Source organism: Muscardinus avellanarius, assembly GCF_963383645.1.
Source record: "Muscardinus avellanarius genome assembly, chromosome: 9".
Taxonomy (NCBI): Eukaryota; Metazoa; Chordata; class Mammalia; order Rodentia; family Gliridae; genus Muscardinus; species Muscardinus avellanarius.
The window spans coordinates 34,628,643-34,691,056 of record NC_137795.1 but is presented as its reverse complement, the minus strand read 5'-3'; the positions used below and the strand labels follow the sequence as shown (position 1 = coordinate 34,691,056).

The 62,414-nt window shown below is 37.9% G+C and overlaps 1 protein-coding gene across 1 annotated transcript; it reads left to right on the top strand.

Moving 5' to 3' along the window:
* Window positions 1-6,444: 6,444 nt before the first annotated feature.
* BZW2 (basic leucine zipper and W2 domains 2) lies at window positions 6,445-58,299 on the top strand (the record flags this gene model as incomplete). Its single annotated transcript, XM_080701049.1, has 11 exons — window positions 6,445-6,502; window positions 16,242-16,418; window positions 20,869-20,972; window positions 24,815-24,880; window positions 29,245-29,380; window positions 33,937-34,046; window positions 39,716-39,886; window positions 42,321-42,467; window positions 44,822-44,960; window positions 56,805-56,927; window positions 58,271-58,299. 11 exons carry the CDS (start codon window positions 6,445-6,447, stop codon window positions 58,297-58,299), a joined length of 1,260 nt encoding a protein of 419 aa, XP_080557175.1.
* Between the last annotated feature and the right edge of the window lie 4,115 nt (window positions 58,300-62,414).

Genomic DNA, 62,414 nt, shown 5'->3' with positions numbered 1-62,414 from the left:
GGATTTTCAACTCCTAGGATTAGGGACTATCTTCGGTTTTACCTACATCTCTTCCCTCTCTAGTGTAGGGTCTTTCAACCTTAGCACTATTGAAACTTTGGGCCATATGATGCTTGGTTGTGCTTCCTGTGCATTGTGGTCTGTAGGATGTTTGGTAGCATCCCTGCCAGATGCCGGTAGCACCCATCACCCTCCTCACATAGTGACAATCAAAAATAATTTTCTGTGTGTGAAACCATTTTTTTTGTACAATGCCTTACATGTATAGGCATCCCCAAATCCTTAATACATTAATAAATGTACTTAGACCACAGCCGGACATTTTCTCATTATTTTTCATAATTCACAATTTCAGATATCATAGGTATGCTACTGGTATCACAATTACAATAATTTGCAGACAGAGGTTCGTGTGATATAACCTAGAGCAGAATTTTTAGGGTATTTTGCTGTTGCAATACTCTGGAACATTATATTGAAGGATAGGTTGTTTAAAAGCCAAAGTATGGCTGGGTGTGGTGGTGCGTGCTTGTAATCCCAGCACTGGGGAGGCTGAGACAGCCTCAGCTACTTAGTGAGGCCTTTTGCAACTCAGTGAGACCCTGTTTCAAAATAAAGAATAAAAAATAGGGCTCAGAGTGCAGCTCAGAGGTAGAATGCCCCTGGGTTCTATTCCTAGTACCCCCCCCAAATAAATAAATAAATAAATAATAAGTAAACAAATAAATAAATACACACTGGAGTATGCTATGGTGTGTGTGTGTGTGTGTGTGTGTGTGTGTGTGTGTGTGTGTGTGTTGATGTCTTTCCTAGCATTGAGACAAAAAATGACATCAGCAAGATGAGAATACCTGGATAGTTGAATGAGTACGAGCAGTTTAATGCACATGCCCTAGAGGGCTGCTTTGTTACATGAAGTAGAGAATGTGCATTGATTGATAGGATGGAAGTATATTAGGAAGCTTGAAAATAGCTTCAATTAAGATAAAATAAGTGATATTATATAAAGAGGTTTTACATGGACACTTAACATGTAATTTTTAGAAATTTTATATTTTTATTTAAAAGGAAATAAAAATCAGCATTTGGAACTTAATTATACTACTAAATTTAATATAGAAAACAAAGGAGAAATGTATAAATGCAGATTTATCATGGCGACTTTATATTCCGAGAGAGATTTGGCTTAACATATTTAACGCTTTTTCACAATCCTACTGCCGTGAGCTTGGATAATTCTTTTCTTTAAGATAGTTAGTAGACATTCCATCATTAATATTCTCCCCTGAAAAATATATTTATAAGTAAATTTTTTAGAAAAAATATTGTTCTACCTCCAAGCTATATCCACAGTACTATTTTATTTTTTGTGGAATTAGGGATTGAACCCTGGGCATTCTTTTTTTTTTTTCTTGGTACTGGGGATGGAACTCAGGGGCCTTCTACCTCTGGGCTACACTCCCAGAACTATTTTATATTTTTTATTTGGAAACAGGGTCTCTCAAGCCTGCTGAGGCTGGCTTCAAACCTGCGGGATCCTCCCATCTCAGCCTCCCAAGCGCTGGGATTACAAGCATGCGCCACCACGAACCCAGGGGCATTCTACACCCAAGCTATAGCTCCCCACCTCCTAGCCCCGTTTTTTGTTCTTCTTTTGAACAGGGCTTCACTAAGTTGTGGAGGGCCTCACTAAGTACCTGAGGCTGGCTGCAAACCTGTGAACCTCCTGTCTGAACCTCCCAAGTACCTGGATTATAAGTGTGTGCTACCACACCCAGCTTCATTGTTGCAATTCTGTTGGGTATTGCTCCAAAATAGGGGTTCACAAGCTGACTTCAGTGCTCAGTCTGGCCTACTGCCTGTTCCATTAATAAAGTTTTATTGTAATACAGCCATGGGTTCATTTGCGTATTGTCTATGGCTGTTTTCAAACTATAACAGCAGGATCAAGTAGTTGTTTAAATAGCTTAATACTATACAGAGTATATATAGTATGGCATGTCATATAATGCAGTTAATTGTAGTTCAAAGATGAGCTAAATCAGAACAGAATTTTGAGTAAACACCAAATTTTGGATTACTAGGTAAGAACAGTCATTCTTTTATAGAAATAACTGAAAAATTAAATTATCTCCAAAATGGAGACAGTTATGAAAACAAGAACATGAGCTGGGTGTGGTGTTACATACTTGTAATCCAGGTACTTGGAGGACTCAGACAGGAGGATCACAGGTTTGCAACCAGCCTCAGGTACTTAGTGAGGCTCTCCACAACTTAGTGAAACCCTACTCAAAAGAAAGAGCAAAAAATAGGGCTGGAGTGTAGCTTGGAAGTAGAATGCCCCCCTGGGTTCTATCCCCAGTACCACCACAAAAAAAAAAAAAAAAAAAAAAAAAAAAAATCAGGCAGGCAGGGCCAAAGAGCCAACATCTAAGATGTCCATGCACTTAAGGTGGGCTGGACAACAAGTATTTAATTAATAATTAGTCTCCAAATTGTTGTTTGGTTGAATCATTTAAATATTGTTTACCATCATCTTTCATCATAGGAGTAGTCTCTTAGATGACATGTGAAATCTTAAACTCATTTTGTTTATCATTTTGCATATAAGTTTTAATGCCTTTTTTTTTTTTTTTTTTTTTTTGTTGTTGTTGTACTGGGTGTGGAATCCAGAGGCTTTCTACCTCCGGTCTATACTCCCCGACCTTTTTTATATTTTATTTGGAAACAGGGTCTCACTAAGTTGCTGAGAGCCTCACTAAGTAGCTGAGGCTGGCTTCGAACATGTGTGATTCTCCTGTCACAGCCTCCCAAGCTCAAGGATTACAAGTGTGCGCCACCACGCCCAGCTTTTAATGACATTTTAAACCACAGAGCTGTTCTAATTTGGTGGGACAGAGGATTATGTTGTCTCTGCGTTTGGCTTATAGGTTTTTCTGTTTGTCTAATGGGAGCCAAATTATATACGTTGTGCCCCCAGATAAATTTATCATTGAGGATTCTGCTAAACTCTGATTATTTATTTATTTATTTATTTATTTATTTAGTGGTACTGGGGTTCCTGGAAGCCCTTCTACCTTCGTGATACACTCCCAGACCCATTTTATTTTTGGAAACAGGGTCTCTTAAGCCAGCGCGGCCGGCTTCGAACCTGCGCGATCCTCCTGTCTCTGCCTTCCAAGCGCGGGGATTACTAGCGTGCGCCACCACGCCCGGCGTTAAACTCTGATTTTTTTAAACTTACATATTTTAGTTAGTTGATTTCAAATGATAATTTGTTGTAATAAATGTAAGCTTTGGGCACTGACCTACAGAATTGTCGTCTTTACTCTTCCTTTCTAGGCTTAAACTAGCACCATTTCTTTTATTCAAAATGCCCTGGTTCCTCTTGGGCCAGGGTTTCTGTGAGAGCTCAGTGAGGACCTTATAAAGACTGAGCCTCACTGGAGCAGATTATAGTGTAGCAGCGAGAGCTAAATTTAGAGGAAAGCCCTGTCTCTGCTCCAAATAGTAACAGCTCAACTACAGATAGTCTTGGTGAAGAGCATATCGTCATTTCGTCTTTTACTACGTGAGTGAGTTTTTTAGGGTTTTTTTGTTCCTTTGTTTTAAGTTTTGACAGTGTTTATGTCAAAATCCTTGCTTATATGTATTTATGCTTACATGTTCTTATGTTATTTTCCACATAAAATATATTAGAGTATGGAAAATAAGTCCCTATACCTGGGCTATAATGAAAAACTTTTGTTTAGAACTCAAGTAGATATAGAAGCTGTTTTTAAAATAGTTATGCCAGTTGTGGTATACACTTGTAATCCAGTAGTTGGGAGGCTGAGACAGAATGATGGGAGGTTTGTGGCCAGCCTCAGCTACTTAGTGATACCCTCTGCAACTTAGACCCTGTTTCAAAATAAAGAATAAAAAAAAGCTTGAGAAAGAACTCCACTTTAATTATTACAAAATTAAAAAATATTCAGCAGAGAGAAACTTCGTTCATGTTCACATGCTGAAAACATTTCAGACTATTGAGGGTCTAATTTTTGTTTTCAAGTAAGACCCAAAATCTCAGCAGTTGGTTTTTTTTTTTTTTTTTTTTTTTACTAAAACAAGTATATATTTTGAATAATATTTGTTGCATTTGGAGTGTGGAGATATGAGGGAAATATATACAATGTCATCAATTTTGCACCAATTAAATGTTTGCTTTGCACAGTGACTCTGGTTTTAAAAAAAAAAACAACAGGGAACTTTCTGAATGAGTTTTGCAGTAAATATAAATAATGCATTAGAAACTCTTTTTCCGACATCCATAAAATGAAATGGGATATTATCAATTAAGCTGGTAGCATCTATAACTATTTCAGTATGTAGCTGTTGCCCCATGAATAAGCAACCACTATCTACCTCTGTTCTGGTCTGTACTTCTGTTCTTTTAACTGTTGCTTTGTGTCCTGATCGGATTTTATCTCTTCTACTAGGTTCCTTGAGGGTGTGGATTTGAGCTTAGTCACCTCTGACTCTCAGAGCCTGATATATTAAGTTCACTTTATAGAAGTAATAAGAATTTCTGTAAAATGGCAAAATAAGTTACTTTTGGGGTTTATAGCTGTATTTGGAATTAGTTTTACTTTTAAATAATGATTGTTTTGATGTTTTCAATGATAAAGAGATTCCTGTTTCGTTTTGTTGGTTGGTAGTGTGAGTGGGGGGGTAGGGTTCAAGCATATCAGGCAAGTGCTCTACCACTGAATTATGTCTCCGGCTCTTGGAATAGATTTGTTTCATAAATTGACTAAAAATTTTTCCATGTTCTTAAGTAGTTTTTTTAAACTTTAAGAAATAATATTAAAAATGCACTTGAATACTGCAAATTTTCTTGATTGATGGTATAATTGGAGAAATCCAGATATCTTTAATTCATAATTTTTAAAGATGAAAAATTATATGCCGATCATGGAGGCTCATGCTTGTAATCCAAGTAGTTTGGGAGCTGAGACAGTAAATTGCAGGTTGACAGCCAGCCTCAGCTACTTAGTGAGGCCCTCTACAACTTAGTGAGACCCTATTTCAAAATAAAGAATAAATAAAGGACTCTAGGTGTAGCTTGGAGGTAGAATGCTCCTGGGTCCCATCCCCAATGCCTCAAAGAAAAAAGGAAAGAAAAATTATATAAAAGTAAGTTCTTTTAATTAAGACATAATTTACTTTAATAGTGCATATTATTTTAATTTTTTGGCTTTCAAAGATAAGCAATCTAGATATGTTTTGAATTCATAATATTTTTTTCTAGAACTAAGGATCAAACCCAAGGGCATTCTACCTCTGAGCTATACCCACAGCCCTATTTTTTTCTTTATTTTGAAACAGGGTCTCACTAAGTTGTGAAGGCCCTCACAAATTGCTGAGGCTGGCTGCATCCTATCTCAGCCTCCCACATGCTGGGATTACAAGCATGTGCCACCTTGCCTGGCTAGTTCATACTGTTTATACCAGCAAGTATTCTCAATTAAGTCTTATGGAGCAATTTTAACATATTTTTTTATCTTTCTCAAAATTTCCTCACATAAAAAAGCACAGATTATACTTACCCCCTCTTTAACCAACTAAAGTTATATTTTACTTTCTTTTATACTAGCTGCTTGCTTTCCCCACTAGCAGTGTGTCTTGACCATCCTTTCATATCAGCATAGCTGCTTACTTGACAAGTATTTACTAAGTGCTTACACTTTGCTCGGGTTTTAGGTGTTAAAGACACACTATTGAGTAAAACCTCTAAGGTTCTTACTGTCCTCTAGATTATACTCTCATGGGGGAAATTGACAACAGACAAATAAGTGGTAGATGATGCTAGGGGCTATAGAGAATAAAGCAAGGGAAGGAAGGAAGGACAGGACAGACAGGAAGTGACAAGCAGCCACTTTGTCAGGATAGTCAGGGAGGCCAATGAATGAATGAATGAATGAATGCAGGAAATAAGCCACATGGACAGCTGGGGAAGATCCTTCCTGAAACGGGGACAGGTACAGAGCCACAGAAAGTAGACCTGGTCAACTATTAAGCATAGAGGGCAGTGTGGCTAGAGTTAGTGAGGGCCGTGAAGACATGGGTTTTATATACATATACAGAGATGTGGCCAGGGCCAGAAATGGAGTGCAATTAAGCTAATTTATTTTTTATTTTTATTTTTTTGGTTGTTTTGTTTTATGTAGTGGCTAAATTGTAACTCATCTAATTAGACTCCTATCCTAGGCATTTAACATTCCATATTTTTTATCCTTCGTTAGTGCTTGGTATTGGTGAACTTTAAAATTGCTGCTAGTCCAGTAGTTAAAAGTATGTATTTATAAATGGTTGAAGATGAACCTATATATACTTTTTAGCCATGTTTTTATATGAACTGCTCCCTTAAAATATGTGATCTTTATTGTCTTTTTCAGAAATTTTATGAATAAGCATCAGAAGCCAGTGCTAACAGGCCAGCGGTTCAAAACTCGGAAAAGGGGTAGGTTTTGTGTGTGTGTGTGTGTGTGTGTGTGTGTGTGTGTGTGTGTGTGTGTGTGCATTTAAATTTAATAATAAAAATGTCAGATTGGAGACAAAGAATCTCAGTGATCTCTACTTCCACTTAACCTCATTAATTTCACCTGTTTGAGCCCTGAAGCTAGAATCTGAAGTTTTGCATTCAAGCCATAGAGCGGCCAGTTGCATAGATTATTTTATTTAAAAACAGGGTCTCAGCCGGGCATGGTGGTGCATGTTTGTAATCCCAGCATTCGGGAGGCTGAAACCAGAGGATTGCAGTTCACGGACAGCCTCAGCTACCCTATTTCAAAATAAAAAATAAAAATAGGGCAGGGGTGTAGGTCGGAGATCAAATGCCCATGGGTTCCATCCCCAGACCCGCAAAACAAAAAACAAACAAACAAACAACAACAACAACAACAAAAACAGGGTCTTACTAAGTTGCTGAGGGCCTCAAATTGCTACGGCTGAGGTTTGAACCTGCCATCCTCCTTTCTCGGCCTCCCAAGCACTGGAATTACAAGCATATACCACCATGCCTAGTAGTTACCTAGGTTTTTGATGGACAAGCCATTTCGTTTGAGGACAGTTGATAAACTTTACTGTTTTGACATCAGCATTTGTATTTGGGTTTTTTTTCCTTTGTTGTTTTGAGAAAGTGTTGATGGCAAAAGTGGTAATACTAAGAAAATAGGTCAGGGAACAAGATTTTGAAGAGACTTATTCTTTTTCAGAATTTAGGAACTCTATTACCCTAAATACTCTTAAGATTTGTAGTATTTACAATTGTTTTTTATTGTGAGTAGAATAGAACTAGACTCAGTTTTATAATGACTGGCAAATTTTCTATTTGTGTGTATGACTTCTCCTTTTTAGATAATGTTCATCTTACTATCTTACTTTCCTTCCTGTATAAAGAATACTTTATGATTTTAAATTTAGTAAGTTTTATACAATTACATGAGATGTCAGTGTTACAGTTACATTTTACACAAATCTATAGTTTTACACAATTATATACTATATATCTTACAAAAATATTATGCATGTTGTATTTAGTCAGTTGTGTACACTCGTGTCCTCATGGATATAAAAAATAGCTGAACTGAAACTCAGTTGTGAAATGCTTTCAAACAGAAAATATGAGATAAGCTAACTTATATCGAGGGGAATAACAGAAAGCATTCCATATAAAGATAAACAACCTTGAAGCATCATCGCATCACTGGATGCTGAATTGTCTCATTGATAGCCCACTTGGCATGGCCCTGGCGTTGCTAGTGCTAAGGCAGTACCTGCAGCATGTTCTCTGTGCAGTGCTGTGTCCTTATATAGCCAGTCTATGTATGTGTGTATATATATATATATATAATATATATATACATACACACAAAAGGAAGTCCTGATATAATCAGTTGGATAAGAGGAGTTTGCAGTAATTCCTAGGTAGCAAAAGGACTGAATTTAACTGAACTCTCCCTTTTGGGAACTTGCATGTTCATAGTAGTGAAGAAATTTAAAGGTGGCCAAATAGTTACTCTGTATAGTATTTCTGTTTGAAGCTCTACTTTGTCTATACTTTTTTTTTTTTAATCTCGACTCTTACACTGAATGAGCATAAGGATAGTCCAAGTCATCCTAGGTTATTTGCAAATCCTCGTTCGTGGCTAACAAATTGTGTCCTCACTACTTCTCCCCATTGGAATCTGGAAGCCGATATCAACTCTTAGGCACTAACTAGCCCGTATTTATTGGTTCATTGTTGAAAGCAGTCTTTAAAGAGAAATGACGTAGATGACTTCCAAAGCAGTTATCGGTCAAGAACAATAAAGTCCCAAAACCTTTTTTAGTTTTGGTGAGGGTGCTGTGGGTCCCAGAAATGTGACACTGGTTAATCTATGTCTAGCTGTGAGGCACACAAAGGTCTGCCCCTGCCTGCCTGCCTGCCTGCCTGCCTGCCTGCCTAGGGACCTGTTAATCTCAGCCTGGATCTCCAGCTGAGGTTGCAGGTTGAGCCGGACGCTGATTCACTGTAACTGAACCTTCCGAGCCAGGAGCCGTGCATTGCACAACAGCGGCGTGATTAGCAGCACTCTGGCCCTTGCGGGCAGCCTTTAGTGTGCAACCAGAGCGGTTTTCTCTGGCTTAAAACAGATTTGCCCGTGATTCACTGAGTAGTCAAGATTGTGCAACAAGAGCACTGAAGCTACTGAAAAATATATGTTATTTGTCCGTTGACGTGGACTTATATGACTCAGGTCTGTTGGGGATTTGAGCAACACTTGAGCCATTTTGTGCAAACGGCTGACTGGGGAAAGAAGAAATGTGCCAGCCTCGTTTTCTGTTCTTTATACCATGGTACTGCCTCCTAACGAGGTATCCTGCCTTGGCTTTTCTTTGTCATCACCATGGGCCGACTTCAAATAAATGGTTGGTAGTTTCCCAGAAGTGGAAGTGGAGAACTGCTGAGGTGAACTCAAGGTCATTTGACAGGCTGTCTTCTTGAGATCTGTCTTCACTTTGAAACTTTGCCTAGCAGAGACAATGTCCTTACCTGCCAAGTTACTGAAAAATAAAATTGTATGTCTTGTTGCTTATCATCAAAATCTAAATATTGCTCTCGGAGACATCGAGTAGATACTTATCAAATGTTCTATAAAGTTACGTGTTCTAGTGTGACTTGGGAACCAGAAAGGATGAGCATGTCTCCCCTCAGCCACAGCTGTGCTTTGCTAAATGAAATGTTTAATAACTGAATTGGCCTCACTGTACTTTGTTTATAGGAAAATTGGATAAAATAAGTGGAGAAAAGTGAAAACTTGCAGGCATCTGAAGGGACGGTGTCCTCAGATTTTATTCCCTCAGACTTCATCTGTGTGCTGTTGGGTTTAAATCACTAATAGATTTATAGGACTAGGGTAGGCACAGTGGTAGAGCAGTTGTCTAGAATGTGAAAGGCCGTTGGTGTGAGCTCCAGCACCACCAAAAACATGTTATACAATAAGTGTATTAATAACTAATTAAGCTGGGCGTGGTGGTGCACACTTGTAATCCCTGCGCTTGGGAGCCTGAGACAGGAGGATTGCACAGGTTCGAAACCAGCCTCAGCTACTTAGTGAGACCCTGTTTCAAAATAATATATAAAAAAAGGTCTGGGAGTATAGCCCGGAGGTAGAAAGCCTCTGGGTTCCACCACCAGTACCACCCCCCAAAAAAATAAATAAATAAATAAAAAATAAACAAACCCGTAAATCTTGGAATATATATATATATGTAAATACTGTGTATTTAGAAAATGCATGACATTTCCCATTCATTTACTATATCTCAATGACCTTTAGGAAGAGATATAGGTTGTAGTATCACTTCGCTAAAAGTTGGGGCAAATGCTTTATCAGCCAGTTACTGTATGACTCTTATAGTAAGCAATGCAGTTAGATAACCAACAGGCATGTTTGAGTATCAGGAATAGGTCTGTTTCTGTTTGTTTATGTCAGTCAGAGGGCCATTATGACTAACTCTTCAGGGTCCCGTTTATGATGTATCCACATGGTATAAATTTGAGACCCTATTTCTGTACACATCTGACGTAAAGAGGAGCTTGAACTGCCAAATGGAAACTGAAAGTGGATGTCATTGGCGTGTTTTTGTTAGGATTTTGTTAATGTGTCTGCTAGACTGTCATCAAATGAAATACAAACTACAGTTTATACCATTGTTTTATTCAAAGGACTCTTGGAATAAAATATCTTATTTTCCCTAACTTCCATTTTTGTTGTGGCCATTTTCTTGTCTAGGACTTTTTGTTCCTCTTGATGGAGACTATCTTAGCATTTGGTTTTCTCAGCCTACAAAAGAATAATTAGTCCTATCATGCCACCCTAACTTTTTAAGATTTCCAACCTGTAGGTGATCATTTTGACATATTACTTCTCACTGTTGAACTATTCTTGGACATGATAGGCTAGCTTTCTTTTTTTGTTTTTCTGTTTTTGTTTTTGTGGTACTAGGGGTGGAGTTCAAAGGCTTTTCTACCTCTGGGATATACTCCCAGACCTATTTTATACTTTATTTGGAAACAGGGTCTCACTAAGTTGCTGAGAGCCTCAGTAAGTAGCTGAGGCTGGCTTCAAACTGTGCGACCCTCCTGTCTCAGCCTCCCAAGCACTGGATTACAAGCTTGTGCCACCATGCTCAGCTAGGCTAAGCTTTCTTTTATTTTTCTTCCTTGGCAATTCTTTGGAAAATCATAGTGAGAGGTTGAAGGTCTCTTATTTGTCAGTTGATTGATTGATTGATTGATTTTGGGCACTGGGATTGAACCCAGGGACTTCTTTCTATCTCCAAACTACAGCACCAGCCCTTTTTAATTTTAAAATAGGGTTTGCTGAGTTACTGTGCACCGGCCTTGAACCTATGATCCTCTTTATTAAACCTCCCATGTACTGGGATTATAGGCACATGTGACACTGTACCTGGTGAATGAGGATAAGGGCTTTTTTTTTTACAAACACAAGCTTTTAAATTGTCTCTTAAATCCAAAGCAGTCTTCAGCATGGGTTCCCAGCATAGCCTTAGTTTGTCCTTATATTTACCAACTTATACCACCCATGTCTCAGTTTGTCATTTTCAAATCATCAAGATCTGATCTGTCACTGATGCCAACTTCTAAGTGTGGTATAGTGTCATTATGAGGACGGCCTGGGCTGATTTCAGGAGCTGATCACAATACTCAATAAACAGCCTGTGTGTTGTTTGTCTGCTTGTTTGTTTGTTTGTTTTGTGGGTCTGGGGATGGAACCCAGGGGCATTCTACCTCCAAGCTACATCCCCAGCCCTATTTTTTATTATTTTGAAACAAGGTCTCACTGAGTTGCAAAGGGCCTCACTAAGTAGTAGCTGATGCTGTCCTCGAACCGCAATCCTCCCATCTCAGCCTCCCAAATGCTGGGATTACAAGTGTGCGCTCACCACCACCAGCTCAGCCTGTATCTTTTAACCTCTGTGTTCTACTAAAAGGAAAAGAAAATATTTTTCTCCTAGGAGGAAGAAAACTGACCCTTTGGTTGCTTCTTGAGTAAGAGGTGACATTTTCTTTGCTTGTCAGTGGATTCCTCTTGCATAGAGACACCATAATTCTCTCCTTCAGCTCTGATAATATATTCCGCCAGAGTTCTTATCTATTTGCCCCTCCCCCTTTACACAACAAGACCCTGATTATATTTTTTTCTGCCATAAACATTTGCATGTTCTTGGCTGCATAATGCTTGCCTACGGCCTCAAAGGGACTCTTTATCTCTTGTTGATGACAAATGTTGCCCCAGCTAATTTATGTTTGTCTTTACGGTATCTCACGCCCTGTGACTCCGGCTGGTACTGGGAATGCTATTCTTCTTCTCTGGTTCTGATGCTGATAGACAACTACAAGTAGTCAGTCTGTACAAACCAGACAGTTGGGTTTTAAATATAGCTTTAATTTTAATCAAATTATGCAAGCACATAGTCTAAATAGTCAAATAGTTCCACATGACATGTTATGGTAATGGTGGGTCTGCTTCACCCCAGAGGAACTCTTTCAACGCTTCAAACTGCAGCTTTGGATACTTTATATTCATGCAACCAAATAGCATTCTCCGTGGCTACTTCTTGATTTTTCTGCAAGAGGTATTATATATAGATCCCACCATAGAAATTGAAGTTCCACTCTCTTTCACTATCTGCATAGAGCAACACACCCTCCAGTCTTTCTGTTATATAATTTCGGCTCAACCAATGTTTAGGATTTATACAGTTATGATTTTATACATGCTATTCTTAGCTGTACTGATATTTGATTGCTATTCCCTTTTTTATCATTGTTTTGTTTTCTCTGGATTAAATAAATTTATTGAAATAAATTTGCTTTTTCTTCACTTAGTTTTTAATGCTTTAAAACTAAGCCAGGTGTGGTGGCCCGTGCTTTAATCCCCGCACTTGGGAGGCGGAGACAGGAGGATCACACAGGTTCGAAACCAGCTGCGCTGGCTTAAGAGACCCTGTTTCCAAATAAAAAGTATAAAATAGGTCTGGGAGTGTAGCCCGGAGGTAGAAGGGCTTCCAGGAACCCCAGTACCACCAATAAATAAATAAATAAATAAATAAATAAATAAATAAATAAAACAAAAAAGTAGCTGACCTTCAACTGGGGGTATAGCTCCATGCTGGAGCCCTTGCCTAGCATGTGGAAGCCCGTGGCTTCCATCCCAAGCACTGAAAAACAGGAAACAAAAATGAGTCAACCTTAGCCATCCTTTTTGTTGTATAAACCTCTTAATGCAGAACATTTTAGGAATTTTAGGAATGATTGCATATTGAAGGAATTCATATGTTATTATCACATCCTATTATGTTGGAGAATTCTCTCCAGGTCAGGTTACTGTTTCAACCAGCTGTAGAGCTGTCAGTTTACATGTTTGAAACATCTTGTCACCACTATTCACAATGCCGTTTGCCTCAGGTTTTTCCTCTTTTTCTCCCCCTAAGGTGTCATGACTTATTCCTTAGTTATTCTCTTTGTGAGGCTTTCAATGTTTTAATATATGTTCACTTTGCTATTACCTTTGACTAATTAATGGTTTGGCTAAACAGTAGTATTCTAAGTAAGAAATTTTTTTCCTTCAGAATTTTGAGGAAATTTCTTCCAGTTTTATGGATTGTTGAGGAACTCATTTCATTTTGTTTCTTTTTTTAAAATTTTCTTTTCTTGTGACACTGGGGGTTGAACCCAAGGGCATTCTACCTCTGAGCTACGACCCCCAGTCCTACTTTATTTTATTTTTTTGAAACAGGGTCTCACTCCTGAGAGTCTCCCTATATTGCTGAGGCTGTCCTGGAACCTGTAATCCTCCTTTCTCAGCCTCCCAAGTACCAGGATTACAGGCATGCATCACCACACCCAGCTCATTCTAGTTCTGGATGCTGTGTATGTGACTTGGTTTTTGTTTTGGGTGCCCTGGGAATATGATTGTTGCTTGTTCCTGCTATCCCAAAGTTTCTTCATAATGATTATACCTGGTGTGGATCTACTTTTTATCATTGTGCTAAAGATCAAAAAGCCTTTTATCTAAAGACATTTCAGTTCTGTGATACTTTCTTGAAATTTTTAAGTAATTTTTTAAAATTTTTTTTATTTTTTAATTGTTTTCACCGTGCTTATTATGTGGATATTTGACTGTCCTGGCCTTTTTTTTATGTTTTTGTTTCTGTATCCTAGGTCTTTTACCTTTTTTTCTAATTTCTAATAGGTATTCTCAACCCTCTTTGTTTTAATCCTTCCGTTGAGTTCTCCAATTTTCTACAATATTTTCATTGCCAAGAACTCGCTTTTACTCATGATTTGTTTTTTTTTTTTTGTTTGTTTGTTTCTTTGTTTGTTTTGTTTTTGTGGTACTGGGGTTCCTGGAAGCCCTTCTACCTCCGGGCTACACTTCCAGACCTATTTTATATATTTTTTATTTGGAAACAGGGTCTCTTAAGCCAGGGCGGCTGGCTTTGAACCTGCGCAATCCTGTCTCCGCCTCCCAGGAGCGGGAATTACAAGCATGTGCCACCACGCCCAGCTCTCATGAAAATTTTTTTAAAGAATATTACTTCTTCCCATATTATTCTCCTCCCTCCTTTAGTCTTTTTTCTGCCTCCAAATCCACCTTCCTCTCGAAGCATCCCTGGTGTCTATCTAGACCAAACCTTCTGACAAGCCACAGGAGTTCTTTGCTCCCACCTGTCCAGTTCACTGTGCAGTCAGTTATGCCTCTAATGTGTGTCTTTGTGTTTGTCCTATATTTGTCCTACCAATGTTTTCTGAGGACAGAAGAATATACATTAAACCAGGTGTGGTGGCATGTGCTGTGATCCCAGTATTTGGGAGAATGAGATAGGAGGATTGCATTTCAAAGCCAGCCTTAGCAACTTAGTGAGACCCTGTTTCAAAATAAAATAATGAAAAAGGCTTTGTGGATGTAGCTCAGAGGTAGACTATCCTCGTGTTCAGTACCCAGTACCCCCCAAAAGAGTCATAGGTTGTATGTTTTCTCTCACATGTGGAAGCTAGAGAGATGTAGGAAACAAAAGGGACCTCAAATAAATGAAGAGGAGAGAGACCTATAAAATAGTGAGAGGGAACTAGAGGAGACAAGGAGGGAGGGAAAAGAAGAGGCTTGATGCTGGGTGTGGTGATCCCAGCGCTTGGGTGGTGGAGACAGGAGGATCGCACAGGTTCGAAGCCGCGTGCACTGGCTTCAGAGGCCCTGTTTCCAAATTTTAAAAAGTATAAAAATAGGTCTGGGAGTATAGCCCTGAGGTAGAAGGGTTTCCAGGAACCCCAGTACCACCAAACAAAAAAGAAGGGGGAGGAGGAGGAGGAGGAGGAGGAGGAGGAGGAGGAGGAAACAGTTCATATATGAAGTCATCACTACCAGTCTCACTAACATGTACAAGGCGGGAATGGGGAAATCCAGAGGGTGTCACACCAAGTGCTGTGGTAACATATGCTTGTATTATTTTTTATTTTTTACTATGATGTATAATTACAATGCACCAGTAAGTGGTATATAATATCTATATTCTCTTAAACACTGTGAGGCCCCATGAAATAATGAAAACTTTTTTATTACGATGCTGAGGATATTATTTACCTATCTTCCATGTTCTTTCAGGAGTTTACAATGAGGTTTTACAAAATCTATAGAGTGTATAATATTACAGTAAATTGACTATAACAGATATAAAAATCCATCTGTCTATTCTTTTATTTTTTGCAGTACTAGGGATGGAACCCAGGAGCATTCTACCTCCAAGCTGTACCCCCAGCCCTATTTTTTATTTTTTATTTGAAACAGGGTCTCACTGAGTTGTGAAGGGCCTCACTAAGTAGCTGGGGCTGTCCACAAACTGCAATCCACCTGTCTCTGCCTCCGAAGTGCTGAGATTACAAGCATGTGCCACTACCCCCTGCTTATGTGTCTACTCTGAAGCCAGGTATTAAAAAGATTTGCAAGAATGTAAAACAATCTTTCTTCTTACTAATGTTTTCATTTAATAAACATTCTAAAGTGTTCTGTTTTAATTTCTAATAAGATAAATATTCATAAATAGATATAACCTCCATGAACCAAAAAGTTCTTTGGAATCCTCAGTACTGTTTAAGAGTGTCAAGAGGTCAGAAAACCAAAAAGTATAGAACATCTGTGCTGAGGCTATAAGTACATATATGTAGTTGATAACTTAGAATGATTTATCTTATAAAAATATATCTTTTTGTTTCCCTATCCGTCTGGTTTTATTTATATTTATCTTATATTCTTTGGTGATTCTCCGGATCTATTTCTTTCATCTTTGATGAAACAGTAATTTAGTTTTAATTGCATACTGTTTTTCTCTGATGGTTCAAGTTAGTAGATTACATTGGTGTAGCCTATAGATCACATAAATGGACAATGATTTCTTTCATTGTACATAAGAGAGTTAAAATGTTTTTTGGACCTTTTGACTAGAAACACTTTGTTTGAATATTTAAACAAGGGCTTTCAGAACATGAAAATCTGACAGAAAATTTTAACTTTTTCTTCAATTTCTAAAGAATCACACTATCAACTAGACAGTGAACAAAGAGAATGGTCAACCTTTTGGGAAAAATATGATGTATATATATTAAAATCATTTTGTGAACTTTTAATTTTTAGATGAAAAAGAGAAATTCGAACCCACTGTCTTCAGGGATACACTTGTCCAGGGACTTAATGAAGCTGGTGATGACCTTGAAGCTGTAGCCAAATTTCTGGACTCTACAGGCTCAAGACTAGATTATCGCCGCTATGCAGACACACTCTTTGATATCCTGGTGGCTGGCAGTATGCTTGGTAAGTGCACCTTCTCATATATATCTTATGGATCAGAGGCATCAAGGAAAACATTAAAGAGCACTATTAAAGTGTACCAAACAGCTGTCCAAATTTTTTAAGTATCATAAATACCCTTTTTTTGTTCTCATGGTAATTCTTAGATCTTAATAGTTATGATTAGTTTGTATGGTAGTCAGAAATCACTAGAAGCTATGTCAGTTTTTCCCAGCCTCTGATATTTAGTTGTTTAGGGGCCAGTGCAAATATGTATGGCAGTGATTTGCTACAGTGACTTGGGGTGGGGCAGGTGCTGCCTATCTGCTGTGCAAAGGGCACTTAACACAATGAAAGGGAAGCACCCTGCCCCCAGTGCCTTGGGAGCCTCTCATTGAGAGACAGAGCTGTAGTCCCCTTACTGTGACTTTGAGACATGTGTGTCCTTTCTGCCATGCTGAGCAAGAGTCTCTTCTGAGCTCTTATTTTATGCTGTCTGTCTTGGTACATCGTCTCACTTACTGGTTTTCAGGACATACTAAATTAACTTTATTGTCCTTACTATTTATATAGATCACTTATTATCACTTTAGATAATATTTGTAGTCCAAGTATTACAGCTATATATAAGCTAAGCATGGTGGTATATGTACACCTGTAATCCCTGTACTTGGGAGCTGAAGACAAGAAGATTGCAGGTTGAAGGACAGCCTCAGCAGTTTGGCAGGACCCTTAGCAACTTAACGTGACTCTGTTTAAATTTTAAAAAATAAGCCAGGCACTGTGGTGCTTACTTGTAATCCCAGTATGTGGGAGGATGAGACAGTAGGATCACAGGTTCGAGGCCAGCCTCAGCAACTTAGTGAGACACTATTTTAAAATGAAAGAATAGAATATAGCTCAGAGTTGGAATGCCCCTCAGTTTTGTCCCCAGTACCACAAAAATTAATTAACTAATTAATTTAGTTAAAAATACAGAGGACTAGGAGTTTAACACAGAAGTAGAATGACCCTGGGTTTATCTCTAGTGCCACAAAAAAAATTATCTACTTTTTTATGTGTATATAATATATATATATGTATGTTGTGTACATATAAATATGTATATATGAATGATATATCTATATCTTTTTTCTTTTTGAAATTTCAATACCCAGAAATAGCCGTGGTTAACGTTTGGTTCATTCCCTTCTAGAAATCTCTTCACCTAATAAGACTTTTGAAAGTGGAGTGATATTACAAATATGAGACTATACATGCTAATTTGTATTTCCTCAGCAATACATTATTGCCTTTCACTGCTTATGAGTGTTACATTGGGTGATTTTAAAAAGAATTAAGGTCAAAGTGATGTTAGAGAATATTTGTTTCTAGTTTTTACCATTATAAACAATATCAGTGTCTGTTTACGTGTATATTTATGCTGTTATCTGATCATATCTTTGTGTACTTAGCATGGAGCTAATGGATTAAAGGGTAGAGATATTTATACCTATTTGTATCCAGCTGAGAGAGAAAACTAGCCATCAAAGGGAATGCTGTAGTTGCCATTTTGCCAAAAGGTATGAGATACACGTATACCTTTAGCAAGAGTAGACAATGTTATCGGTGTTTTTAGATCTTTGTCATTAGGTAAGTGGCAAATATTTCTAAACTTGAAATTAATAATGAAATTGGGGGTTTTCTAATGTAATTATTGGCTTTTCATTTTTTATTAATTAAATTTTTTTGCAACACACTGCTAACCATGTACAAGAATAGTCTTTAGCCAGTACTTACTGAAGTGGCATTCAACCATGCTAGTTAATCTTGTGGATTCTGTGGTTGTTTCTGTTTTCATGGCTTGCTTGTTATCAAAATATTATTAGTCAAAGTATAAAAGTTGTCTATACTGTTTTCAGTTCAGAGTGATCTCCAGGCAGCACCACCGACCTTCTGCCATTCTTGAACTATTTGATTTGTTTTCTTTGCTTACTTGAGACCACTTATACCCGTTCCTACCTCTTTGGATACCACTTCTTATGTGATCCCTGCTGTCAGTCATTACCCCATACACAGTCAATGCCCAGCCTTGTGTTAAACTGTCTGTACACTTTGCATGGATTATCTCAAGGCTTTACTGACTGTGATCCGCAGAATAATATCCACAGTTCAGATTTCATTCCTTCACGCTATGTCCATATATCCAGAAAGGGAATAGGGCATCATGTTTGGTACCAAGTACTTGGCTAATGCTATACAAACCCAGGTATCTTCTAACTTCCAACTTATTATATAATTAATGAAGCCAACCAGGTGCATTCTTTTAATATAAACACTTGTATTAGTTATTATATATAAAGGAATTTTTTTCATACCCACAAAAATTTTACCTTCTCCTGTTATTTAATCAGCAGTCACATTAGTCTTTCAGTTTTACCCCTGGCATAATAACTACAAGATATATTTTACTTTGCTTTTCAATTTCTACCTTGAGAAAAATAGCAGGTCTACTGAAGACTTCAAAACTGGCAATTAACATTTTGTTCCAATATCAGGGAAGAAAATTCAAAATGTGAATTTGCAGCAACATTATTAATGTGTAAAATTGTTTTGTTGTGTACAATAGTGAAAATTTTAAAATTTACCATTTAGAGGAAAATGCTACAGTTTTAAAATCAGCTTATTCAGTTATGTAATTTTTATCAGAGAGGAATAATTGGCCCAGAATTTTTAGAAAATTATCATCTTAATAAAATATTGTTCCAGGTGGTTGTATCCATTAAAAAGGGCTAATTAAATCCCATGCATAGATTAATTGATTGAAAATGGATTCCTGAAGGAGCCAGCTTCTCTAAAATTAATTTACTTAACAAAACTCCTAGAGTATGAAATCCATTAATGAGGCAATAAGCTAAGAAAAGTATCGCTCAGTTGAATTTTATTTATTTACTTACTCACTTACTTACTTACTGGTACTGCAGATTGAACCTGGGGCACTCTATCTCTTTGTTACACCCCAGCCCTCTTTATTTTTATTTTGAAACAGGGTCTCATTAAGTTGCTGAGAATCCCACTAAATAACTGAGGCTGCCCTCAAACTGCAATCCTCCTATATTAGCCTCCCAAGTACTAGGATTACAGGCGTGCACCACCATACCTAGCTTCAGTTGAATTTCATTTGCCTATGTCAGCTAACAAAGGTGGCTGTGTGTGGCCCTTTTGCTCCTAAGATCTGAAATTGCGAGTTAAATCAAGGTAGTTACTCACTAAAGTACACAAATAAAAGGGGTGGCTGCTGAGTAGATAAAATTTATGTCTTTTAAGCCTTAATCATTACTGTATCCTTGGAGCCTACTACAGAAGCTGGTATATATCCTACAAACACTTATTAAGTGTAGGAAAGGTATTGCTCAGCTTGTCCTGTTTAGGCCTTTTACCCTAAATGCAATGAAGCAGAATCAGAAAGCAGGAGTACCTACTGTTTTGATCCACCTTCTAATCAAGCCATGCTTGCATGGCCAACATTGCAGCTTACAGGGAGCCCTTGAATATGGAAAGTTGAATGGCAGAGAAGAGGCATTCTTCTGTTCTAGTCCATTCAGCCTGTGTGGAAAAAAGATAAAACAGAATAAAATGCTCTCCTAGCCAGTGTAGCTCCTGGGTGACCAAATACAATGGCAGGTACACCTATTCTGCCATACATGCTGACTGGGCCAAGGGAGGGAACAATTGTAAGACCTAGCCAAGTGGAAGCCAGAAAGGTCTGTTAAGAGTCAGGTCTGTTGTCGTTGGGTAAACTAGAGTCTAACAAAATATTGTTAAGTCTGAAAATACATCCAGTTCAATTATGGGATACATGCGGTATTGCACTGAAAATAAGGAATTAAATTCAGTGGCTGAAGGTTATTCTTTAGCTTTTATGGTTAAAGATAAACTTTGGAAAGAACTATATATATATATATATATATATATATATATATATATATATGTGTGTGTGTGTGTGTGTGTGTGTGTGTGTGTGTGTATGTATATATGTATGTTTATTTTATTTGTCTATTTTGGGTACCGGGGGTTGAGCCCCAAAACATTCCATCTCCAAGGTATGCCTCCACCCCAATTTCATTTCTTATGTGGAAACAGAGTCTCACTAGTTTGCTAAGAGCCTTGCTAAGTTTCCAAGGCTGGCCTTGAAGCTGCAATCCTCCTGTCTCAGCCTTCCAAGTACTGGACTTACAAGCTCTAGTGAAGGAGGTAGAACAGTGTTATATTCTACAGTCAGCATATGAAACAGAACGACCCATTTGTATTATATTTCAAATAAATATATAGCAGCGCGTAGGTATTCACATACACACTGATCTGTGAAGTTTTCCATGAGTCATAGTTTACACTGTCTGACACTGTTCCCCTTGGTGTGCTGGAGTTGACAAGTTCTGCCCATCCTCTTTTCATTTCAGTCTTATCCTGATTAGAATTACTTTTCTATTTTCAGCCCCAGGAGGAACACGCATAGATGATGGTGACAAGACCAAGATGACCAACCACTGTGTGTTTTCAGCAAATGAAGATCAAGAAACCATCCGAAACTATGCTCAGGTAGAGCCTGGCAGTGAGGGGCTGACGCTCTGTGAGAAGGGGAGTGTAGGACAGTCCTGGGCAAAGCAGAACTTCTCAGCCAGCTTTTCAGATAGGGACTTTAGATAACTCTACACACATGAAAAGATACTCAGTTGCGTTCATAATAACACTAGGTGCATTAAAACAACAGCACAGTGCCAACTTTTTCAACTTCTCACCTATAAAGGATGTGGGATACCAGGTGTCCACAGAACTGGTGGAGGGAAAGTGAGTTGGTCTGTCTTGAGGGAAAGTAATTTCGCATTATCTTTCGAAATTACAGCTGTACATTCCCTCTGACCCAGCAGTTTCACATCTGTCTTCTGTCTTGTAGCTGTGCTTGCACGTAAATGAAATGGTAGAGTGCAGAACATCATAGTTCTGCTTATAATAATACCAAAAATGGAAGCAATCTAAACAAACAGGAGGGGTTGATTAAATCAAGTTTGGTAGCACATTAATAGATTACCATGTAGCTGTTAAAAGTAAGAGTAAGAAGATATTTATAATGCATAAAACCTAGAAAAGATTAATTTCTTGGTTAAATAAAGTACTGCAAGTAAAAAATGATAAGCAACCTATTAGGAAAATAAATGTACAAGCATTTTGAAAGAGAGGAAACACAAATTCCCCTAAAATACATGAAAGCATGTTCAAACTCATAGAGAAGTTTTAGTTAAAATCATGCAATATTTTGTATGCATTCACTTTGTAAAAATTAAGAAATAGCTGGATGTAGTGGCACATGTCTATAATATCAGTACTTGAGAGGCTGAGACAGGATGATCACAGGTGTGAAGCCAGACTCAGCAGCATGATGAGGCCCTCAGCAACCTAGTGAGACTTTGTTTTTAAATAAAAAATAAAAGAGGGCTAGAGGCGTAGCATCATACACACACACACACACACACACACACACACACACAAACACACACAAAAGAGAGGTAATTAGTCCTAATAAAGGTCAGAAAGTGGTAGGACTGTGAAGTGGAAGACTTATTAGACATAACCTTAGAAAGCTGCACAAATATGTATTAGTGCTAGCTAGCTTAGGACTGGCATGTTCCTATGCTGACTCTATTGCTGATTCAGTTGTTGATCCCAGCCAAACTACTAAGGCAAGCCCCAAACTATTGAGCAAGTCTTGTTTTATACATTTTGTTATAGGAGATGATAAAGACCACGGGAACTAACTATGGCTAAGTGACCAAACTTCAGATGCTAGAATATATGTTTTTAACTTTAGTTATTAAAATGCGTAAGGCATGCTAAGCCAAGTGACTTAGGATACGTGCCCATTAGCAATATAAACTTTAAAAACTTATTTTTAATCACAGGCTATTTTATATTTTTTCTATTTTATTTGGAAACAGGGTCTCACTAAGTTGCTGAGAGCCTCACTAAGTAGCTGAGGCTGGCTTCGAACCTGCGTGATCCTCCTGTCTCAGCCTCCCAAGTGCGGGAATTACAAGCATGCGCCACCACGCCTGGCTTATCACAGGCTATTTTAATAGAGATATATCTTTCCCTTTTTATGTTAAAGTAATGTATTGCAATATAAACAAAGGAAATATTGTTTTAGTGGAACAAAAGATTGAACAGATACGGTTGAATGGGCCAGACAACTCTGACCTGTTCTCTAAAAACCCTTGCTTCTACTGTGCATTCAGTGGCTCGAAATCCTCTGCAAAGTGTATACTCGGCTACTCACAATTAAAATCTGGGTGTTTTATTTTTTCTTTTATGATACTAAGATTTTAACCCAAGGGCATTCTCTCTAAGATACACCCCAGACTTTTTTGTTCTTTATTTTGAAACAGGGCCCCAGTAAATTACTGCATACTGATCTAAACCTGCAATACTCCCGTTTCATCCTCTTAAGTACTAGGGTTACAGGTGTGTACCATAGTGACCAGATATAAGCTGGTTCTTGCAAACATCCTACTCACCTAAATAAGGACAGTTAACACAGGATCACATTGTTTAAGTTTATATTTCTGTTCTGTCACTTTTCCAACTGTACCAAGAACTTGGTAGCAGTTTCCAACTATGTCAAGTAAAGATAATGCCTCTAACATTCTTTGTAAATTTTTTTGGTGTCAAATTACTGAATATACAAGGTGTATTATTCACTATTTGGATTCCAATAAAAAAGATAAGGCCTGGAAAAACAACCATTTTCATAAACACAAGATAATGAGTCAGATGGTTTTCTTTTACAAATGATTTTATTTTTCATGTGGAATATGAATATTTGAAGAAATACCCTCTTATATGTTATCTAGTTTTTTAGTTATTGCATATTTATAGATTTTTCAGAACTGGTCATTGGGAGCTCAGGCAAAGAAAAAGTAAACAGAAAGGAATATTTAAGCAGACATTAATCTTAACAGCTCTTAGCTCATTGGAAAATGCTCTAGTATGATGACTTTTGCTTATTTGTGTAGATATTTACCTGTGAAGATTTACATTATCATTCTTGGATAAAGATAATTATTTTTTCTATTGAAAATCATGTTAAGAAATACATGAGGACAGCTGGGCATCTTGTAATACCAGCACTTGGAAGGCTGAGACAGGAAGATCGCGGGTTTGTGGACAGCCTCGGCTACTTAGTGAGGCCCTCCACAACTTAGTGAGACCCAGTTTCAAAATAAAGAATAAAAATAGGGCTGTGGTGTAGCTCATAGGTAGAATACCCCTGGGTACAATCCTCAGTACCACAAAAAAAAAGAAAGAAAGGGAGGGAGGGAGGGAGGGAGGGAGAGAGGGAGAGAGGGAGGGAGGAAAAGAAGAAATATATGAGGACTATTATAAGTTGGAAATTAAATTTATAGGATTTCATTTCCTTTTTTCACTGTGTATCAATTCCCTGCCTAGGCCACTGATCTTTCTCTCTAAAGGACTAATATTTTTTTCTTTTGTATTTCATCTTAATTATATTTGGAAATAGCCCAAAAGTTGTAAGTAAGAGTATAGCATATGGCCAGACATGGTGGTGTGCAACTGTAATCCCAGAACTTGGGAGGCTGAGACAGAAGTATTACAGGTTTGATGTCAGCCTCATCAATTTAGTGAGGCTCTCAGTAACTTAGTGAGGCCCTATTTCCATATAGAACATAAAGTAGAGCATAGCTCAGAAGTAGAAGGCCCCTGGGTTCAATCCCCAGCACCTCAAAACAAAACAGAAAGAAGAACCAAAAAGTATATCATGTGATATAAGAGAAAAGAACAAGATTTCACAATACAGCACCACAGTTATTAAAAGTAAAAAATATTTATAAGATCCCTGTTTAAATAAAAACCTTTTTTCACTAACAAAACAGTCTAGAATCTGACTGACGCAGTGATACACCCTGCTTCAGAGTTCCAACTGTATTGTGGGGACTAGTAATCCTTTATTGACAGTAAATTAAAAAGCCTTTTGCTCATCTGTCCACCCAGAATGTAATCTGCCTGATGTCATTACCTAAAGATTATATTTTTAACCCCCTTCATTTCAACTCTCTTCAGTCTCAAAGAGTACAAATCCTGTTTGATTTTCATCAACATTATTTAGGGTTTCTCCACTGTTCTATTCATGAATGAATTTATTTTACTCTATATGTGTATTTTGATCTTATTTTCCCCCTTAGGTCACAGTAACTTATTGCAATGCTTATCTCTCATACCGTAATATGAGCATGTTTAATTGTATTTGTATTATTGTAGATCTGTAGGGTAGTTATGGTGACTTTCTGTACTTCTATGGTTCTTTAGTTTGAAATATTATGTATTAAATATTATTTGTATAACACTTAGCAATTCTGTTTTATGTTTAGGTCTTCAATAAACTCATCAGGAGATATAAGTATTTGGAAAAGGCATTTGAAGATGAAATGAAAAAGGTAAAAATTCAAATATAGTGCCTACCTGTTTAAAGTGATGAGAGGCAAACAAAACATTTACGCACTCAGTGATCATCCAGAATAACTATGGGTAGCGAGTCTTTGGGTGTTGTTGTTGTTGTTGTTGTTGTTGTTGTTGTTGTTGTTGTTATTGTTGTGGTTTGGTTTGGTTTGGTTTGGTATGGTTTGGTTTGGTGGAACTGGGGATAGTGAACCTTGGCACATTCTATTTCCAAGCTACACCCCAGCCCAATTTTTTAATTTTTATTTTTTTAAAACAAGACTCACTAAGTTGCAGAAGGCCTCACTAGGTAGCTGAGACTGGCTGCGAACCTGCAATCCTCCTGTCTCAGCCTCCCAAGTACTAGGATTACAAGAGTGCGCCACCACACCCAGTTTATAATGAGTCTATTTAATAAATGATTGTTGAATAAATGATTTAGTGTAACTGATTACTATCTAAAGAAAGAATTGTGTGATTACCCCAGACTTTTTTCATTAATATTTAATGTAAGTCAATGTACTTTGTCAATAGGAATAGTTTTATAGATTATGATCTCTAAAATCACAGAGCTTCCAGATATGTTAAAAAAAAATAGTCATGTATATCCTGTAATGATGGAGATCTCAGAATATGAGAAATATGTCATTAGGTGATTTCATTGTACAAACATAGAATAAACTTGCACAAACCAAGATGGTATAGCTGGCAACACACTTCGGCAATGTCATAATCTTATGACACCACTGCTATATATATATATGTGTGTGTTCCATTATTGAACAAAATGTTCTTATGAGACACATGACTTTTTATAAAAGTAAGAATCGAAATAAGGTGATTTAATTAGTTAATACCTGTGTAAGATAGCACAACAACTATCATTCAATAAAAATCTTTAGTTTTTGAAGATGTAATGCAGCAAAGGGGATTGAAAACACATCTTTGTTGATAGCTATAAACTCAGTGTATTTTCTCATCAGTAAAATAGTTGCAGTTCAAGTATTACAGCTTTCCTATCTTATGGGAATTAAATAACATAAGATGATTAACATAGTAATTGTCCTCTAGTAAGCAGCTAAATTGCTAAATCAGCAGTAGCACCTTTCTAAAGAAGTTGATGTTTTCACTAACTGCAACATATCTTCTCTTTTGATTCCTTTATATTTTGTGTAGAGTTCAATTTATTAACTTGTTCCAACTTTGTTGCTTTCTCATTGTTTCCAATTTTATATAATTTGCTTAAACAAGAAGTAACCACAAAAAGTTACCGTATCATCTACTTTGCTATCTACTAGCCCCTGTTCAAAGTTGTTCCTTATGAAATAATGAAGAGCATTTTGATAATAAAACCCACAATCCAATTATTTCATTTATAAGCATTCTTCAGCTTAGATATATAAAAATCTGTGTACAAATAGTTTCAGCACATCATTGAGGTATAACCTAAATATTCATTGGCAGGAGACTGACTATAGCCTGTCCATACACTAAAGTACTACGCAGTCTTTTAAAGAATAAGGCATTCAGAGGGAAACACACAAGTGGTGTGTGTGTGTGTATGATTGTATCACTTTGAATTTTACTATGATGTATAATTATAATGGACCAATAAAAGTATCTTTTAAAAACGAGTCATAGCTTTATGAATTGATAAGGGAAATGTCCAGGAGAGATTAAGTGAGAAAGCAAGGTGCAGATCAACCATTTAGTAGCAGTTTGACCTTACCCAATTCTGTTCCACATTTTTCTTTTCTTTACTTGGAGGTCAGTGCTATTTGTATTACTCCTTTTTCTGTCGTCAATAACACGGTGCCAAAGCGTGAGTGAATTATAAGGAAAGGTTTGTTTAGGCTGTGATTCCAGAGGTTCATGTTCATTGGGCTCCAGATTCATCTGATAATGATTTTGCTGGCAGAGGCAAGGGGTGGTACAGGGCATTACATAACACAAAGGGGAGTATGGGTACGTGTATGTGTACTTTCTGGTCTTTGTCTTCTAATAAAGCCACCAAAATTCAATCTCGGGCTTTACCCTAATGACCCTGTCTAATCATCTCCAAAGGTCCCACCTCTAAACAACGTAGTTACATTCAGTTGCCATCCTCTGTACCTTAAAATGGGAATTAAATTTCCATGTGTGAATCCTTAGGGGACATCAAACTCTGTCCCATTCTTACACTGTAATAGGTATTGATACATGCATAGTGAGCAGAAATATAACTGATCCACTCAACAAGTTCTCACTATCGTCCACATCTCACATTGTAAAAACACTATGTATATATGCAAGTAATTATGAAAGGGAGATACAGAGAAGTGCCCTGAGATGTCTGGAAGGACCCACAGCAGACTGTCAACAAGAAGCCACTGTTCACATCTTAACACTGTTGTGCATTTGCGCTTGCTCAACAACCATATATTAATTTTTTTTGCACTATGAAAATATTTTACATAGGAAAGAAATTGCCTGGTACATTACTGGGTACTCAAATAGCAAGTGCTTTATTAAATAAGGGAGTCAAAATATAAAAATAAAATAAAATACTGAATAAATCAAAATTAAATATTAAGTATGAGTGCATTAATGTGCTTAGAGAAGTAGGATTGAAATTTTACTTTGGAAGCTATTTTTCACTATTCACTTTCATTGTTACTCATCTTTTGTAATGAGAGAAAAGGCCAGGTTGATAAAAATTTATGTTTTCCTTAGTTCTTCTACTCTCCTACATTTCTGAAACTCCTTGGATCTTTACTCTTTGGTACCCTCACTCCTTGGGCACTTAGATGGTGACTTCTTTTTAATTTGTTGAGAACTTAATAGGTATAAACTGAAAATCAAACAGACTGGTTTGCTTCTATTTCTGCTACTTACTCATCATGTAAATATTCAGAGTCACATTACCTCTGTAACATAAGTAATAAACCTTCAGCTGTTGAGGTTAATAAATTATTGTTCTCTCTGCCTTACAGAGTTAAGGGAAAAGTCATGTCACTAACGTGCATGCAGTTAAATATATTTTGATGCCAGTGGCATTTCACTAGTGCAAAGTGATAAATCCTCAAGGCCCCAGTAGTGATAACCACTAGAGAATCTCAGTCCTGCAGCTGGACGTAGTGGCACATACTTGTAATCCCAGTACTTGGGAGGCTGAGACAGTGATATCACAAGTTCAAAGCCAGCCTTGACAGTTTAGCAAGGCCCTTTGAAATTTAGTGAGACTCCATTTCCAATAAGAAATAAAGTCAGGCTGGGGGTATAATTTGGGGATAAAATGCCTCTGGGTTCAATCCTTAGTATCAAAAAAAAATTTTTTTTAAAGAAAAAAAGGAAAAAGAATCTCAATGTCGTGCTTAAGAAGTGATGCGTGGAAGGAATACTGGAATAGAATCCAAGCACAAAGTACATGAGCATTAGGAGGAAGGAGGGCATCCCTCAAGACTGACTATGAAAATTTAAAATGGGCAGTAGAGTCTAATCCCTTCGCTTTTGGCTTCCATCCAGACCATCTAGAGTCACCCTATTTTTTTTTTCCCCATTCCTTTATTGTTAGGGCAAGAAAATTGGAGCTCTGGTACCTAGAAGGACCCATGCAACAATATCTTTGCTCCCTCAAATTGCCTTTTTCAGCCACATATGGAAAAAGTAATTTGAGGGGGTGAAGGTGTTGCTTGGGTTCTGCTTACACTTCCTGTACCTCACATTTTTACTCACTAGGCTGGTGATAAAACTATGTGGCCTAAGAAATACCATGTTTGGATCTGAATATTTTTGAAAGAGCATCAAGAACTTAGAAAGTTCTTTCCTCCCTCAACAATCTTGCTTTGAAGACCATTCATTGTATGCTGTGAGCTTAGAAAAGTATATATTGTATGTCAAGAGCTTAATGTGATCTCATTTCTGGTATTGTTTTTCCCCACAAAAATTCTATTCTTCCCACCAAAAAGCAGGTAATATGTAGTGGAGACAGGGAGGCAAACAGTCACCCAAAGAAGTACAAAAAATGTGAAAGTCAATATATTTTAGAAATATTTCAGGAAATATTATGTGCATGGTGTATACTTACCATTTTTCAAGCCAAATATGAATTATTTATCAGTACACAGTGTTGTCAAAATCTCTACTTTTTCTTCCCATGAATATTTATAGCTGTGTGCTTAGTGGAAAGGAACTATGTCTGATAACACCACTCTTCCTACCATCCGTTGTGTTGTAATTGAACATGTGTGTTTCCAGTGCATAATAATGGCCCGACAATGGGACTATTCTTTGTACCACCCAGGCACTGGTGTGCATTCTGATTGTTATTTTCCTACTTTGGTCCTTTGCTTTATAGACATGATTTCTTTTGTTTGACCCACAGCTTCTCCTCTTCCTTAAAGCCTTTTCTGAAACAGAGCAGACCAAGTTGGCAATGCTGTCTGGGATCCTGCTGGGCAACGGCACCCTTCCTGCCACCATCCTCACCAGTCTCTTCACTGACAGCCTCGTCAAGGAAGGTAACTATGCTCGGCTTTGCCTTCCTGTCTTAGATAGAAAAATACCAGTAGCTCTTCTTAGTGGTCTCTGTTGGAGCCATCTATAAGAGAGATAGCGAGTTCAAATAACAAAAAGGTTATATACGTTCATTGTAGAAAATTAGAAGAAAAAAAATACAATTGTATAAAGACATGTAAAAATTAATAGAAAACCAAGATCTTAGGCATAAGGCTCAACACTCTAAAATTGATCAGGTCCAAATCATTTCTACTAAGTTGTGTTATTAAATAATGTTTTATTTTTGCAACTATGTTTTGTGCTTTATCTGGCATTTAATCTTTTTGCCCTTTAAAACATAATGCCAAGCCTATAGCATCTAAATCCCATTTATGTGAGCCAGGCATAGTAGCGCATGCTTGTAATCCCAGCGCTTGGGAGGCTGAGGTAGGAGGTTTGCACAGGTTCAACGCCAGCCTCAGCTACTTAGTGAGCCTCGCAGCAACTTTGTGAGACCCCAAAGGTAGAAAAGACCCTGAGTTCCACCCCCAGTACCATAAGTAAATAAATAAATAAATAAGTCCCGTGTGTGTGTGTGTGTGTGTGTGTGTGTGTGTGTGTGTGTTTGTGTGTTACTGGAAATTGAGCCCAAAGGCATTCTAACTCCAGTTTTGTTGTTGTTGTTGTTGCTGTTGTTTGTTTTTTGTCTTCTTGAAAGAGGTTCCTACTAGGCTGTTGGTCTTGAACCTGAGATCTTCCTGTCTCAGCTTCCTAAGTATTAGGATTCCTGGCCTGTGCCATCACTCCTGGCCCTAAGTCCCGTTTATTCTAACAACTCAAACTATGTCATCCAAGACCACAATGCTTTCTTTTAAGATATGAGTAAACATTTTCAGATGTTCATTTTGATCATACTTTTTAAGATGGTCATTGTCTTACAGAAAATGAGTAGCATTAGACAGACATCAAGATTATTGCAGCAGAAAGAAGCTTGCCTTAATTTTAAGCATTCAAAGTTTGGTAGACATGCATACAATGATTTGTTTATAGAATAAAACAGAAGTGGGCTGTTTCTTGTAGGGAGATAATGGTATTCAAATTATAATGCAACACAAAACAGTTATTTTTTCTTAAAAAACTTAAAAGAGCTTTTGTGAAAACATCTGTTTCTTTCAAGAACTTTAAAGGTTTTTCTTGAACAGAGATAAAATCCCAGTTCCATTTATGCCTGTAATGAAAGGAATTATATTTTTCTTGTATTTAAGGGGGGAAAAAAAGTAAATCAAGAGTAAAATTAAAAGATTCTTTATAGTGTTTGGCTTAGAGTAGATTAGAATTATGATAAGCCAGACTCTATAATTGTTAGTATCTGTGGCTTCCCTTAAAATGTATCCAAAAATTAAAATGGATAGATGAGTAGAAAAATGATAAATAAATATAGCAATATGTTAACAGATATAGGCCGTGGATGGTGGATATGTGAGTGTTTACTGTTCAATTTTTCTGCCTCTGAAATTTTGTAAACTAGAATATTGAAGGGAGAGGATCCCTATGCATAGAAATAACACAGGACCTGCGCCGCGTGCTTCTCCCTTATATTCTGCCATCTTCAGGAGCTATAGGTTAACTCTTACTTCCTAATTAGAAGAGGAATAAGAATTTATACTCTCCCTCACACTCCTATCCAGCAAATAGCCCAAGGGAGTAGAATCATTCCATTCAGCAGGATAGTGACTAAGAAGAAATTTTTTATAAACTTGTCCCATGTTTAGTGCAAAGTGATAGGCTTCAATCTTGATTTTTAAACTTTTAGTTTCCAGTCCTCTTTATTTTCTTATTTAAAAGACGGGTTATAGTCTGGTGCTAATTTGACTTAATTACATAAATTGAATTTTATACTGATTTTATGAACTAATACTATGTTTAAAAAGCCATATGAAGCCGAGTGTTGGTGGCACACGTGTAATCCTGGTACTTGTGAGGCAGAGACAGAAGAATTACAGGCTCAAGGCCAACTTCAGCAGCCTAGCCTGGCCTTGTATCAAAACAAAAATAAAATGTCTAGCAGGGTGCAGGGCTCTGTACCAGCGAGACACAGGACGATGCAATGAATAAATGCTCTTGAGACTTTATTCCTGATCTCAAAGAGGTGAGAGGGGAAGAGGCAAAATAGCCAAACGCCTAGAACAAAGCTCAGCTCTTTTATTACAGAACTAAGGCTGAGTCATCAAATCAGTAATTGTTCCTGGCTAAGGAATAGAGCATAGAGTTAGAAATGCTTTAGAAGGTAAGTTGTTATCTGGCAGTTTTTGCAAGAGCAGCAGAGGTTGCCATCTCCAGCAACCTTTTTGAGGCGGTCTTCTACCTTTAAGCAAAGCTAGCAAAAGGTGTAGTGAAACAGGGGAAATAGCGTAGATAGTAAAGGGGCATCGAGATCACTATCTTCATTTCTCTCAAGAGAGGCAGTCTTGCCAAAGCAAGTAAAAAGCAATAATCCTTAAGCCAATATTTTTTTAGACTTAAGAACAGTTTTCCACAGCAGGGGAGTAGGGGGTAGTTCATAGGTAGGATACCTCTGGGTTCAATCCTCCGTGCCACCAAAAAAAAAATTTTTTTAAGTTAAGTTTTTACCTTAAAAATTTCCAGCTAATAATGCATGTTTCATTAGCATAGCTAAGGTTTTGTCCTTGGCACCTCTGTTTATTCAAGTGAGAAGAATTAGGCAAAATTGATGTCTCATATATATATATATCAATGAGTCAATTGAATACACTTTCCTGGAAATAACAGGAAGTCCTACACCAAACATAGCATATAAGGATATTTATTTTTTATGTAATAATAAATATAAAAGTAGGGCAGACTTTAGGATGAACAGCAGTATTATTGAGGACTCAAGTATTTTCCCCCATCACCGTGGGTATAATCATCCCCATCCCACGAATGTTTGCTGGTAGATAACGGCACATGCTTCCTTCCTTAGGTTTGATAGAAGAGCAGTTTTCTTGAATGTAGGATAATTTACCTTTCCATCAGCCAATTGGCTGACATAGACCACATGACCAGTGTAGACCCAGTAGCAATGGCTAAGGAGCTGGAGTGGGCAGATGAGCTTAAGGAGATGCTGTCAGACTAATCAAAAGTCATCTGGCCTGAACAAAAAAATGGGAATTCTCTTAGGAAGGAAGGAAGGTGAATAGAGAGTGCTGTGGCTATGCAACAATAGGTGAAACTTTCAGGAAGTTCAGGAAGAATCAGTGAAATACTCCAACTACACAATAGCTTTTCATAATATGCAACAGAAATGTAGGAAAGTGTAACGTTCACAGAAGTACTGTCTGGTTATTTTTATTTGGAAATAAACCAATGTAAATGTATATACATGATTGAGTGGTTTCCTGATTTAACATGACCATATAAATAATTTTAAAAATCCAGAAAAGTGTATAACTTGAAAAAGCCTTGATATTTTTATAGCTTAACTCAAGAATATTTTAAATGCTTTTATCCAAAAGAGAAATGTAAATTGTGCGTGCTCAACTACAGCTGTGTGTGTGTGTGTGTTTGTTTGTTTGTTTGTTTTTATTGCAGTACTGGGGATAGAACCCAAGGGCATTCTGCCTCTGAGCTACAACCCCAGCCCTATTTTTTATTCTTTATTTTGAAACAGGGTCTCACTGAGTTGCAAAGGGCCTCACTAAGTAGCTGAGGCTGGCTGTGAACCATGATCCTCCTGTCTCAGCATCGCAAATGCTGGGATTACAAGTGTGTGCCACTACACCTGGCTCCCTAGCTTTATTTATATCTGCTACTGTTAATCTTCTTTACTGGCACCACCAATCTGAAAGTTACTTGCCTCCTGTTGACTCTACAGTTTTTCTCATGGTTTGCTTTGTTCTGCTTCAAGAATATGCGGCAGGGTATTGTCCACCGTGCACCGGCCTTGGATTCTCTCCATGGCACTGCAAAGGAAAAAAATAAATAAATCACTTTTTTTTTAGTACTGGAAATTGAACCCAAGAGCTTTCTACCTCTGGGCTACACTCCCAGACCTATTATATTTTATTTGGAAACAGTGTCTCACTAAGTTGCTGAGAGCCTCACTGAGGAGCTGAGGCTGGCTTCGAACCTGTGCGATCCTCCTGTCTTAGCTTCCCAAGTACTGGGATTACAAGCGTGCCCCCACGCCTGGCTAATAAATCACTCTTATAAACAAGAAATACCGGTGAGCCACAAGATAAAGTAGAGGAAAAACACTGAAGATTATGGGCTATAAATATATTTTTTACCAAAGTAAAAATAAATGCCTAAATAATTAACTGTCAACCAGGTTGGAATCAGGGAAACCAACTTTGGAAAATATTTTAATTATTTTTCTTCTCATGAAAATGTTCTCTGTATCATAATGAAGAGAGGAGAGCTATGCCTACAGGTCAATTTATTTTTCCTTGGTTCAAAATCAGGTCTTTAGCTGTTTCTCCCATTGAAAGAAAGCCTGCAAGAAATATTAGCTTGCACATCACCACAAGTATTTTTGCTGATGGAAGAAATGAAATTCTCCTGTTTTGTTACTTAACAGGCATCGCAGCCTCCTTTGCTGTCAAGCTTTTCAAAGCCTGGATGGCAGAAAAAGACGCCAATTCTGTTACCTCTTCCTTGAGAAAAGCCAACTTAGACAAGAGGCTGCTGGTAAGTGTTTTATCATTGAGGTTGTACCCTGCTTCTGCCGGGCTTTGGCCATACCTGCAGCGTGACACAGGACACAGAGGCTAGAGTCGGCTCAACTTGAATAATGTTCCTTTATTTCTACATAACTGGCGGATAGAAACTAATTCCATTTTAATCTTTATGGGGTACATACATAAGTGTAAGGAATCACAGGGAAAAGAGAGACTTTCATATTTGGAAGTCTATAGACATATTTTTCCATTTTATCAGAACTAAAACTCTCTTTTATAACCAATAATTTTATGGAAACTTTAAGCTTTTGTTTTTGGAGTTTTTTGGGGGGGAACTAGGAGTTGAACCCAGGGGCATTCTACCTCCGAGCTACCCCCCAGCCCTATTTTTTTATTCTTAATTTTGAAACAGAGTCTGTCTCACTAAGTTGTATAGGGTCTCACTAAGTAGCTGACATTGGCCATAAGCCTACCATCCTCTTGTCTCAGCCTCCAAAGTACTAGAATTACAAGTGTGCACCACCATGCCCGGCTTGAAAACTTTTCATGTTTTCAAGTTTTAATGTAATAAAAATCCCATCACCTTTTAGATACTTGTGATATCTTGGGCAGGAGTTAGACTACACTGATCTCAAACAAGTGTTAAGTAGTTTGCTAACAAAGTTTAATCAAGATTCCTCTGGAAATACCTTAAGCATTTGGTCAGACACAGCAGTGTGTACCCATAATCCCAGTACTTGAGAGGTTGAAACAGGAAGATCACCGGCCAGAAGACCTCAGCAACTTAGCAAGACCCTGTTTCAAAAATTTAAAAATAAATAAATAAAAGGGCTGTAGGTGTAGCTGAGAAGTATAATAGCCCTGTATCCAATCCCCCTGTACAGAAAGAAAGACTTAAGCTGATGAAGAAAGCAAACAAGTTAATTATGGGTAATTTGAAGCTTCCATTGTCACAATTGCTTGACTGTAATTTTATTTCTCCAGCTGTGTATTTTTTTCAAAGAAAATTATTTTGTCTTTATCATTTCTATATGCTGCCTATAGTTTCTTTCTACTGGAAGCAATAGCTGTGCAGATGGCAGATTTCTTCAAGTGGGGTTGCTTTTGTCTAAAATAAAGACACCCCTGCCATCTTCTCTTTACCTAGTCTCTTCGTTTTTATCTTGCAATGTGTTTCATTGTGCAAAGTTGTCTGTCCAATAGATAATGCTAAAATTTTCTTTTTTCCTCAAGAAACCCTGAAAATAATTTTAAACATAAAAACTTGTAGTTTCAGTACTTGGAATTCTTTCATCTCCTGAAGTCAACCTTAAAATAGCCCTATTGTGTGTTTAAAGTCTTTACATTATGATAAAGAAGAAAAAAGGATTCTGAATTTTAACTCGTTCCTGCTAATAATAATTTTCATTCAACATGCATTTATTGAGTGCCTGGTCCTAGAATCTGTGGAGCCTGGAGATATTAGCATAGACAATTCCCTGCTCTTGTGGATCTCCTTTATAGCTGACTTAGGACAGACCCGGTAGACAGAAGCAAAGGTCCTAACTGATGAGTGAGTAAGCTGCCAAGGAGGGTGGACTGGCCTATGGAGAGAACGTTTCCTCATCCATGAGCCTGTGAGTTGCGGATAGCGCTAACTTGGGCAGCCCCAGCTGGGTTCCATGTCTTCCTTCCACGCCAAGGCTGAGGGAGCAGCTCCCACCTGAGCCAGTCTGTCCTCATGGTAGAAGACAGGAACTCGGAGATGGAATTGAACCCCTCAGTTGCATTAAAAACTTGCCTTCTATTGGCCAAAGGAAGTTACTAAAAAGCCTGGCAGTAAATAAGAAAATTCAGTCCACTAATAGGCTGCTTCTGTGCCTCTGCAGATAGAAAACAGGAAGGGGGTTCTCTTGATAGCATTTTGGAAGGGGGAAAAAAAAAAGAAAGAGATGAATGATTCAGAACAAAAAGATTCGGTTATTTCTTAAAGCATGTTTTCTTAAATAGCCATAGCCTATTAATTTATTGCATTTTTTATTTTGAGTGGTACTGGGGATTGAACTCAGCTATGTCTGACCAGTTCCGGGCTGATTATTTTAATTAGACTGCTTCATGTAAGAATTTTATTTCCTTTTAAAAAACACATAATTTACTTGTTCTTATTAGATTTATATGTCTTTATATATTTTGGGAATGAGACACAGGTGGTGGCTTAAGTCTTCTAACACCATATGCTAGGTACTTGGCTGTGCACTGGTACTTTGTGCCTGCCTGATATTTGTTGACACATGAATGAAAAATGAGGGCATCTGTTCCACTTTCAAGAGAGAAGTTTTTGTTTCATAAAAATATGCAAAATATTCTCTTAAACTCTGAGCTACATTTTAGAAAAATAGCACAGTATCAGACTTTAGCAAACACCCGCTGCTATATTACAGAAGAAAGAAAAAAAATTTAACACCTCAGAGAGAAGAGAACAGTAATTAAGAAATTGAAGTCGGACGTGGTGGCGCACGCTTGTAATCCCAGCATTTGGGAGGCTGATACTGGAGGATCGCGGTTCACAGACAGCCTCAGCTACTTAGTGAGGCCCTCCGCAACTCAGTAAGACCCGCTTTCAAAATAAAGAATAAAAAATAGGGCAGGGGGTGTAGCTTGGAGGTCAAATGCCCCTGGGTTCCATCCCCAGGCCTGTAAAAAAAAAAAAAGAAAAGAAAAGAAATTGAAGAATTTGCTATCTTTCTTCATTCAATAAATAAACATTATGTATTAAATATTGAATAAATGTGGAGTATTGAGTATGATGTGCTAGAAACTTTCAGGATCTTTGGGGGTATTGAAAAGAAGTAGACAAACCGGCCCCTTCTTCCATGGGAATTACATCCCATTTTGGGGAAGTAAATAAGCAAGTATTAAACATGTATTATCATAAAAGGTGATAAATGCTATAGAGAAAAAAACATTATGTAGGAAAAAGCTAAAGGGTGTCAGAAAATAGGATGCACTTTTCAGGGAAGGCCTATGTGATAAGGTCACTTACAAGAGCTGAGTGAGTAAACTATAAAGATACTTCAGCAAAGAGTATTTGACAAAGGTTTTTTTGTGTGTGTGTGTGGGGGGGGGTATTGGTGTTCCTGGAAGCCCTTCTACCTCCGGGCTACACTCCAGACCTATTTTATATTTTTATTTGGAAACAGGGTCTCTTAAGCCAGCATGGCTGGTTCGAACCTGTGCGATCCTCCTGTCTCTGCCTCCCAAGGGCAGGGATTACTAGTGTGAACCACCACACCCCGTGTTTGACAAAGGTCTAGAACACATAGGCCTTGAAGCCTGGCATGTTAGGGACCGCAAGAGGAGGAGGAGGGATAAGAGTGAGAGTGCACATCAGCTCAGAGAAAAGCAGGCCCCTGTCATCCAGGGACTTTTATTAGATGAAACCTTTTGAAATGTTCTTTATAGAATCGTGTATAAATTACGCTTTAGAGTCCTAATGAGATCATTCTGTTACATTCTATTACACCATATGCAGCTTGGGAGCAAAGGCAGAGACAGGGAGACCTTAATCTAGGCATGAAATGATGGAGCTTTTCTAACTAGGTAGGCTCTACTAACAAAAACCATTCATAGCCAAAGAATGGCCTAGTATGATTCAGACTGGTTTGGCCTCTTTTATTTTTATTATTTTATTTTTTATTTTTTATTTTTATTTTATGGTACTGGGGTTTGAGCACAGAGACATTCTATCTCTAAGCTACATTCCCATCTCTATTTTATTGTTTTTTACTTGGAAACAGGGTCTCCCTAAGTTGCTAAGACTGGCTTTTTAAACCTGTCATCTTTCCATCTCTGCCTCCCAGGTATTGGGATTACAAGTGTGTGACACCATACTCAGCTTGCTTCAATCTGAATAATAATTTTCAGTATATCATATAGCATTCACAAAGACTTTGGACATTCTTTATAAATACAATATGTTTGACATTATATTGCTGTAAACCTTAAATCGAAATCTACAGCCTAACCCGTTGTTCAGTATTGAGTGCTGACATGAGTGATAGAATCAGCATTGACTCTGGTACTGAGAGCTCTGTAGCTAAGTATTTCTAGCTGAAGAAAATGATTCAAGCTGCTAAGCCTTGTTGAGACCTAGAAAAAAAGCCCTTACTTTGCATAAGTATTATTAGGAAAGTGCCAGTATACATCTACAGATTCATAGAAGAAATTTCATAAAATAGCTGGGTGTGGTGGCGCACACTCGTAATACCAGTAGTTGGGAGGCTGAGACCGGATTGCAGGTTTGCGGCCAGCCTCAGCAACTTGTGAGGCCCTCCGTAACTTAGTGAGACCCTGTTTTCAAAATAAAGAGAATTCAAACACTTGAGTTCCAATCAAAGGTAGAATGACCCTGGGTTCTCTTCCGATACCACAAGAAAGAAAAGAAAAGAAAAGAAAAGAAGAGAAAGGAAGGAAAGAAATTCCATAAAATGAAATTAGTTCCCTTCCCTAAATTTGGAAGATCTTGAGTGATAGTAAAAATATTAGTGACAAAATTTGAGTCTGATGTGACATGCCTGCTATAACATGAATGTGTGTTTGCTAGCTGTTCCCACAAACTCTCTTCTGATACTTTGAAACATATAACTCAGGAGAAATTATAGAATGATGATATGGGGGATGCTGAAACTTAAACCCTGGTACAGAAGCTCTGGCTGTATTCCTCTACATGGTGGCAAACCTGTTATAGATCTTTCCACTGAAACTTGTTTGAAGTCATGTAGCCTTTGGCCTTATATTTAGGCAATTCTAACCAAAAGAAAGTTTTTTGGTTTTTTTTTTTTTTTTTTTTTCAGATTCTGCAGCAGTTTGAAAAATGTGAGATCTTTGGAAATTGTCTTAGTTTTCTAGTTGGGTGTTGAACACACTCACACAGGATTAGATCATGACTAAGTGTTGCTGAGATTCTGCCAAACTGTGTAGGGTAAAATGAAGTGATGTGAAAATAGGAGAACAACTATGGTATATTGCTCTTTTTAAAAAAAAAATCCACCAGAATTATGTAATAAACTAAAGAATTTATGTGTATGTGGGAGTGATAGATTAGAACTCCTCTGAATATAATTGAGAACCACCACCATTAATAAGTAATGACAGAATTCTCCATAGCTCCTGAGCTAGTATTTTTAAAAAATAGTATTTTCTCAGAATAAGAATAAAATTCCTTAAAAAGATAATGGCCCATGTTGTTTTTCAGTATTGTCTGTACTCATTTCAGTATTACTAAAATGGACTTTTGTCTGTTAACTCATAGCTAGGAAAACAGTTTTTCTCCTCCATTTACAATAATTCAAATACTGTTCAAGATTGTTGTATTATACATTTAATTTAGCAAATTTAGTTTCATATTTACACATGCTAACACAGGTTACATAAAAAGAAAAGGAGACTAATGGTTCAAGACTGAGTGAAGCTGATTTACTAAGTTATTTAATATTCTCTTTCTTTGCTAAATTGCTTCATTCGAGGAGGTGCTTAGCTCAATAACTAAACTAGACATTTGCTCTTTCGAAAACCAGTTCTTGTTCTCTTCCAAGTATGACATGTCTTAAGTGATATTTTAAAATGAAACTGTTGTCCTTTTTGCTGCTGGAATTTAAATAGCTTGTTGTATAACAGTCTCTTTTTCCTCTTCTCTCTCAGGAACTCTTTCCAGTTAACAGACAGAGTGTGGATCATTTTGCTAAGTACTTCACTGATGCAGGCCTGAAGGAGCTTTCTGATTTCCTCCGAGTCCAGCAGTCCTTGGGCACGCGGAAGGAACTCCAGAAGGAGCTCCAGGAGCGACTGTCTCAGGAATGCCCAATCAAGGAGGTGGGAGACCATGGGCAGACATTACTGCAATATACACCAACAGAGGGCTGGGGATGTCGTGGCAGAGTGCTTAGCTAACAAGATGAGATTCTGGGTTCAATGTGCAGCACAACCTTGTCCTCCTTCAGGGGTAGGAAACACCAATAAGAGGAATTACCTAAGCCATGTACCATAAAATTTCTCTATATACTATTAAAGTTAGTTCAAAGTATTGATTCAGAATCCTCTATTGTATTACATTTTAGAGTGCCAGAAATGAATGGTTATTTCTACATTAAAAAAAAAAACTTTACCAAAATGCTCTGATGATTAAAATATTTCATCTGACAAATATTTGTCAATCAAATTTGGCCATCCACTCTCATAATGCCCTGATCATATGATGATTTTTCTATCTTGTTGTATCTTGTCTAATCTGGTTAAGCATTTTATTGGTGTTTAAAATCAGTACTGGGATTTTGTACATCACTGCATATGAATATGGAGGTTGTATTTATTCATTGTGTGTGAGGGGGAGTGGTGCTGGGGTGTAATCAAGGGTGTCACAAGTGTTCAATGCCGAGCAAGTGTTCTACCACTGAGCTTTCGCCTCAGTCCCGGGCTTTATTTATTTTTTTATTCTGAAACAGGGTCTCGCTAAGTTGCTAAGGACCTTCCTTCCTACGTTGCTGAGCCTGGCCTTGAACCTGTGATCCTCGTGATCCTCCTCTCTCAGCCTTTTAAGTACTAGGATTACAGGTGTGCCCCACGGCGCCAGACTCAAAAAATTCAAAATTATATCATGGGAAAGACAAGTTGGACCAGTGACTTGTTTGATCCCATTCACAATAGCTGTTGCATACCCATTATAATAAAAACTACATTTTTTTTCAACTATGCATATGCATCGTATGTATAGCTATGACTATTTTTAATGTACCTGGAAATAACTTATTTAAATGTTTATAAAAAAAACTTTTTACATGACGATCTAAACATTAAGGTAAAATGTTCTTTTCCTAGCTGCGAAATCCCTGACCCTCACCACCTTCCACTCCTCTGTCATTCCTACAAGGTTTCTTGTGTGGTTGAGGGCTGAGAAATTTCAGATTGATAATCTCCAGCAGATGGAGGTATTGGAGCAACTAGGATTCTGAAGGCCCCTGCCATCAGTCAGTAATATGGTCAATAATACTTCTGCAAGCCAGAGATTGTGCCTGATATTTCATGGGCAAAAAAGAAAAAAAAAAAAGCAAAACCAAAAATCATTGTGATGCTTTTAGATGCATGGATGTCACTCTTTCTGTACCTTTCCCAGGCAACTTGGGGATTGCAAGTCACTTTTGCTCTCCAAGGCAGCTCAACCCACTGCTACTATTTCTGCAATCCAGGCCAGAAGTAAGAAAAGCAATGTCTTTTCACTCAAAAATGAAAGGGAAGGGAAAAGTTGTACTACTACTCACAGAGTAGTGTACTCGGGACATAGTATGGTTTTAAATCACTTCTAAGGCCTTAACCTTAATTTTTGAGTTTATTTCAAAAAGAAAAAACATTCCAAATAAATTCAACTTAAAATACGTTGTTAGACCAGGTTTGGTGGCGCACACCTATAATACCAGTCCTTGGGAGGATGGGAGGATCACAGATTTGAGGACAGACTGAGCAAGTAGTGAGACTCTCATCAGCTGAGTAAGACCCTGTTTCAAAATGAAAATAAAATAGGGATAGAGTATACCTCAGAGGTATCTCAGGTTCAATCCCCAGTAATACACACATACACACACACACACACACACACACACACACACACACACACACTTGATAAGCAGACTAATATTCCATATGGTTAGAATTAAGACTGAATTGACATTTTTATACATAATTTGAAGGAGGAAAATAATCTGTTGATTGCTGTTGAACTGAAATGTATCAAATAAAGAAAATGGTCTTTGCACTTTACAGTTGATTTACAGAGTAACTTTCACTGAAATGGGGCAAGGGGATGGGCAAAAGTAGTAACTGAGAAAGAAAATTATGGAGAATGGATTTGTATCATAGACTAGCAAGAGGTCTACCATTGAGAAATGAAAGTCCAAAGTCATGATTCTGCTGTTGCGTTTTTCAAACCTCAAGAAATCCAGACTGGGTCTACTATGCTAGACCCAAAAGGAAGTTCTTCCATGTAAAAAAATGTCTCCTAGGAAAGAGACCCTCAGTTATTCCATACCATCCAGCAGTTCTGACCAGAGCTAAGCTAGTTAGTTTTGGGACTAAAAACAAATATGCCTTGAGAACAAATCATTGTGCCTTTACTCCTTCTTATAATCTGAGAAATATACCAGGAAAGAAATAACAGAACATTTCTTATTTTCCCTGAACCTTTTTCTGCCCGGGAGGTGAAAGGGGAAACCTCCACCTGCCTGTTATTTTCTAACACTCTTTCTGTGAAATGTAGGTGGTGCTTTATGTCAAAGAGGAAATGAAGAGGAATGACCTCCCAGAGACAGCAGTGATCGGGCTTCTGTGGACCTGCATCATGAATGCTGTGGAATGGAACAAGAAGGAAGAGCTGGTTGCAGAGCAAGCTCTTAAGCACCTGAAGGTAAAAGTCACAATGAGGAACTGTCTCGGCCGTGGGCCAGCCACACCTTATAAGCGTATATCACAAATCTGGTCTAACTGTGCTTTCCCAGAACCCGGCTAAAACATGTATACTTCCTAATTGTTTTTCTTTTCAAATTTCTACTGCCTAAAATGTTTCAGATGTAAGAATGTATGAACTATCTCATGGGAAGTTCTTAATAAAAGCAATATGAGCCGGGGATGATGTTGCATTCTTGTAATCCCAGCCACTCAGGAAGCTGAGGTGAAGGATCCCAAATTCAAGACCAACCTGAGGCAACTTAGTGAGACCCTGTCTCAAAATTAAATGAAGCCAGGGATGGTGGCACCAACACGGGAAGATCACAGGTTCAAGGCCAGTCTCAGCTACGTAGTGAAACCCTGCTTCAAAATAAAGAATAAAAAATAGGGCTGGGAGTGTAGCTTGGAGGTAGAATGTCCCTGGGTTCAATCCCCAGTACCACAAAAATAAATAATAAATAAATAAATAATAACATTAAAAAGGGCTGGGGGTGTAGCTCAGTGGTACAGTGCCTTAGGTCTCATCCTCAATACCAGAAATAATATCAGAAAAATCCTTAGAATTATTCAGCCGGGTGTGATGGCTCATGCTTGTAATCCTCGCTCTTGGGAGGCTGAGACAGGAGGATCGCACAGGTTCGAAGCCAGCCTCAGCTACTTAGTGAGGCTCTCAGCAACTTAGTGAGACCCTGTTTCCAAATAAAGTATAATATAGGTCTGGGAGTATATCCCGGAGGTAGAAAAGCCCCTGGGTTCCACCTCCAGTACCACACACACACACAAAAAAAAAAGAATCATCATACACAATGTTGTAGGTTAAAGAGAAATATGATCTACTGGCTTTCTGAAACTCTTCTGTATGACAAAAACTTCTCAAGTATTTTAATTTAAATAAACCATAAGTTGATGTGAGAATTTAAAAAGTATCTGAGTAGTCATAGAAATGAACAGATTGTGTCAATTGTATATTTTTGTGCATAGATATGTATGCTTTTGCTTTTAGTAATTGTTTTCTCATTATAAAATGATGTTAAGACAAATGGAAGACATAGATCCTGCCTTTATAGTTCATACTTGAATTGGGAGGTCAAGATCAGAAAGTAAACTAAGCAGAAGAGGAGTCATGGAGCCGGGCGTGGTGGCGCACGTTTGTAATCCCCGCGCTTGGGAGGCGGAGACAGGAGGATCACGCAGGTTCGAAGCCAGCCGCGCTGGCTTAGGAGACCCTGTTTCCAAATAAAAAAGTATAAAATAGGTCTGGGAGTGTAGCCTGGAAGTAGAAGGGTTTCCAGGAACCCCAGTACCACCAAAAAGAAGAAAAAGAAGAATCATGGAAGATGGCTCTCAATGTTCATGAGAATGAAGGCGTGATGAACTGCAGGCTCCATTGATGTGGGAAGGCTCCTTGGAAGAGAAGAGTGTTGCATTGAGTAGGTCTTAGAGAAAACAAGGGCTATGCATCCATGACAGAAAACTAAAGTCAGCCAGGAGTGGGGCTTATTCTTGTAATCCCAGCATTTAGGAGGCTGAGACAGGAGGATCGCAGTTTGTGGCCAGCCTCAGCTACTTAGTGAAGCCCTTTACAACTCAGTGAGACCCTGTATCAAAATAAAGAATAAAAAATCGGGCTAGGGGTGTAGGTTGGAGGTAGAATGCCCCTAGGTTTCATCCCTATTACAAAAAAAAAAGGCGGGCGTGGTGGTGCACACTTGTAATCCCCGCGCTTGGGAGGCGGAGACAGGAGGATCGCGCAGGTTCGAAGCCAGCTGCGCGCGCTGGCTTAGGAGACCCTGTTTCCAAATAAAAATGTAAAAATAGGTCTGGGAGTGTAGCCCGGAGGTAGAAGGGCTTCCAGGAACCCCAGTACCACCAAAAAAAAAAATGCCCCAGGGTTCCACCCCCCATACCTAAAGACATTAGAGGTGAAGGGCACAATAGTAACAAAGCCTTACAGATGACCTGTGGAGGGTTGGGGGTGTCTGGAAAGGAGAATCCCCCTCCTGTACCAGCAATTGTTATGAATAGTATATGAGGATGTGATTTTATTCTCATAATACTCATTAAGCATAATAGGTCCAGCAGTTATCTTTAGTATAGGCAGGGTCTCCTTTTTTATCTCTGTCAATGGGTACAGTGAGAGAAATCTGCTGAGATAATGGGATAAAAACAGTTTATTTGGATTGGACATAATATAATCATCCTACAAGTGAACATTTCCAAACAAACCTTCAGATTATTATTAGGATTCCAGCAGTGTTGGCTCTGTACCCCCACCCACCCAAGTAAACAAATTTTGCTCTGCTTCCGCCCTAGCAATACGCTCCCCTGCTGGCTGTGTTCAGCTCCCAGGGCCAGTCGGAGCTGATCCTCCTTCAAAAGGTGCAGGAGTACTGCTACGACAACATCCACTTCATGAAAGCCTTCCAGAAGATCGTGGTCCTCTTCTATAAAGGTATCCCTCCATGTGGTCCTGCCAATTGTGTTTCTGTATTGTGTTGAAGCCCTTTGAGGGCAGAGCAGGGGTGAGGCACAGGGGATCATGGGCTCTGTTTTGGGGGATACAGCAAAGATGCTAATTTGTAAAAGTGTCATGTAGGTGGAAAAGGCACATGCCAGATATGCATTGACGTAGATATGCATTGCCTCAGGAACTGTCCTAATTGGGCCCCTGGGTGCTTTTCAGTAGTGGAAATTTCCAGAAGACTGGAGATGAATTGGTTATTATTTCTTGGGGATTGTGAAAGAATGTAATTATATAAGATAATTGAGTCTCCTTTTGAATTGTAACAATTAGCTCTAATAACAATGATTATCAAAATGCTATATATACTATCTTCAGACCTTTTCAGGTGCCATAAAGCTGACTTGAAAATTACTGAAATAATTAGCCTTTTCACTTGGTATTTTAATTATTTGGCTCAGTCATTCTCCTATTTCCCAAGGAAATGGCTATTTTAAGGCTTTCACATTTAGTGTCTTTTCATTGTATTTATGAGGTTGAGGTTGCCATGACAACTGGCACTAAAAATGAATGCTAAAGATTTTAATGGATCTCAATCTCTGTACCTAAAGCACACAAAATAATGATCCTAGACTATTTATATTTTTGGTCTAAATTTTTGTGGTTTTATCAGGGAAAAAAAGGATCACTTAAGAGATATATGTGAACAATGGAAAGTGCTTATTAAAAATTATTGTAAACTTAAGTGGCATACTCTTAGAAAAATCAAAGTGTAAAGTAATACCAGATAAATGTTATTTACCTTTTGTTATTCTTAAAATTGCCTATTTTGAATGATAACTTTGGAATTCGGAACATACAAATTTTACATTATTGGTTAATAGCTATTTTTAAAATGTTAACATTTCACAAGGAATTTTAATTGGCTTTCTATATTCTTCAAATGATTGCATCTTGCTCAGAAATCTTGGAGTGATATTTTACTTTTGCAGAGTATTAAGATATATTCAGCAACAACTGAATGTAATAATTGGCCACAGTTGGGTCTTTTTTTTTTTTTTTTTTTTCTTAAGGCCTTCTCTTTTTTGTCTTTTTGGACTGGGGATTGAACCCAGGGTGGTGCACTTGCCAGGCAAGCTCTTTGCCACTGAGCTACATCCCAGCCCACAGCTGAGTCTTTTTGAAGACCAAATGATACTCAAAGTGACTTATCAGAACCAAGCCTGCAGGTCATGTTGCCATCCCCCCCACACTCACACATAATGGTATCCAGCAGTCAAGAATGGAAAGTGGAGTCCATCACCCCAGTGGCCATTCTGTCCACCAGAGCCACACTTGTCTCCATGTGTTAGACTGATACAGAGGCCTATGGGTTGCATCCCAAATTTGCTTTCAAAGTAGTCATTTAATTTTATTTTCCACTACAGAAAAGCAAACTATTTCTAAACTAGTTTCCTAAACAGTTTCCTTTCTTGTCATTTAATAGGTAGTTAACCAAACTAGTTTCTTTCTTTTTTTTTTTTTTTTTTTTTTTTTGGTGGTACTGGGGGTGGAACCCAGAGGGTTTCTACCTCCCTGCTATACTCCCAAACCTTTTTTTATATTTTATTTGGAAACAGGGTCTCACTAAGTTGCTGAAAGCCTCACTATGTAGCTGAGGCTGGCTTTGAACCCGTGCGATCCTCCTATCTCAGCCTCCCAAGAGCAGGGATTACAAGCGTGCGCCACCACACCCGACTACCCAACTAGTTTCTTAACACAATGTTTCCTAAGTGAACACAGTTGCTTGAGCTTTCCTGAGGAGCACTCCATTTCATTACTGTACTTAATTTCCAAAAAACAATAAACCATTTGTTATCAGTAATGGCATGTAGGTGGTACTTGAAGTATTGATAATCCTTCACATTCCTCATTTTGTCGATCAATGCTGACATCCTTTCCCCATTGTCCTCCTTATAACAACTTCTGATAGGTAGCAAAACTGGATACTTTGAGTTATTTCTTATTCTTCTGTCCCATATATTAAGGGATAGTGACCTGAAATTATAGTAACAGAAATGGGTAGCAGAAAGTAAAAGAGACACTGGCATTTTCTTCTGCCACTCGTTAGCCAGTCAGTCAGCTTTTGATAACCTAAAGAATAACCTAAAGTTGTTAAGTCTGCGGCTCCTATGAGCAGGCTAGTGGTGGGGACCCAGGAAGGGAGTCAACATCTATTTTACTCTGCTTATTGTTGGAAATGGAATCAAAACTTTTTTTCTTAGAACCTAAAAACATATGTCCGAGATGGTAAAATTGAATATTCTTTGCTAGATATGTCACAATTTTCCACGTGACTAATAGATATAGTTTCTTTTCCTGAATGAAATGAATGTTTTCTCTTAAGAACATGGAATCCCTGAAGAATGATCATTGCTGTTAAGAGCAGTACTGTGTTTACCATCTTGTCTAACGTGCTCATTCTCGCTCTCCCTCGCTCTCTCTCATTGTTCTTAACCCGTGTCTTTTACTTTGATACTACTATTTCAACAAACACTTGGGCTCTAGGAGGCATGCATTTCACTTGTTTGTATAAGCTTTTGCCTGCTCTCCTTCTGTGCTCTGGATCCCTAGGGAGGCTGGATGAAAACCTGAACAGTAGATACATCTGGGCCTGGTGACACATGCCTATAATCCCAATACTTGGGAGGCTAAGACCGGAGGATTACAGGTTTGACACCAGCATCAGCAACTTAGTGAGACTCAGCAACCTAGCAAGACCCTATTTCAAAATTTAAGAAAGGGAGCCGGGTGTAGTGGCGCACACTTGTCGTACCAGTGCTTGACAGGTTGAGACAGTAGGATTGCAGGTTTAAAGCCATCCTCAGCAACTTAGTGAAGCTCTCAACAACACAGTGAGATCCTGCTTCCAAATAAGAAATAAAATTGGGCTAGAGGTGTAGCTTGGAGGTAGAATGCCTTTGAGTTCAATCCCCATTGCCAAAAAAAAAAAAAATTTTTTTTTTTTTTTTTTTAATTTAAAACAGAGCTTCCCCAGTATCAGTGTATATTCTCTACTTGGTGAGTCTAGGGTTGGGTTTTGGGCACAAGAATTTGCATTTTAAGCATTCTCCAAGGGAATACTGTGGTTGTTACATCAGGATATCTAGTCTAAAAGGTATTGAGTTACAGAAACAAAAAAATTTCATGAATTAACAATGTCTTGGTAAAGATAGTACTTCATTCCATATATATATATATATATATATATATATATATATATATATATATATATATATAATAATGCTCTATCTGGTTTGTATTTAGTGGTATGGCTTTCTTTTTTGAAATATATTTATTTTATTATTATTATATTATTTTATTGTTGCTTTTTATTTTATTTTATTCTTTGCAGTAGAGGATACTGAACCCAGAGGGTCTCTACTACTGAGTTATACTCACAGGCAATTTTGTTTTCATTTTGAAACAGGGTCTTGCTTAATTGCTCAGGCTAGCTTGGAACTTGAGATTCTTTGTCTCGGTCTCCCCAATCTGTGGAATTATAGATGTGTGCTACAACACTTAGCCCTCTTTTGTTTGTTTAAGAACCACTTTGCTTTAAACTGCAAGTGTTCAAAATGTTGTAGATACCATTGCCCCTTTTCCATTTTTATCTCTGTTCTACACATACACACATACCTTCCTCAATGTTAGCAGAACTTGAGGATGACAGAAATTCAGGGGTATGATTAACCATGACCCTATGAATTAATTCCACTCAAATCCATTATGAAAAGATTTTTAGATTTTTATGTAAACAGAATAAAAGCAAATTATAAATAATGCTTTGCAATAATGAAAGGAATGTGATTAAGTCATTTAACAAAGACTCATTGTAATAAAATCTAGATTTTTATATTTTGGGATTAAGGAAAAACAGTAAATCTGCTAACTTGCAATTTTAATTATATTATCATTATATATAATTATAAGGAAAAATAGTAAATCTGTTGCTACATTTCAGTTACTTACTTTTCAAATTAATTTCTTTTCTTTCTGAAGGTAAATGCTGTAGTCTCAGTAAATAGTTCTATATATAAAATTGCCTTCTCAAGTACCATTATTATCTCTGTCATAGGGGTTTTTCTGTAGAAATTTCTTAGGTTAAATTCTGTCCCTCTTGCAAATTTTTCTAAAAGATACCTTATTCTTGTTCTTAGAAAAAAGTAGATGCCCTTTGTAACAGATATTACCAGGCCCTCTTAGAGGAAATTCTTTTTGACTTGTATTCCTATGTAACAATACTAATTAAAAATTCTGGATTTCCTGAGTTCCACATGACATAGTTTTAGAATATACATAAATAATTAACATTTTGTAAAGCATATCAATTCTCAAACTCCTTTTTTTTTTTTTTTTTTTTTTGGTGGTGGTTGTGGTACCCTTCTACCTCCGGGCTACACTCCCAGACCTATTTTATATTTTTATTTGGAAACAGGCTCTCTTAAACCAGCGTGGCTGGCTTTGAACCTGCACAATCCTCCTGTCTCCTCCCAAGCGCGGGGATTACAAGCGTGCACCACCACGCCCGGCTCAAACTCCTTTTATAGTATTGTTTCTTTGACCCTCATAATTTCTTTGAACCCAAATTTTAGATTAGAACTCTACAAATTGAAACATCTTAAATTTTTTCTCAAGTTAATGTATTTGTTCATCATACATGTATTGAATGCATTATTTATGTCATGTCATGTTAAATGCTAGAAAGGATATGAACAAAATAGTTGCCAACTTCCTGGATTTCAGAGTATAGAAGAAACAGAATTTCAGTCTTATGTCAGTTGCTAAAATAAGCCTCCTCCAGAGGATATCCAGAGTGGTAGTAAGATAGAGAAGGTGAAGCTAATTTGGGGGAGGAAAAGAGAAAGTTCTCAGGGATATAAGTAATTTTTACCAGACATTATGAAGAAGTTAGCCAGAAAATCGGGAAAAAAATATAAGTATTCTCATCTGAGTGGATCTGTGCACTGTCATAGAACGTCTTCCTCTCTAACTGTACTTTCACTGAGAGCCTATATTCTTGCTAAGCATTTTTGGGAAATCTCAACAAAAACTTAGTGGTCTCCCAATTTTAAATAATCCCTCTTCCCATTTTTTTCTTAGTTAAAAAAATTTGTTTTTGTTCCTCATCATTATCCCTCAAGAGCTTCTTCTTTTTCAGCTTAGACTTTTCACTGAATAGCAATTAAATTTCTTAAACTCTGATGTTGAAGCTTTATCTCATAAGTTGTCCTTTGTATTATTAATTCTCTTGTACTAGGAATTTCGCCTTCCAGCAAGTATTTATTACTAAATTGGGTCTTCTAAGATCTCACCTTTGCATTGTTAGAGGTAGACAGTTTTTTTTTGTTTTTTTTTTAATTTTATTTTATTGGTGCACTGTATTCATACATCATAGTGGGATACAAACTTTTGTAGACATACATGCACACATCGCCCAGTCAGCCCCCACCCGATCCCCACCCCATTCCCTCCCCATCCCTCCTTCCCATGCTTGGCTTAGTGGTTGACATCTAGTATTATAGCAATTTATCCAAAATTAAAAATGTTAATCTCACATAACAGTTTCATTTGTCTGATACCAAGCTTTTGATAACTTAAAGATAACATTTCAATATTTCTTTTTGCTTTCTTTCTTACCAGAGCATATTTTTTTCTGTTTTTTAGGTGAAACTATCATATATTTATATATTTATTTTTCAGAAAAAAATCTATCCTAATATGGAATATGAATTCTAGATACCCAAAACGATCTTGAAAAAGAACAAAGCTAGCAGATATATATTTTCTGATTTCAAACCATATAAAGCTACAATAATTGAAACAGTGTAATACTGTTCTAAAGGCAGATATATAAACCATTGGAGTTAAATACAAGCCTAGAGCTAAATTCTTCCCTATATTGTCAAGTTATTTTTGACAAGGTTTCCACGAACATTTGGTGGTGGAAATGATAATCTTTTAACTAAATATTGTTGAAAAATAATAATTACATGGAAAAGAATAAAATTGGACCCTTACCTAATCCCACATACAAATATTAACTCAAAATAGATAAAAGACCTAAATATAAATCTTAAGACTATAAACTTTTAGAAGAAAATCTGGGTCATAAAACCTCACAACCTTGAAATTGGCAGTGATTTCTTGGTTATGATTTCAATGGCACAGGCAACAGAAGAATATACAAACTCCCTAAAAAATAAAAAATAAAAATTGTATATCCAAAGACAATGTAAACAGAGTTAAAAGTTACTAATAGAATTGGATAAAATATTTCCAAATGCTATATCTGAAGGTATATTAATATTCCAACTAGAAATCCTAAAAATTAACAACAATAAAGGCAAACAATACAATTTAGAGATAGGTAAAGACTAACAAAAATAATGAATCTCCACAGATCTTAGTTGTCTGTTGGATGGAAAATCTTGTTTCTCTGGTTCTGGTGAGTGTTACCTATTTCTTCTTTGTAGTTAATCTCTTTGAGTATTTTCTCTAGCGCTGGTTTTGAAGACATAAATTCCTTCAGTTTCTGTTTGTCCTGGAAGCTTCTTATTTCTCCATCTAATTTGATAGAAAGTTTTGCTGGATAGGAAATTTTTGGCTGGAAGTTGTTTTCTTTCAAAATTGGGAATATGTTACTCCAAGCCCTTCTGGCTCTCATGACTTGGTTTGGGAAGTCTGGAGTGATTCTAATTGGCTTGCCTCTGAATGTCACTTGGCCCTTTGCTTTTGTTGCCTTTAAGATTCTCTGCTTGGCTTCCACATTGGTCATTTTGACAATTATGTGGCGTGGGGATCCTCTTCTCCGATCCTGTCTAAAGGGAGTTCTATATGTTTCCTGGATCTGTGTATCAACCTCTTGCTCTATATTTGGAAAATTTTCTGCTATTACTTCCTTGAAGAGATTGTTGATCCCTTTGGTTTCACTTTCTTTTCCCTCTTCTATTCCAATTATTCTTAGGTTAGCTCTCTTAAAATGGGCCCATATTTCTTCCATGTCAGATTCCTGCTGTTGGATATTTTTTTCTAGATTAGAAACTATGCGTTCATTTTTGGAATGATCATCTTCTAAGAGCGAGATTCTGTTCTCCATGTGTTCTAATCGGTTGTTTGTGCTTTAAATTGAGGCCTTTACTTCATTAATTGCATCCTTTATCTCTTTTTGGCTCTCTCTGAGTTCTTTTCGAAGCACCTCTATTATTTCTACAGTTATTTTCCTGATTTGATCTTCTAGAAATCTCTGATTTTCTGTTTTATCAGGTTCTGATGTTGTGGGGTTGTGCGCATTCATTACTCCAGTGTTATTCCTCTTTCCCATGATTTCGGAGGTTTGTGCCTTCTCTGGGTTCTTCCCTTAGGTCACTATGGCTTCACTTAAGGTGCTCTGGATCTCGAGTCTGTATTATCTCAGACCCCACTACTCCTTTACTGGGTTGTATCACAGAGTCTCCGACCCAGGGAGTCGATAGAGGCTGCTTTAAACTTTGGGGGTGCCAGGTTGCACGTTCTCCTATGGTGTGATATCTCTGCCACCACCACTCCCTCACTGGGTCAAGTCCCAGGAGGTACAGTGCTGGGATTTCTCCTCTGTGGCCCGCAATTTGACTCACTGTTCTTGAGTACGCAGATGTAGCTGTACTGGACTCGGTGAATTCACTGCTGCTGCCGCCGCCGGTGGCAATATGGCGCCTCTGCCACGCCCTCGGCCGTGAGGCTGGCGTATTTTTTCTTCTCTGGTTTTGATTTCCACTCTGAATCCCTGCAGCGTGTGCTGAGCTCGGCCACTGGGAGCTTTAGACGCTCTCTGCGTGGAGAAATCCCGCCTGGCTGTTCCGCAGTGGCTCACCTCGGCTTGCTGTAGCCGTCCGTTGAGTTCGCCGCTACCGCCAGCAGTATGGCGCTGCTGCCGCGTCCTCGGGCGCGTGTGTCTCCTCTGTGGCCCTGAGCTCTGTTCTCAGTCCGCTTTCTCTCTGGAGCCTGGTGGTTTTTTTTGTTTTTCTGGTGATGGTGTTTTCTGGCTATGAAAGGCACTAGTTTTGTGGTAATGGAGATTGGTTGTTAGCGGGGCTCTTAAGCCCCGCTTTTCTCGGTCGCCATCTTCCCGAAGTCGAGGTAGACAGTTTTTAAGCAGACAGTGCATTTGACAGGTCTTGCCTATCATTCTGTGTCCTCATAAGCACTGACACTGTCAAGCATTTTAATAAATGCATGGCCTCTTTCAGCCTCTGTGGGGCAATAAAACACAAGAATGAACTCTCAACCTTCTGAAGGAAACCTCAGACAAATAGAATCGTCAAACAACAGACTAAACCAGCTTGCCAACAAGTTTTTGTTTCACCCTCTGTTTACTAAGGTATGCAGAGAAAGAATTTTGCTTCACAATTTGAAGGCATTAGTAATAATTAATAGTACATAGAAGGCAATAATTCAACATATATAAGTATTGGTATAAACTTTTTTATAAAACCCCAAAAGCTCAGGAAATTAAAATGAGAAATAATAAATGGGATGTAATTAAATTAAAAAACTTCTGTGTAGCAAATGAAACCATCAACAGTCTAGAAAGATTACCGAGAGAATGGGAGAATATCTTAGCCAGCTACACCTCTGATAACAGACCAATATCTAAAACATACAAAAGGCTTAAACTTAACACTAATAAAGAGTAACCCAATCAAAAATTAGCATCTGTATTGAATAGACACTTCTCAAAAAAAGAAATACAAATGACTAATAAGTAATATGAAAAAAATGTTCATCATCATTAGCAATCAGGGGAATGCAAATCAAAACTACACTGAGATTCTATCTAACTCCAGGGAGAATGGCAATCATCAATAATAAATGCTGATAAGGATGTTGGAAAACAGAAACTCATATACTGTTGGTAGGAGTGCAACTAGTACAACCTCTTTGGAGATTGGTGTGGAGGCTTCTCAGAAAATTGAGAATAGAACCACCATGTGATCCAGCAATACCTATTCTAGGTATCTTTTGAACAAAATTGAAGTCAGAATATTATAGCAATACATGCATACCCATGTTTATAGCAGCACATTCACAATAGCCAAATTATGGAACCAGCCTAGGTGTCCATCAACAGACGACGAATGAATCACAAAACTGTTGTAATACACACAATGAAATTTTACTCAGTCCTAAAGAACAAAATTATATCATTTGGAGCCAGGCGTGGTGGCACATGCTTATAATCCCAATACTTGGGATGCTGAGACAGGAGGATCTCAAGCTTGCAGCTAGCCTCAGCTACTTAGTGAGGCCCTCTGCAACTTAGTGAGACTGTTTCAAAAAATAAAGAATGAACGCTGGGGCGTGGTAGCACATGCTTGTAATCCTAACATTTGAGAGGCTTAGACAGGAGGATTGCAGTTTAGACACAGCCTCAGCTACTACTTAGATACTTTGCAACTCAGTGAGATCCTGTTTCAAAATAAAGACTAAAAAATAGGGCTGGGGGGTATAGTTCAGAGATAGAATGCCCCTGAGTTCCATCCCCATTACCTCAAAAAGTATATAAATAAATAAAAGTAAGAATAAAGAATAAAAAGTAAGACTGGAGGTGTAGCTCAGAGGTAGAATGCCCCTGGGTCCAATCCTCAGTACTGTAAAATGTGTGTGTGTGTGTGTGTGTGTGTGTGTGTGTGTGTGTGTGTGTGATCATTTGTAAGAAAATGGATGGAACTCAAGAATATTATGCTTATTTATTTTTTAGATTATCCAGTCTCAAAAAAACAGTTACAAATAGTTGTTATGTTTTTTGTCTCATATGTGGAAGCTAAACAGAAATTGGGAAACAAGGATAACAGTAGATAGAAGAGCAGAGATTTTAATGGAGTGGTGGCTGGGGCTTGGGTGAGAGAAGGACCGGACAGAGGCATAAAGAATTTAACAGTTGAAATAGTGTGCTGTGTGTATATTAAGTCACCAATTCAATCTCAAATATATGATGGGAAAGAGGGGCGGAGGGAAGTGTTCCTATCACTCTGTAGCTCAGTATGATGTATAATTAAAATTCACCAATAAAAGTATATTTTAAAAAAGAATACCTTACGTAATATTAAAAGAACCTTTTAACCCCCTGATTAGTGTTCTTGAAAAATCCCTGAAAGGCAATCTTGCACAAAGACAGGTCCCTTCCTGTAACCATAACTGCCTGCTCCTCCCTCAACAAAAAACTGGACTTTGATGGCTACCAGACATGTCTTTTATCATTCTAAGTAGAAAGTGGAGCACTGGAAATAGAAGCAGCTAAAAGACCAGAAGATAAGAATAATTCTGTAGGGCTCCTGATGAAAACTCTAGGGTGTCCAGGTCTTATAAATTAATAAATCCTTTCCTTCCTGCCTGCCTGTTCAAAATGTGTACCATATTTAATGATAAAATTAACTACCCCCCCAAAAAAAAAACTTTTCTCAAAAAAAAGCATATCCAATTATATTCTGTTCAGTCTCTTCAATTTACTCCAAGAGCCAATTTTTTAAAAAAAGGAACAAAAATAATGTTTTTGTTATGAAAAGGTTAGGGGTATTTTATGCAAAAACATTAAATCATTTCTGTCGTTTTTATAAGTCAAAATTATATTTTAGTTGCAAATATGTCATTAGAGTGATTTATTGACATCACATGGATTTATTGGCAATTTGCAATGGATTTGGCACTCATTGAAGACAATAATAAATGCTTGTAAATTCTGAAATCCAAAAGTCAACCTATTAAATGGTAGCAGAGTGGGGCTATTGTTTTCACCTTCACCTTCTTTTTCTTAGCATTAAATAATTTCATTAATGATAACCTAAAGGTATGAAGGCACATTGTGGAGTTCAGAGTTTTAAGTTACAGATACTTAACACTTTTTGTTAGGAATCTCCAGGAAGTCTACCTAATATGTCTTTGTGTTCTTCTTTTGTTTGTTTGGTGGTTTGGTTTGGTACTGGGAATGTATCGCAAGGGCCTTCTACTTCAGAGCCACACCCTCAGCCCTCTTTTATTATTTATTTTGAAACATGGGCTCTCACTAAATTGCTGAGGGTCTGGCTAAGTTCCTAAGTCTAGCTTTGAAACTGATCCTCTTGTCTCAGCTTCCCAAGTACTGGGATTACAGATTTGCGCCACCATACCTGGCTGTTTTTCTGGAGTACATGGAAAATATTACTCTTGTAACTTAGGATATTATGCTGTAGGAATATAAATTAGTGAGTGCATGATAGCATAAGCATAGAATTTGGATTGTCTGTATATTAATTCCATTGCATACCCAAGAATATCTAGATCTAATCAATCATTAATGTACCCATCTACATTCATTTCCCTCTGCCATTTTCCCCAAAAAAAGGAAATCCCCTTAAAAGAACAATCATTTGAGATTGCTGTCTGTTCAAAATATGGTCAAACTTGGCAAAACACAGAGTGTTCTAAAATTTTGGAATTGCTGATTTGTTTAAAAATTACATAACAACACTGCTTCCTACCAGCAAATTCAGAAAGAAGGGATTTCCATGCCTCAGTATTGAGCTATAGATTTGTATTATATGATGCTTGAGAGAGGGCATCATCATTGCTAAAGCAATGATAATATTAAATGTTAGAATATGGCAGTGTACTTAGAAATGAGCTTGTATCTTGTCTCCTGGTAGGTTTTATATATGGGTTTCTTTTAAAATAGAGCTTTTCATATTAAGAGATTGCTTTCCATTAAGTTATAGGACCTGAGGCTTTTTAAAAATATGACATTCATGTAGTAACCTTGGAATCTTTTATTTGGAATTGCAGCTGATGTTCTCAGTGAAGAAGCAATACTGAAATGGTATAAAGAAGCACACGTTGCCAAGGGCAAAAGTGTTTTTCTTGACCAGATGAAGAAATTTGTCGAGTGGCTACAAAATGCAGAAGAAGGTATGATTCCATTTAATAACTTTGATCATCATCCAGCATATACCTCCAATTATCTGTCTCTTTCACACATTTTTTTTTTCCTTTTTTCAAGAAAAATTTCTTCTTTTGAGATGGGGGTCTCTCTATATTACCTAACTCTTAGTCTCCAACTCTTGGGCTCAAATTTTCCATATTAAACATTTCACTCATACCTTATTGTTTCTTTCTGAATTCAAGGCAATAAAATTTCTACATGGCATAAAATTTAAAAGAAAAAAACCTCAAAGTTATTTGTGTAATAGAAGACAGTGAGGAGGCAAAAAAATAATGTAAAAAACCACAACAAAAACTGAAATACAGCCGGGCGTGGTGGCGCACGCTCGTAATCCCCGTGCTTGGAAGGGTGAGACAGGAGGATCGCACGGGTTCGAAGCCAGCCTCAGCAACTTAGTGAGACCCTGTTTCCAAATAAAATATTTTTAAAAAGGTCTGGGAGTATAGTCCGGAGGTAGAAAGCCTCTGGGTTCCACCCCCAGTACCACCACCCCAAAAAAAAAAAAAAAAAAATGAAATACACATCTGACTTAATGGCATATTATGGTTAGGTTTGATTTGGTTTAGTACTGAAGATTGAACCTAGGGGCATTCTACCTCTGAGGTACACTCCCAACCCTTTTATTATGAAATAGGGTCTCACTAAATTGCCAAGGTTGGATTCCAACCTGCGATCCTCCTTTACTAGCTTCCCAAGTACTGGGACTGTATAGATTTCTATAGTACTTTACCAGCTGTTAACTGATATTTAAATAGGAACACAAGATGAGTCAATCATAATGGACGAGAGGGAATCTAAGTAAGAATGAAATATTCATTTTAAGTGACCCAAAGAATAAGAGATTCTGTTCTCCAATAATACATGTGAGCAGGTTGCATTTTCAGAAAGGTAAAGTCCACTAGAAAGTGAAAAGAGCAAGAGTTTGCAATCTGCCCTAATGTATAACTATTTTGCTTAATAAATGAGGAAAGTACCCTGGGTTGATGACAAGTTTGGGGTTGTGGGGATTAGAAACTTTTTCGTGATCTTCCTTAAAGAATCTGGGAGCCGGGTGTGTTGGTGCACGCTTGTAATTCCAGTACTTGAGATGCTGAGACAGGAGGATCTCAGTTTCCCAGCCGGCCTCATCTACTTAGTGAGGCCCTCTGCAACTTAGTGAGACCCTGTTTCATAATGAAGAATAAAAAATCAGGCTGGGGGTGTAGCTCAGAGGTAGCATGCCCCTGGCTTCAATCCCCAGTATTAAAAAAAAATTAAAAATAAAGGAATCTGGGGGGAATTTCTGACTCCTCTCTTTTTTCTCTTCTAGAATCAGAATCGGAAGGTGAAGAAAATTAAATGACCTGATAAGCACAATACTTAGGTTATTACACAACACTTTTCCGATTGGGAATGCTGACCCGTTTGGGAAGATAAACTCGTCTTCTGTTTTCACAAAGGAAAAAAAAAAAATAGGCTAGGCTTCCCTTGTGCCAGGGGAAATGGTTTTTGTTTTCATTTTGTTTTTGAGGAGCTCTGAGGCACCAGCTGTTACACGTGGGACTCTACCTCTCACTCACTGTCTGCTAACTTAAAGCCATTCAACAGGGAGTCATATAGGAATCCGAAGTCAACGCTCAGACTCCTCTTTTTTAGCCGTATTTTTCAGGTACTGTGCGGTGAACGCCCCACTGGTGTCTCTCTCCCAGGGCCATTTTGGTAGTTGTGTACCTGCTCGTGTATGTGATTTGAAAAACCAGTTTTTTAAAATAAATGGCTTTTTAAAAATCTGCGCTTATATTCTCAGAGTTTGAATTTCTTTACTACATATGACTTCTTACACCGGTGACTTTGCAGTGTTGTCATGTTTAAAGTGCTGTAGCTGGGTGTGATGGTGCCTATTTGTACTTATTTAGAGGCTGAAACAGGAGGCTTGCGGGTTCGAAGCAGCCTCGGCAAGATAGCAAGACTCTTAGCAACCTACCAAGACCCTGTTTCAAAGCAAAGAAATAAAAAAAGACTGAGGGTGAGGCTCTCGTCTTCTTACCTCTGAGGGTGGAGAGGTAAAATTCCCCTGGGTTCAATCCCTAATACCACAAAAATAATAAGTGTAGAGCGGTTGGCACTTCTTATCATCTGCAAAATCTACTCTGTTCTTGTTATCATAAGTAATCAATTCTAGTTATCTTCATAGTGAAATAGAAATGAATGAAAAATGCACATGTATGTTAACATTAGCACCACGAAGTTATTATATTATTTGTAAATATGTAATTCCATGATTCCCATGGTTTCCTCAGCTCTATTTCTTTCCTATTTAGAGAGGACCTAAGAGATTTATATATGTAAATAGATCTTTGTTTATACTGATTTATATCTAGGTGATTTTATCCTGTAAATTATTTGTTCTTATTTATAGCAATGTGAAACATTAGGGCATTTGGGAAAACTTAGTTTTATCACATAAGTCTTTCTGACTCTTAAAAAATTTACAAGCCAGGTGTGGTGGTACATGCTTGTAATCCCAGTACTTTGGAGGCTTAGATAGGAGGGTTGCAGGTTCAAGGCTAGCCTCAGCTACTTACTGAGGCACTCCAAAACTTAGGGAGAGCCTGTTTCCAAATAAAGAATAAAAAGTAGGTCTGGAGGTGTAGCTTGGAGGTAGAATGTGCCCCTGAGCTCCATTCCCAGCACCGCAAAAAGAAAAAAATTGCAATATGCTGGATGTGGTGGCATAAACTTATAATCCTAGTACTGGGGAGGCTGAAACAGGAGAATGGCAGGTTGGAGGCCAACCTCAGCAAGCAAAACCTTGTTTCCAAATGAAACATAAAAAGGACTGGGGTACTGCTCATAGGTAGACTATTCCTGAGTTCAATACCACTACCACTACCCCTGGAAAAAAAAAACCTATGATAACTGCCCTGTTGCTCTTAGGGCAATGTACCAGTATTGGAAAATGGCTTTAAAATATATAAATGTACCGGTATTGGGAAATGGTTTCAAAATGTGAAAATAACTTCAGCTTCAGGGAATGGGCTGCAGAGGACCCAGGTGTCCAGAGTGGTTAGCAAGAGAATGGAGGAAGCCCAGAAGCCTAGGGTCTTTTACATTTCTAAGAGAAGCAAACTTCCCCAAGGATACTCTGTATCCAGAAACCTTTGGTGACTTCTATTCAAGTCACCCACCCCATACTACCTCTGGTATAGGGCTTTATTAACTCTGTACTATTTTTCCATCTTTGTAATACTAAAAATTGCTTAAGCTGAAAGAGTTCGGGCTAGTGTTTTCTACACCTCAGAACAATAACCCGCAGCTATACATCTCACCGAAACAGTTTCAGGAGCACAACAATGCCCCCAGAACAGTTCCAGCACCCCAATAGGCAATACTAGTATCCAAAAAGGCAAACAATTGAAACTGAAGGAAGATGCTCTGGTAATTATACTCACCAATTTTATCATTTTTTGAGTATCATCATGCACCAAAAAATGTCCTATGCTTTCCTTTTTCTTCAAGAAGAAAAAAATGTATTTTCCCTGTGACTTGACCACATATCTAAATCATCTCTGTGTGAGAATGTTGTTTTCATTACACAGGCAACAATGGAAGGACAGCTGTGGCCAAGAACAACTGACATGATGGATTTTATGGCACTTTCAAACACTTATGAGTGTACACATATTTTCTTTCCTACAACTGACCTACTGCCTAGCCACCTTTCTTTCATATGTTGTTTTTCTTTTCAATCTCCCACTTCACAAATGCCAGTAAACTATAATGTTTACTGCCCTGGGATGAAAAACACATAGTACTACTAAATAAAGGGACAATCCCAGAATGTGCTGTTAGAACATCAACTCATGGCAAGTCTCCTTTATCTATCTACCTTCATCTATCTGAAAATTATAATTATGAAGTCAAGTGATAATCTCATCATAGATTGTATGCTAGTGTGTTTGAATTGAATTGAAGATATAAAAGTTTTTAACTGAAAACTTTATCAAAAGGCCAGGCGTGGTGGCGCACGCTTGTAATCCCAGCATTCGGGAGGCTGAGACCTGGAGGATCGTGGTTCTCGGACAGCCTCAGTTACTTAGTGAGGCCCTCTGCAACTCAGTGAGACTCGGTTTCAAAATAAAGAATAAAAAATAGGGCAGGGGGTGTAGCTTGGAGATCGAATGCCCCTGGGTTCTACCCCCAGACCCGCAAAATAATAAAATTAATTAATTAATTAAAAAAGAAAACTTTACCAATTAACTTGACAGATGTTTACCACTAATTAGGCTACTCAGGGGATATGCCCCATAAATTAAGTTAAACCCTTCTCTCTCTTTTTTTTTTTTTTTAATGGTACTGGGGTTCCTGGAAGCCCTTCTTCCTCTGGGCTACACTCCCAGACCTATTTTTTATATTTTTATATTTTTATTTGGAAACAGGGTCTCCTAAGCCAGCGCGGCTGGCTTCGAACCTGCACAATCCTCCTGTCTGCCTCCCAAGCGCGAGGATTACAAGCGTGCGCCACCACGCCCGGCTTAACCTTTCTCTAATATGCTAACAAAAACATGTTTTCCATTTCATTTGTGTCAGTATTTAAGAAAGTTTTCCCTTTGTTTTAAGGGAACATGAGTGAAGAGTGTAAGGCCGCTGCTTCACAGCATGTGTAACTCTTGCCCCATCCCAAACTGGGACCCAGGAATCTACAGAGGTGTCCAAAGTCTTAAGAGTCAGTGACCGGCCAAGATGGAACTATAAGTCCTAGTATCCTAGGCTATACTTTCTATACAGAAAATAACTTTCTGCGATTCAAGCAAAAGTGTCCTTAAAACTAGCACTTCCAGGCTGGGGGTATAGCTCAGCGATAGAGCACTGGCTTACACATACGTAAGGCTCTGGGCTTGATGCCCAGCACCCCAAGAAATAAAAAACAAAAAACTACTGATAAAACATCCAGAAAGTCCGCTTTCTAGTGACAAATACAGATTAACATTTTCTAGCAGAGTATTTTTCCCAAATAGAACTTGGGGTGGTGATTTTTAAGGCAAGCAAAGCCTGGGATGTTCTCAAACAGCAAAGATTAATGAATCTTCAAACCTAACATCCTTTCTGAAAGACAAGTGTCTGTTTTCTTTCTAAAGTAAAACCTGTGCCAGTGGAAAAAAGTGTTTAAATTAGTTCCCCTTTGCTGCATAAGAGATTATCTCAGCTCTTAACAGCTCATAATAGATGTTCATGGCGTCACCGCTCCTGTGCATCAGGAACTGGGGGCCTCTGGTGAGGCTGCAGTCCAGCAGTTGGCGGCGGCTGCAGTTGTTTGAAGGCTGGAGGAGTTGCGTCTATACTGACTTCTTGGGGACCTCTATTCCTTTAGGCTTCTAGCCAGTCTCCACTTAGGCTCCCTGAGTGTCCTCAAGATAGCTTCTCCCAGACTGAATAAGAGAGATAGGGAGCCCAAGAATGAAAACATAAATAGC